The sequence below is a fragment of the Schistocerca gregaria genome, chromosome X (genome assembly GCF_023897955.1).
Source record: "Schistocerca gregaria isolate iqSchGreg1 chromosome X, iqSchGreg1.2, whole genome shotgun sequence".
Classification (NCBI taxonomy): Eukaryota; Metazoa; Arthropoda; class Insecta; order Orthoptera; family Acrididae; genus Schistocerca; species Schistocerca gregaria.
The window spans coordinates 341,499,580-341,571,668 of NC_064931.1; the positions used below are offsets into that span (position 1 = coordinate 341,499,580).

Below are 72,089 nucleotides of genomic sequence, written 5' to 3' on the forward strand. Positions count from 1 at the left end.
AGCCAGCCTCTAAATTTCCTCAGCAGCGATTCACGAACAGAACGCCTCCTTTCCTCCAGAGACTCCCATCCGAGTTCCTGAAGCATTTCCGTAACACTCTCGTGATGATCAAACCTACCAGTAACAAATCTAGCAGCCCGCCTCTGAATTGCTTCTATGTCCTCCCTCAGTCCGATCTGATAATGATTCCAAACGCTCGAGCAGTACTCAAGAATAGGTCGTATTAGTGTTTTATAAGCGGTTTCCTTTACAGGTGAACCACATCTTCCCAAAATTCTACCAATGAACCGAAGACGACTATCCACCTTCCCCACAACTGCCATTACATGCTGGTTCCACTTCATATCGCTCTTCAATGTTACGCCCAAATATTTAATCGACGTTACTGTGTCAAGCGCTACACTACTAATGGAGTATTCAAACATTACGGGATTCTTTTTCCTATTCATCTGCATTAATTTACATTTATCTACACTCCTGGAAATGGAAAAAAGAACACATTGACACCGGTGTGTCAGACCCACCATACTTGCTCCGGACACTGCGAGAGGGCTGTACAAGCAATGATCACCCGCACGGCACAGCAGAAACACCAGGAACCGCGGTGTTGGCCGTCGAATGGCGCTAGCTGCGCAGCATTTGTGCACCGCCGCCGTCAGTGTCAGCCAGTTTGCCGTGGCATACGGAGCTCCATCGCAGTCTTTAACACTGGTAGCATGCCGCGACAGCGTGGACACGAACCGTATGTGCAGTTGACGGACTTTGAGCGAGGGCGTATAGTGGGCATGCAGGAGGCCGGGTGGACGTACCGCCGAATTGCTCAACTCGTGGGGCGTGAGGTCTCCACAGTACATCGATGTTGTCGCCAGTGGTCGGCGGAAGGTGCACGAGCCCGTCGACCTGGGACCGGACCGCAGCGACGCACGGATGCACGCCAAGACCGTAGGATCCTACGCAGTGCCGTAGGGGACCGCACCGCTACTTCCCAGCAAATTAGGGACACTGTTGCTCCTGGGGTATCGGCGAGGACCATTCTCAACCGTCTCCATGAAGCTGGGCTACGGTCCCGCACACCGTTAGGCCGTCTTCCGCTCACGCCCCAAGATCGTGCAGCCCGCCTCCAGTGGTGTCTCGACAGGCGTGAATGGAGGGACGAATGGAGACGGGTCGTCTTCAGCGATGAGAGTCGCTTCTGCCTTGGTGCCAATGATGGTCGTATGCGTGTTTGGCGCCGTGCAGGTGAGCGCCACAATCAGGACTGCATACGACCGAGGCACACAGGGCCAACACCCGGCATCATGGTGTGGGGAGCGATCTCCTACACTGGCCGTACACCTCTGGTGAATGTCGAGGGGACACTGAATAGTGCATGGTACATCCAAACCGTCATCGAACCCATCGTTCTACCATTCCTAGACCGGCAAGGGAACTTGCTGTTCCAACAGGACAATGCACGTCCGCATGTATCCCGTGCCACCCATCTTGCTCTAGAAGGTGTAAGTCAACTACCCTGATCAGCAAGATCTCCGGATCTGTCCCCCATTGAGCATGTTTGGGACTGGATGAAGCGTCGTCTCACGCGGTCTGCACGTCCAGCACGAACGCTGGTCCAACTGAGGCGCCAGGTGGAAATGGCATGGCAAGCTGTCCCACAGGACTACATCCAGCATCTCTACGATCGTCTCCATGGGAGAATAGCAGCCTGCAATGCTACGAAAGGTGGATATACACTGTACTAGTGCCGACATTGTGCATGCTCTGTTGCCTGTGTCTATGTGCCTGTGGTTCTGTCAGTGTGATCATGTGATGTATCTGACCCCAGGAATGTGTCAATAAAGTTTCCCCTTCCTGGGACAATGAATTCACGGTGTTCTTATTTCAATTTCCAGGAGTGTGTATTTAGAGTTAGCTGCCATTCTTTACACCAATCACATATCCTGTCCAAGCCATCTTGTATCCTCCTACAGGCACTCAACGACGACACCTTCCCGTACACCACAGGATCATCAGCAAACAGCCGCACATTGTTATCCACCCTATCCAAATGATCATGTATGTAGATAGAAAACAACAGTGGACCTACCACTCTTCCCTGGGGCACTCCAGATGATACCCTCACCTCCTATGAACATAATGAAGTACCTCGAAGAAAACGATTTATTGACACAGAGTCATCACGGTTTCAGAAAATATCGTTCTTGTGAAACACAACTAGCTCTTTATACTCATTAAGTAATAAGTGCTATCGACAGGGGATGTCAAATTGATACCATATTTTTAGATTTCCAGAAGGTTTTCGACACCGTTCCTCACAAGCGTCTTCTAACTAAACTGCTTGCCTACGGAGTATCGCCTCAGTTGTGCGACTGGATTAGTGATTTCCTGTCAGAAAGGTCACAGTTCGTAGTAATAGACGGAAAGTCATAGAGTAAAGCAGAAGTAATATCCGGCGTTCCCAAAGGAAGTGTTATAGGTCCTCTATTGCTTCTGATCTATATTAACAACATAGGAGACAATCTGACTAGCTGTCTTAGATTGTTTGCAGATGATGCTGTCATTTACCATCTTGTTAAGTCATCAGATGATCAAAAGTACTTACAAAATGATTTAGATAAGATATCTGTATGGTGTGGAAAGTGGCAATTGACCCTGAATAAAGACAAGTGTGAAGTTATTCACATGAGTACTAAAAGAAATCAGCTAAATTTCGATTACGCGATAAGTCACACAAATCTGAAGGCTGTAAATTCAACTAAATACTTAGGGATTACAATTACAAATAACCTAAATTGGAATGATCACGTAGATAATATTGTGGGTAGGGCAAACCAAAGACTGTGATTCATTGGCGGAACACTTAGAAGGTGCAACAGGTCTAATAAAGAGATTGCGTACACCACGCTTGTCCGCCCTATTCTGGAGTATTGCTGTGCAGTGTGGGTCCGCATCAGCTGGGACTGACGGATGACATCGAAAAAGTACAAAGAAGGGCAGCTAGTTTTGTACTATCGCGAAATAGGGGAGATAGTGTCACAGACATGAATTGGAGTGGCAATCATTAAGACAAAAGCGTTTTTCGTTGCGACGGGATCTTCTCATGAAATTTCAATCACCAGTTTTCTCCTCCGATTGCGAAAACATTCTGTTGGCAACCACCTACACAGGGAGAAATGATCCTCACGATAAAATAAGAGAAATCGGGGCTCGCACAGAAAAATTTAAGTGCTCGTTTTCCCCGCGTGCCGTTCTAGAGTGGAACGGTAGAGAGACAGCTTGAAGGTGGTTCATTGAACCCTCTGCCAAGTGCTTTATTGTGAATAGCAGAGTAATCACGTAGATGTAGATGTATCCGGTGCAGGTGTGGTGTTGGGTGTTGTATGTCTTGGCTGCATGTCTATTGCTGGGAATGTTTGTTGTGTGTGTGCGCAGCTCTGAGGCTCCTCTGACCGTACTGCGCTGCTGGGGCTGCCAGCTACAATTCCAACAAAGGATATTCCACTCCTTACTGAGCTCGGGGGCTGTTCGGAACTGCGATGGTGGTAGTTTTTGCATGTTAGTTATTTTGCGCCTCTGAGCCTCCTTGTATGCAATACACCCCATGTAGTGGGCCGGATAGGCTGCACCTCAGTTGGCGTATTTGCGAGATGCTGTGGTGTGGAGTTTACACTGTTGAGTCGTGTGGCTACCATAGCGTTTGTGGCAAGGGGGAGCGAGCCCCTATCTGATACCTACATGTGCAAATCGCTGGCAGTTGTGGCATTGTTGGGGGATGTGTGGCATGTTGTAAACCTCTACATTGGCGACCATGTGAAGAACTAATTTTAACTTCAGCAGGCCGGGGGATTTGGCCGTGTCGGCCAGCTCCACCATGTGCTTATATGATTTACACGAATACACTCCCACCCAAGGGCAGTGAGTTCCTTGTGTACTGTCTCGATCGGGGTTCAAGAGTCTACACCCTTGATTACGTACTGCTGGGTGTTTTCCAAGACTGTCCTGTACGTCAAGTTTTCTAACTTTCTTTTTTTTTAGTAAGTTCAGCAGGTTTGTATAACCTGACTTGTTCGCCACGTACAATGTGGCGTGGTCCCTGTGAGTTTGAACCAGTATGTAGTGGGGTTGTGCTTGTTATTAAACTCTTAAAGAGACTAAGGTCTCCATAGTTCTAGGAAGCCAGCCGAGGACTTGTTTGGATTGTGCGTAGCTGCTTGTGTACTTGAGTATGCTGCAGCTGCAGGGTTGTTTGTATTGTTTCCTATGCTGCTGTTGTTGCTATTTTGCGTTGTCGGAGTTGGAGGAAGCACTCAGCAGTTGCCTCGTGATTTTGTGGGCTCACTTGTTTGTGTGTTTTTACAGGGTGTGTGTCATGGACCAACCTGCTCCCACCGTCTGTCTTCATTGCTGACTGTGTCTTCTGTCGGCTCTGGCTCCGGCTTTGTCGGTATCTGAGCCACCAGAGGTGTTAGCGAGGGCTTGGCTAATGTATTTTTGGCAGGCACTTATGTGTGTGGTGCTAGTGTCGGTGTTTGTGTGTGTTCACTCTGCATGAGCAGCTCGGTCAGCTTTTGCCGCTCAGCGATCTGCTGATCCTTTGAGGCAACTGCCTCTTGGAACGCGGAGAGTGGGACGAAGATGCTAGTGGGAACAGCCGGCATTCCCGCTTCTTGTGCTGCAGCTTTGCTGCGGGTTACTGGAGGGTATATGCAGGAAGGATTGGACATCTTTCCTGCATAAGGATGTTTTATTTGGATAGATTCAAAAGGGGGTGTACGACAATTCTGCTTCTTTCGAAAACGATAACTTTTGCTTTTTTGGCGAGAATGCAATATTTTTTGTGTAGCTATAGAAGAAGGGGCAACGGCTTTGCTGCAATTGATACACCGGTTCCTGTCAGATCATCGAAGTTAAGCGCTGTCAGGCGTGGCCGGCACTTGGATGGGTGACCATCTGGGCCGCCATTCACTGTTGCCAATTTTCGGGGTGCGCTCAGCCTTGTGATGACTATTGAGCAGCTACTCGACAGACTAGTAGCGGCTCCGGTCAAAGAAAACCATCATAACGAAAGGGAGAGCGCTGTGCTGACCACATGCCCCTATTATCAGCATCCTCAGCCGATGGGCCACTTGTGCCCTGAAGACGGAGTGCTCTTACAGAAGAAATGAGTCGCAACGGCCTATCTGCGCGAAGTGCAATGCGCGGCACAAAAGTGCGAGGGAAGAAGAGAGCGGCCTACTGTATGTGAGGTTACTCGACGTGAACGGATCCCTGACACTGAAAAACCCTCCCAAAGAACAGGAGAGTCCCGCTGGGGGTTTTTGCAACCGAGGTTACAGTGAGTTGAGCCGAAGCTCTTGCCGCTTAGCGCTCGGAAGCGTTAAGGGGCTTACGTTTGTTCGCGGCGGTCCGAAATATAATGAAATGAAATGGCGTGTGACCGCTCGCTTGGTGCAAGTCTTTCGATTTGACGCCACTTTGGCGACTTGCTCGTCGATGGGGATGAAATGATGATGATTACGACAACACAACACCCAGTCCCTGAGCGGAGAAAATCTAGGACCCAGCCAGGAATCGAACCCGGGTCCTTAGGATTGAAAGTCTGTCACACTGACCACTTTTTTTTAACTCAGTTTTTTTATTACAGAGGACACATTACCCTCTGACCGAACACGCTGAGCTACCGTTTTGGCTAAATTGTTCGTGGCGGAAGTCCGATGAGAGCTGTTCAGGTTCTTTGTTGATCCGTTCACTCAGTTTTTTTTTTTTTTTTTTTTTATCACAGAGGGTAGCTAACCCTCTGACCGAGCACGCTGAGCTACCGTGCCGGCGATTAAAACTGTGTGCCGGGCCGAGACTCGTGGCGCAAGAGTGCGCGGGAAGAAGAGAGCGGCCTACTGTGCACGAGGTTATCTGACGTGAACGGATCCCTGACACTGAAAAACCCTCCCAAAGAACAGGAGAGTCGCGCTGAGCCGAAGGTCTTGCCGCTTAGCGCTCGGAAGCGTTAAGCGGCTTACGTTTGTTCGCGGCGCTCCGAAATGTAATGAAATGAAATGTGACGAGGGCCTCCCGACCGCTCGTCTGGTGCAAGTCTTTCGATTTGACGCCACTTCGGCGACTTGCGCGTCGATGGGGATGAAATGATGATGATTACAACACAGCACCCAGTCCCTGAGCGGAGAAAATCTCCGACCCAGCCGGTAATCGAACCGGGCCCTTACGATTGGCAGTATGTCGCGCTGACCACTCAGCTAGCGAAGAGCGTCACTCGCAGATATGCCTGTTATAGCTTATTACCGACCACTCCGTAGATCTATGATCGGGCAGCTACGCCAGGTGCAGAGAGATCAGCGGTCCGCTCGGGTCGGCTGCTCGACTGCAAATACTTGAGAAAACGAAACTCCCCGCCTTCTTTAATACCGGCGGGTTCGCCCCTCCTGGCATCTAATGGCCAGTTTCGCATTACATATGAGGGTCCAGATACTTTTGATCAGATAGTGTACCAGTGTTTCGGTGGTCTTCAAGGTCTTACCCCCATGCAAATAATAATTATACACCGTATTGTAAGTTAGTCAGTACAACAATAGCTAAACTATTATACGCCATCTTCCAGTGTCATAATACGCTATTTACATCGAAACGGCCGCAAGATAATAAATCCTACCATTATTAGCAGCTGAAACGAATGTACCAGGTGGACAGATAAGGCATTCTGCCTCAGAGTTGATTCTTCCTGTCCTGTAGTCGGGAAATCGTTTTTGTAATTCGTCTCCAGAGACACATTTGCGTTTTTTTCATGATTTCGATTAAACATTAACAGTGCTTCCCTTTACAAAAACCAACAAGCAACTGAGCGTAGAGCAATCGAAAATAATCATTCTAGTTAGAAATTATTAGAAGCCGAGGTATCTTTGCATTGTTGCATACGTAATGCTTTTACCAGACCACCTCGCAGCTACTATTTCACGATAATTGCCGAGCTAGTTATTTCAATTGCTCTGAAATCGCAACTTCAGCTCGGCGCGGCGGCGACATAGAAAAGAGCAAAGCGTGGAAAAAGTACCACATTGTTGTAAGAAAGGTTCAGACGTTTAGATTTTGCGAATTTGAGAGTTCAGAAAGTTGTATTTGCGCACTTTCAAGTTGAAGCAATTGTGTAACTCTAAAATAAGAACATTTCTCCACTTTCTTGAAAACCTACCTGGACAATTTTTAGGGTCCAAGAAAGAGGAGACGTCCAGGTAAAAAGAGGACGTCTGGTAACCCTAAATAAAACGAAATTCGTATGGTGATTTAAATGAATAGTTGTCAAACAGACTAGTTTAAATACTTTCAATAGCTGTAAAGCAACTAAAGGCATTATTGCTACACAAATGAAGAATTTCCTGAACAATATGTGCCACTAGGTCACACAACTGTTTTAAAACAATCTTCCGAAGTAAAGTTGAGCACTAGTTTAGAACACGGCTTGTGAAATGGCTTCATAAGAGAGAAATTTTATTACACGTTTCAAAATGCTAGTTTTCCAGCGTAATTAGAGTGTAACGATGCTCAGGTAGTTAAAATTTTCTTAACTGCCATGAGAAGATTGTTTGATTTTATTTACTTTTCTTCTGCACTCTGTTTACCATTTTGGGTAGAACCTTATGGCTACGTGGACTGTTTCTTATAGAGCTGAGATTTATCTATAAAGTATTAATTGCCAAGAACGGGCTGTTACAAATCGTTTAGCATCTTTGGTTCCATTCAGCAGAGTGAGCAGCCTTTCATTTTCGTAGAGTTGGCAGAGGGCATATCACGCATTATTTGTTTTGATGCTGATTTCGTTTCTCAACATAGTCATAAATGTAGTGTCATGGCTGACTTCGATGCAATTTACGAAGAAGAAGAAGAGGAGGTTGAAGTTCCATATGAAGAAAGCTATGTTACCCTTGTCCCAGACCCAGTTGTTGTTCGTGGAGCAGGCAATATGACGGTGTAAGTGTTGCGCGTTTCAGGAATATTTGGAAACTCATGTTCGCACCAGTGATTACAGTTTGCATAATAATAGTATATTTATGTATACTTAACGTGAAACTGAAGTGCAGTGAGAAATATGTTGTTTAATCTTGATAAACATATTTACGACGAGTCCTGTGTGAGGCCGTTAAAGCTCTGTTGGTCTTCAAAACAATGTGGAATATGCATATTAACCATTCCTTTTGTTCTCTGGCAGGTTTGGGTTAAGCAACAGGTTTGAAGCAGAATTCCCAAATGGCCTTGTTTCTCGTGTCGCTCCGGAAGAATACAAGGCAACAATTATGCGTGTGAACAGTGTTTTGAAGAAAACCTTGCCTGTCAACGTGAAGTGGCTGTTTTGTGGCTGTGTTTGCTGTTGCTGCACGTTAGGCTGTTCCTTGTGGCCTGTAATCTGCCTCAGCAAACGGGTATGAGTGAAACAAGTTTTTCAGTTATTTAGTTGCATGTTCTGTAGCTCATGCTCATCATTTCACCATAGACCTAAGTGTTATGATTCAGAACATGCCAATTGTGCTATAGTTTGCTAAGGTGGCCATAGAAAACCTGTATTCTTCTGGAAATTTAAAAGTGCAGAATTGATTCCTATGTATACTCAAGAATTATTTCCACGGGCAGATTGTTAAAGAGTTTCATAGCTGTATCTTTCACTCCTCTCTCTGTTAGATTCACTGGAGTAAAGTGCAGATCATTTTCCTTCTATTATCTCTGTTAATATAGAAATGCTGTGTTTTAATAACAGATCTCACCAGTGAGTCGTTTTACAGCTGTGGTTAATACTCCCCAATTGCTTTGACCGATGCCCTCAAGAGATATAGATGGCAACCCCATATATTAAGTTAATTACTTTCTTTGATACAATGAATACTTTTTTTGCTTATGTGAGGCATTACTGCAGTATATGCTCTGTACTATATGACTTCAGTGAATAAAAAGTCATCTTAGTCATTTCTTTGTTTTTGAAGGTTACAGTTATTCTTATGGAAAAAGTTGGTAAATCTAAATGCTTTAGCATGCCTGTGGTTGTTCTGGTTGTTTTCATCAATACTGATATCCAGAAAGTTCTAACGGTATATTGTTTGTTATTTGTTGATAGTATATAAAATTAATAAAACAGTTGAACAAGCTCTTTCTTCTCTCCTCCCTACCCACTCTCCCAAGTGCAGAATTAGTTCATTTGTGGAAAATCAATTAACAGTTTTATCAGTTATGGGAAATTTCCCAGATTGATAAATCTGTGTATTGTTTGACAATAATGCATAATGTATAATCTGCAAAAGGGACTAGTTTTGTCTCCTGATTCAAGTCATTACTACAGTGCAAGAACAAGAAACCTGTGGCACTCTCGTTGTGATTTGTCCCTTTCAGGTGATAGGTTGTCTGTGTTTGTGCCGTTATCTCAATGTCCTAGTGTAATTTTCTGTGCCCTCTTTCTTATATAGCAACCTACCAAGTCATGTGCTTAAACATGTAGCCCAAAAATATTTTATTTCCGTAATAGAACATATTGAATGTCACAATCAAACACCTTCAATAAGTCAACTGGGTCCTACCCTGTGAGTGGTTAAATTTATTCCTTGTATTATTGAAGAGTATTCTGTACTGATCTGATATCATAAATGGATCTGTCAAATGCTAAGACTGCTGTAGTGTAAAGTTGAGTGAGGCATGTAATTTCATAATATAAACCCAATTTTCACAGGAGAGAGAGATTACTGTAAACTGTGTGTACTGTTTCCCTAGGTCATTCTTTAAGTAGCTCTGTTTACACATTTCTCTTTTGTTGGACAAACTTCGAAAAAGAAAAGGGGCAGAACACTTGGTATGGATGTCTACATTAACTCAGATTAAAGCAGGTGTATCTATTTTTGAAACTTGTCTGTTTACAATGTAAGTGGTGTTTTTGGTATTATTTAGGTTATTTGCAGTGAATTGTCTATAGATAGGCCTAACAGGCAATTCGGTATTACTAATAATGTAAATTTTATGTAAATGTGGAGGTTGCTATGTTTAAAGCAAAACTTCTAAAATTGTCAAGCAGTTCTACTTTTAACAATGAACAAAATATTTTATAATTTTGTACACGGCTGTGGCAGCAACTGTAGAATGAAATCTTCTTGTAGGAATAGTAAACAGCCAATCAGTTGCAAATTAGAAGCTTTATATTTCTGTTTGCTGATGACACTAGCTTGGTAGTAAAGGATGTTGTGTGCAATATTGAGTCGGTTTCAAGTAGAGCAGTACATGACCTCAGTTCATGGCTTGCAGAAAATAAACTAACGTTAAATCACAGTAAGACTCAGTTTTTACAGTTCCTAACACACAATTCGACAAAACCTGACGTTTTAATCTTACAGAACGGGCATATGATGAGTGAAACTGAACAGTTCAAATTCCTAGGTGTTCAGATAGATAGTAAGCTGTCGTGGAAAGCCCACGTTCAGGATCTTGTTCAAATACTTAATATTGCCATTTTCACTATTCGAACGGTATCGAAAATGAGTGATATTTCGACACATAAATTAGTCTACTTTGCTTATTTTCATTCACTTATGTCGTATGGTGTTATGTTTTGGGGTAACTCTTCCCATTCTAGAAGGATATTTTTGGCCCAGAAATGGGCGGTTCGGGCAATAAGCGGTGTGAGAACCTCTTGTCGACCTCTGTTCACGAGTCTGGGTATTTTGACATTGGCCTCTCAATATGTATATTCCTTAATGTCGTTTCTTGTTACCAATATTAGTTTATTTCCAACAATAAGCAGCTTCCACTCGGTTAATACTCGGCAGAAATCAAACCTCCATTTGGATCGGACTTCCTTAACTCTTGTGCAAAAAGGTGTGCAGTATACTGCTGCATCCATTTTCAATAAGCTGCCACTCGAATTCAAAAATCTTAGCAGTAATCAAATTGAAACTGAAGAGTTTCCTCATGTGTCACTCCTTCTATTCTGTCAAGGAGTTCCTTGAAAAAGTAAGATGGTTCTCATGGTATTGCTGATGGCGCTCGCTTAAACTTATGGATTGATTTTCTTTCAGGTTCATGAACATTTATTTTTATCTGTTATTACTTTTTATGTTGTAAGTTCATGTACTGGCACGTTCCATGACCTTGGAGATTTGCTCCTCAATTTGGTTCTACAGAACTTGACATTTAAATTGAAAGAAATGGTTTCAATGTTTACAAAAGTCTCATTCAGAAGGAAATATAGACAATCTAAGCAAGTTAACAGTGACATGTGAGCGCGCGCGTGTACGTACACACACACACACACACACACACACACACACACACACACACACACACACACACAGTTGACGAATACAAAATAACTTTTTCAGGCTTTCTGGATTACAACAGAGACTAGAATACTTAGCACTTTTGCATAAAGAAAGAGTTACAAGCTTGGCCTGCTAGAAGAATTAGAGATTTTTATATGTTTTACTCACAAAGTTGGATCAGATTTAAATAAACAGGTTCAACTCAAAAATAGAAATTGTCTACAGTTTCAGACCTCTACTTTTGTTAACATAGCAGGGAAATGACGGTCTTCCATGTGACTGTAGATTAAGTCATTTTCCTTGCGTGTTAATGCTAGTGGTACTTGCATTTCTTCTTTGTTATGGTGTAAGTTATACTTCTAGAGGTTTTATGTTCATAGTTTTTTTCAATTGTGTTGTATTTGATAGTATTGTACGTTTTATCATATTCTTCCCCTCCCCGCACCCTCCCTCACCATCTCTTTCCTTCCCTCCCTCTGCCCACATTCATCTCCCCTTTCACTCTCTTCTTCCCACCTGCCATCCCCACCCTGGTTCCTTTTGCTATTGTTTCTATTTCCACTATTCATAGTTTTACATAATTTGTTTTTACTACATTTACTTTTGATAATTTATTATTTGTTACTATTTTATTAATTTTAAATGTGTACACAACTGATTATGAGCGGGTTTTTAATTTTAACTTTTGAAGCAAATTTGGCATGATAGTTTCAATCACTACCATGCACCCTCCTTGTTCATACTGCTAGTACCCTCTCTTGCCAGAAGCTTTCTTTAGCTCGAGTGTTGCATATGTAACACTAGTGCACTAGCTGCACATTGATTTGGAAGTATCATGTGACAAGAACCATGTATTATGTGTTCAATATATTATGGAGGTGAAATTGTATGTTTGACTGATGCCTGTCAGCTGTATTTTAACATACCTTTGCCACAACATGTAATTCAACAAGTCAGAATAGTTTTTTGTTTTTGTTGACGAGATATGGTTCTGTGTGTGTCTATATATGATCTTAATACATTTTTACTGGTAACTTACTTAGGTTGTCTAAATTTCCTTCTGAATAAGATATTTTTTTATAAAAACAGTGAAACCATGGTAAAGGGGTTTTAATAAACCTTCCAGTTTGCAACTGATTGACCGTTTACTATTTCTGCAGCAAAATACGATTTTATGTAACTTGGACTAAAAGTACATGTGACTTCACAAAAGTTTCTCAATACAGTTTGTCTTGTGTCCAATAGAACTTACTGTTGATCTATAAAATAAGACAAAAACTAGGCAACTGCAATATGCCTAAGAGTTGTAGAACGTGTCCTGTTGGCTGACACACCCATAGAGGTGTTGACACTGTTTGAAGGTGGTGTATTGAATGGCCGTATATTTGGAAATGTGCACCAAATGATGTGCACATTCACATTTGAAATGTAATAAAGTTTTTCAGTACTAATATGTATGCAGGCTCGGAATGTTTTTAATGTTATTTAGTTGGTGGACTCTCACTGCTTGCATGGATGAATGGGAGAGACTTTGGTGCAAGAGAGATTTGGAATTTCTTGTTTTTATCCAGAGTTTGAAGCATCACATATTCATTGTTTTCTTTCCCAGTAAACAGTTTACATCAGTAACACATAATTACGGTCTGTTACTTTTCTTTCATGTTAGACATTAAATGCATGTTGTTTGTGTAGTGTTGGGGGATTTTTTTCTTTCCATAGATGTAGTGTGGTTTAAAGGTGAAGTAGTTTATGATGATAATCTAAGATTCTTTATTATTACCAATTGCGGGTTAAGTATTAGTCTTGATGTTCCCGTGCTTTTGCATAATATTCAGAATATTTCAATACAGTTTTTTAAATGCTTGCAATTTATTGCCTGGAAGTTGTCCATGAGCTACAGTGCTAAACAGGAAATTTATCATTCAGTTGTATGTTCCCATTGTGCTGTTGAATTTTAGAGTATGAGAGAACTGTCAAAGTTGTAGGTAGCACAAACCTTATTCACAGACAGTATTTCTCTAGGTCTACATGCCAGAGAATGACCTGAGGAAATTTTGCTGAGACCTCTGTCATTCTGTTGGCTTAAGACTACCCCCCCCCCCCCCCTCTCTCTCTCTCTCTCTCTCTCTCTCTCTCTCTCTCTCTCTCTCTCTCTCTCTCTCTCTCTCTGTGTGTGTGTGTGTGTGTGTGTGTGTGTGTGTGTGTGTGTGTGTGTGTGTGTGTGTTGGGGGGGGCATATTTTTTGATACGGTGTTTGTCCATCATGTTCCTTGAAGATTTGTACTATAGGGGCCAAGGTACATGTATGAACACAACATCATAAAATACACATTACTTGCTTCTTCTAATTCATGCCAGAGTTGGTAAATGTTATAAGTCCAAAAGTTAAAAGTTCAGTCCTTTGACATGCCTGTGCAATTTTCATGACAGTTTCTGTGATCTTCACCTCTGACATTGCTTTGGCATATTGGACAGCATTTCATACTACATTTTAAGTAAAACGGTTTGATAAGTTTCTTCAGAAGTCAAAGATAGTTGAGGTCATACTACCCCTTTGCAGATGAAAACACTTTGATTTTCAAATCAACCTGTTGCGTTCATGACTCGCTTATGTTTACCTGTTAAATTGGGCAGAATGATGTAACAAAAGATTTGGTTGTTTTTCTGGATAGAACAGTTACAGATAACGAATCATTTATCCAGCTTCAGGGTTTTTATTGATTACCAGAGGCTTGGTCCATATTAAGTCAGCTCAGGGTTATATTGTCCAATATTTATTATTTTTTGTCAGTTGTGTGCACCCATGGAGTAAATTAAAGTTCATATTCTTTTAATGTGTTGATCCTGTGCTCTTCAAATGTTAAGACATGGAAACAAAAAAAATTATTATTTGGAAAAGTCAAGAAGCAAATATGCATATGGCTTGCATGCCAATGATTCTGAGTAGCTGAAATTTATGTCATTAAAAGGGCTTTGTTTAAGCTTTAATTTTATTCACATCAAAATATACTGTAAGATTTGTTTGATTATAATAAAATATTTTTTAAAAATTGGGAAATCTGAGGTGCTACTTTCTCTAAAAAGAAGAGAAGTTTTCTTATGCAGCCTATGTATACAAATAGTGGTTCACATTTAAATATGGAGAAAGTATGGTTTCATGAAACATAAAAACATTATATGAAGCAAAAGAACTAAAATCTATCAGTAACAAACAGCGAAATCTATCCTTTTCATCAAACACAAGCTGAGGTATTGGGCTTCCCATGAATTGAAAAACATGTTTATTAATTATTTATTATGTACCCAACAAGATATTTAAATAATAAGTTGCCTAAAATAAATAACTTCATAAGAATATAATAGAGGGAAACGTTCCACATGGGAAAAAATATATCTAAAAATAAAGATGCTGTTACTTACCAAACGAAAGCGTTGCTATGTTGATAGGAGACAATAAAAAACACAAAAACACACACACAAATTTCAAGCTTTCGCAATTCAAGGTTGCTTCGTCAGGAAAGAGGGAAGGAGAGGGAAAGACGAAAGGTTCTCTCTCTCTCTCTCTCTCTCTCTCTCTCTCTCTCTTTCTGTGTTTTGTGTGTGTGTGTGTGTGTGTGTGTGTGTGTGTGTGTGTGTGGGGGGGGGGGGGGGGGGGTAAGTCTTTCCACTCCCGGGATTGGAATGACTCCCTTAAAACCCACATCCTTTCGTCTTTCCCTCTCCTTCCCTCTTTTCTGACCAAGCAACCTTGGGTTGCGAAAGCTAGAAATTTGTGTGTGTGTGTGTGTTTTTTATTGTCTCCTATCAACATACCAACGCTTTCGTTTGGTAAGTAACAGCATCTTTATTTTTAGATATACAGCTTCGTAAGAATATATTTAAGGTTTTAAATGGTGGTGGTACCAGTAGAAAGATACTTTTACATATCCAGTGAAATTGAAACCATTGGTTACTTTCTTTCTTTCTTTTTTTTCCCCACATGTTTGTGAGTTTCAGAGAATTTTTGTTATTGTTGCAGCCAATTATACAGGGTGATCAATTGATGGTGACTGGGCTAAATATCTCATGAAATAAGCGTCAAACGAAAAAACTGCAAAGAACGAAACTTGTATAGCTTGAAGGGGGAAATCAGATGGTGTTACGGTTGGCCCGCTAGATGGCGCTGCCATAGGTCAAACGGATATCAACTGCGTCCGCATTGGCGGAATGTTACGTGATACCACGTACTTATACATTTGTGACTACTACAGCGCAATCTACCACAAAGCGAAAAAAGTGCTCCAACTAAAACATTCATATTTCTTTACGTACTACACGAATATGTAATAAAAAATGGGGGTTCCTATTTAAAAAAACGCAGTTGATATCCATTTGACCTATGGCAGTGCCATCTAGCAGGCCAGCCATAGCGCCATCTGGTTTCCCCCTTCAAGCTAGAGGAATTTCGTACTGTGTAGTTTTTTCATTTGATGCCTATTTCGTGAGATATTTGGCCCGGTCACTATCAGTGGACCACCCTGTATAAAGTAGAAAGTGATTCAGTTCTGCACGGTGATGTAGTCCGTTAGTGCATGTCTCGTAGATTAATTGCTGAGAAATTAGAATGTGTCAAATGTGGAAGTTTAAAGAGTCATTTAAGAGTCAAAGGTGTGTGTGGATGGAAGTTCAGTAATAGCTCTTGCTTCTCGTAGTGTTCTATTAGAAGTTATTTAAGAATTTATGAGCGTACATCAAAATTTACGTACCGAGAACTGGATTTGGTTAAGCAAACTGTTTGATGGGAGACAATTTTGTGTAGAAGTTTAAGTGGAAATCTGCTTGAGACAGAACAAGAAACATGACAGATTGTTGAGATTGATGAATCTCAGCTCGTTATGAAGTAGTTTGGGAGATGGAATACAAAAAAAACTGGAAGATACGTGTTTGGCAGTATCCAGAGAGGTACAAACAAATTTTTGTTGTTGTGTGTAGGCATTCAAAAGCCGTTACTTTAAAAATTATTAAAGAGAATATTTTACCAGGGATAGCAGTGATATCTGACAGTTTCCCCGCATATAAATGTCTAAAAAAACAAAGGTTTCCAGACCTTAATGTAAATCACAAGTTGACTTTAAAGTATCCAAAGACAGGTTCCCATTCAAATACCATAGAGAGCACATAGGGTGCCATTAAAGGTCCCAGCATGGCACAAGAGAGTGCAAGACATTCTTCGATAGCTGTCTCTTCGAATGTGTGTGGAGGAAACAAAATGGACATTTGTCGGGCTTGTTTTTATGTATTTTGCAAGCAGCTGCATTGGTGTCTAGTCCAAATGAATAAAATTTGTTGCAGTTTCATTTTTGCTTTGTTTTCACTATTAATTGTTATTACTAAATAGAACAGCAATTCTGTTAACATATTTTGATGTCACAACTACTTGGGAGATGTGAAAGTGTGCGTGGGTGTTGGCAAAGCCAATGATTCTGAAAGTCAATCCGAGGTCTGGGTTAAGTTGGAATATGACAGTTTCACTCACAAAAATAGTGCACCAAGCAAGGTGGTGCAGTGGTTAGCACACTGGACTGGCATTTGGGAGAATGACGATTCAATCCCACGTCTGGCCATCTTGATTTACGTTTTCCTTGATTTCCCTAATTGTTCCTGGCAAATTCCAGGATGGTTCCCTTGAAAGGGCATGGCCGACTTCCTTCCCCATTCTTCCCAAATCCTGTGAGACCAATGACCTCGCTGTTTGGTTTCCTCCCCCATAAACTATTATAATAAACTTTCTTGTAACGAATATTTCACTATTTTCCAAACATGTCACACATTAAGAAACTGTTGTTAGGTAGCATTCTGTTTGCACAGCATCATTTGCCTGTATGTGAGGCGAGCAGGAATTACATTAATAATCTTCATTGTTAGAAGTATTTATTGCTTTTTCCTAATCAATTGCGAATAACAAAGTTAGAGATAGGTTTGGAGCTAAAAACACATGTTAAATTGCTGTGAGTAATACAAACAGCAGTTAAAACAATTGTAATCTTTGTCAGGAATTCTCATTGCTCTTTTTGAATGTATTGTGGGTTACAAGGCTTTCCTTAGGTTACTAGATACCAGCTCAATTTAAATAGCTGTGACTGAAACAAGAAGCAATTAAATTTAAAATCCTAATTCACAGCAATGTTTCACTCTTTCCACCCTGACAGCTGAAACACTCTTTCATTGCTTTGGTTTGTCTCGGGAAGCGCTGACAACTTTCCTGCACAATACAGCTAAGTATGCCACTGACGTATTCTAGGCTTTCATCATGGTATCTCGTCCTAAGTAACTGTTTACACTTTTCCAGTAGGTTTGGAAAAGAATAAAAAATGAAACAATAGATCGCTTTGGATAAAGAACACTTAATGCCGAATTTCCTGTTTGGTCATTTTCGAGAAAGTAAGAAATGTGTTACCAACTTCGAGAACAAAATTATTGGATTAGACATTTGTAACATCTACATCACAATGTACTACTCCAGAAGCTATCTTATAGTGTGTGGTGGAGGGTGCCCTATACCACTACTATTCGTTTCTTTTCCTGTTCCACTCACAGATAGTGAGGGAAAAACGACTGTCTGTGTGCCCCTATATGAGCCCTAGTCTTTCTAATCTCATCTTTGTGATCCTACATGAAATGCACATTGGTGACAGTAGAATTGTTCTGCAGTCAGCCTTAAATGGTGGTTCTCTAAAGTTTCTCAATAGTGCTCCTCGAAAAGAGTGTCGCCTTCTTTCCAGTGATTCCCATTTGAGTTCCCGAAGCATCTCCATAATACTTGCGTGTTGTTCAAACCTATTGGTAACAAATCTAGCAGCCCACCTCTGAATTCACTGACAGTCAAATCTTCTGAGCAAGTATGGTGTTTAGAAATGATTTTGCATAAATGATTTACCGTTAAGGAGTATTACTTAAGTTCAGTATGAAATTCAGGCACAGGAATAAGAAAATACTTTGAGTACCTTCAATGATTTTAGAATTGATGAATCAGGGCAGTAGCTTGTCACATTGTCTGTTCCTCTGTTGTTCAAAATTCAAAGTGGATGCCAAGAATGGTTTTTTTATGGAAAACGGTACAACTCCTTAGGCATTAGGATGTGATTTTCATATGATCTCTGTAAACTTGCTGTAGAACCAACACATGAGGTCATCAGTCCCCTAGACTCTAGACTTAGAACATCACACACATCCATGTCTGAGGCAGGATTCAAACCTGCGACTGTAGCAGCAGCGTGGTTCCAGACTGACACGCCTAGAACCTCTCAGCCACACCAGCCAGCCCCAAGCCCATTGCAAGCCTTGTTTTAATAAACATTCTGAAGACATGTAATAAGAAAATGTTCTTCATTTTTATAGTGTGGGGCATTACCATCATAAAAGTAGAACATATTTGGCATGTAGTAATTCCATGGAAACATTGTGATTACAAAACACTTTATTCATGACACGCTTTAAGTAATCACCATCTTGTCAAATAGTCTTAGGAAAGCTCATACAGTTGATCAGTACAAGAAAAATATACAATCTCATGTGCTGTTGCCATTGGGTGTATTTGCAAAAGATGTTGTTTTGATATGTCACATGCCAGTATAACACATTTCTTTTATGTTAGGCAATTTTTCCTTTAAAACTGAGACCACCTTTGATAGGAAAACATATGCCAGTGTGTTGTGTTCTAAGCATTCCGAAATTAAGGCTCAGTTCAGATGTTTTCAATTCTGTGTTATCTTCACTGTAGTCCACAAGAAAAGGATGCAGTGTGGTTGGCTATTCCATGTAATAGGAACTATTAAGTGAAATCAGTGTTGGCCAGTGGTATAGTCAATAGTTGATTTACCTTTCAACACAGCCTTTTCCCATCTTAAAATTATTAAAGGCAATCAGAAATTAGTAGTAAATGCACATATTTCAGAGAAAGTAAAAGAGGGATTTTTGATATTTTAGAAAAGAAATTGTTTGCATTTTAGTAACTTTATTTTTTTCAAAATCCCTTCACTAAAAAAGGACTAGCATGGTAGTATTTGTTAACGTTATTGTATTTGGACATTGTAAAATATATTTAAAATATCAGAGATAATTGTGACATGAAGTACACAAAAAAAATAACTAATTGAAGTTGTTGGATTTAATGTGGACAAACTCCTAAACAATTTTAGGCACTTGCTAAATGTTCACCACATCAGCTAATAGATTTCCTGCTATTTGATTGCTTATTTACTTGTTCAATTTTTTGTTCTGGTCAAAAACTTTCCTTGAGGTCTTCTTAAATTTGACTGTACACTTTAAATTTTACAACATACACATAACGGTTAAACACAGTGTATCAGTGTGTCACAGGTTTATTACTATAATACATAATAGAAACTGGATAAGAATGTAGGAAAAAAGATACTCTTCAAACTTGCCAAAGATTACAGATCAGAATGTAAAGGTATGTATTTAGTTCCAATCATTCCCAGAGAACATTTTAGCTTTGAATTTAGTGTTTACAACACAGAGGTGGTTGTCTTTGATTTATTGACACGAAGTCAGCATGGATTCAGAAAATATTGTTCTTGCAACAATCAACTAGCTCTTTATACACATGAAGTAATGAGTGCTATTGACCGGGGGTGTCAAATTGATTCCATATTTTTAGATTTCCAGAAGGCTTTAGACACCGTTCCTCACAAGCAGTCTTCTAACCAAACTGCGTGTTGATGGAATATTGCCTCAGTTGTGCAACTGGATTCGTGATTTCGTGTCAGGAAGGTAGTAATCGAGGGAAAGTCATAGAGTAAAACAGAAATAATATCCAGTGTTCCCCAAGGTAGTGTTATATGCCCTCTATAGTTCCTGATCTATATTAACGACATAGGAGGCAATATCAGTAGCTGTCTTAATTGTTTGCAGATGATGCTGTCATTTACCATCTTGTTAAGTCATCAGATGACCAAAATGAATTGCAAAATGATTTAGATAAGATATCTGTAAGATGCGAAAAGGGGCAATTGACCGCGAATAAAGAAAAGTGTGAAGTTATTCACATGAGTACTAAAAGAAATACACTCAATTTAGATTATGCGATATGTCACACAAATCTTGAAGGCTGTAAATTCAACTAAATAATTATGGATTACAATTACAAATACCCTAAATTGGAATGATCACATAGATAATGTTGTGGTTACGGCCAACCAAAGGCTGCGATTCATTGTCAGAACACTTAGAAGGTGCAACAGGTCTACTAAAGAGAGTGCTTACATCACACTTGTCCGCCCTATCCTGGAGTATTGCTATGCAGTGTGGGTTCCGCATCAGGTGGGACTGACGGATGACATCGAAAAAGTACAAAGGGAAGCTTGTTTTGTATTATCGCGAAATAGGGGAGAGAGTGTCACAGACATGATACATGAATTGGAGTGGCAATCATTAAGACAAAAATGTTTTTCGTTGCGACGGGATCTTATGAAATTTCAATCACCAGTTTTCTCCTCCGATTGTGAAAACATTCTGTTGGCACCCACCTACATAGGGAGAAATAATCATCACGATAAAACAAGAGAAATCGGGGCTCGCACAGAAAAATTTAAGTGCTCTTTTTTTGTACGCACCGTTAGAGAGTGGAACGGTAGAGAGACAGCTTGAAGGAGGTTCATTGAACCCTCTACCAGGCACTTCATTGTGAATAGCAGAGTAATCATGTAGATTTAAATGTAGAAATGCTTAAGCACTTTTAGTTTGAATGGGATTGAAGATGATAAAGGATGTGAATGTCACCTGGAGTTGTGATAACTGAGAGAACTCTGAAACATTCTTTGTGTTTGTTAATGACACTTTTACTCCATTTAAGAAATTATAATATCTCTAGAAATTTGTTGACATCAAACACGGGAGCTTCTACTATTCGAGACCTTAACTACTAAAATATCATGGTAGTCAAAGAGGAAAAGTTATCTTTCTTTTTGTTAAGTAAGCACATGGCCCCAGGCCAACAGAAACTGAATTTTCATTCTAGATAACTGTTATCTAGATCTTTAAAGGAGTAACTTAAGAGAGATTTTTGCATTATGTAGAAGTGAGTGTGAAAGGATATGTGATCTGATATGTCTTTCAGCTTAGGAAAGTGATTATAATTTGGTAGGTTTGAACTTAGGTTCCACTTCGTTGGCCCAGTTGTAATCAGCTTGGAGAGATTTGTAAATAAATTTAATAGTCACGTTGAAGATTGAGTATTTAAAGAAGGTAGTTGTAAGAAAAGACTAGTAATCCTAGTGCTGTTATTGACAACTTGTAAGCTCTGATTTGAACCATTTATAGACGGTAATAGAGAATCCCGTTCATTATATTTGCAAGCAGAATGTTAAAAAGAAGTGTCAAAACCTGTACAGCAGTAGAGAACAATTGTAATTGCTTGTTGTCAGAACATAGTTCATTTTTTTTGTTATGTACTGAATGCCACACCAGTACCTGTTACACAAAATGTGTTGATATGGAAAATGAAATAAGATTTGCTGCCAGATTGAAAATATCCTTACAACCACAACACAGTACATTATCTTGTTTGGGATGTCATTTACAGTTATAATAGGATCGTCTGCTGTGTACCAGAGAAACATTGTCGGGCCTTACTGTTAATGTTAGTTACTAATGACTTTTGTTATTTGTGGTTTCAGAGTTTGAGATGTATTAGCCAATAAAATTTCCACCCACTGAAGTTTCCACCAGTGATAGATATGTTAATCTGTTATCCACCAACACCAAAGTATGTGGTTTCTAAGGAGGCTTAAATCATTGGAACTTTCTAGCAGTTAGAAATTTTGACTGCCTTATGAGTAGGTTAAGTATAAAATAATGCTCAGCACCTGTTATGAACTTCCAGCAAAAATTAAATTTTCTGTGATTCACATGTGAAACTTTTGTGGCCTTTCTACAAGCTTCCTCTTGTATGCTTTCAAACTGATAAGCAGATGGTTGATATGTTGGTAATTATAAAGTTTGCATGTGGTAGTTGAGGGACAATAGCTGCTCTCATTTATTATTATTTTTTTATGCACTTGATTTCTTTTATGACTAATTAGTCTAAAATGAGGCACACTGGGATTTAGGTTTAGTTAATTTATGTGTTCCATGGACCATAATTGTGCTCTCTAGGTATGTTATGGTACATTTCAGTTAGTTTACAAATGTGACACTTTTTGTGTTTAATGTTCATCTTATGAGACCTTTAATTTCATGTTATTGCACTGCATTGTTGCCATTATATTTGACTTGGGAACCCAGAATAGAAGGAACATAGTTAGTCCCTGTTTTGTCATACAGATTTAGGTGTTACGTTGTGAAAGTTGGTCTGGTTTCTTGACCAAGGCCATTTCAGGTTTCCGTCACCGTCATTACCAATCTAGCTATTGCACCCTCCCCAGTGACCATCAATGTTTATGTATCAAAGTGATTATTTTAACTTTGCATTGATTGTATTTTTTTGTTAAAAGAATCCTTGCAGTGATGTGAAAACATGTTTTTTCCATGGAAAAAGATTTTATGTTCTCCAGAATGTAGCCAGCCTCAAGCGTTTGCAATTCAAGTAGCACACTGAATGTAAGCTTTTGATTTAACCGTCTTAGATCCGAATTTTTCCTGGAGGAAGGAAAATTTTTCTTTATGTGGTAATGCACATAGGTGAATTTCTAATGATTTTTAGATGCAAGATTTATACAAAAATAAGTACCCATTTTCAAAAGATACATTGTACTCTTGGCTTCATTTTATGGACTAAAATAACTAATGGTGAAATATCCTCTATTGTAATAAATAGAAAAATGATCATTCAATAACTACCGTGCAAAATAACAATTTCAGTTATACAGTGGAATGTAGCGAACCAGCCACATCTGTCTATTCTGGTAATAATGAGCTGCTGCACACTGCTACATTGACTTGCTGATAGTTTCATAGTGATCTCCAACAGTTAGCAGCTTTTGCACATGATGAAAAGGTTGAACATTTGCTAATGTGTACCTCAAGTTTCCATTAGGAAAAATGCTTCTGTTTCACCTAAGATACAGTAAAATTTAATGTACTTAATTATAGCCAGAGGCACCTGAAAGAGTGAAAGGAAAAAGGAAATTCTAAATTTGTTTGAAGTTTGTTACTGCTGTTTTACTGATTGTTTAAACTTTAAAACACTGATTATTAAAATATAGACCAGTTGTTGTTATCAACAAGCATTTCTTTTGTTAGTTATTAGGTATTCATGTGTATTTCTTAACTATTCTTGGAAGGGGAGGATGTTCATCAGTGATGTCCTTCAAACAATTCTGACAACTGACATGACATGCAAGAAAATCTGATTTATCGGTGAGGTATTTCGTGTTCTGAAAGTGATGATCGCACTTTTTTTTTCTAGATGGTTTGTGTAGTGAAAATATTGTCCTCTGTTGTAGTCTTACTCTTTAAAAGCAGCATAATGAGATGCTTTGGTGGTCTGTAATACAAAAGGCATGTTCAGAAAGTAAGTGTGTTGTGACAGTAATGGGCTGCAGTCTTTAGTTTCTTGAGGCTGGACAACACTGAATGTTAGAGGGGGAGTCCTCTAACAAGAGCGACTGTAACAGTAACCTGGTAGTTCATAAACTCAAGTTGTAGGATTCAATTGTGTGAAAGATGTCGGTAAGTAATTACTTTGAGTGCAAACCATGTGAAGTGATCAAGTTACTGCTCATAGAAGGAATAAAACCAACAGAATTTTTTTTGGGAAATGAAAACTGTTTAAGATGAAGGTGTTAGTAACAGAATGAGTGTGGTTAAGTGATAAAGGGAGTTCAGTGGAAGCACAACAAATGTTCATAACAGAGGAATGGTACATCTTACTTGATGACTAATGAGTTGGTGCAAAAAAATTAGGAAACTGTTTGTGAAGGCAGCAGGTTTACAGTGGGTGAAATGTCTGCGGTGCTTCACAACTCTCCAGAACTATCTTATATGAGACACTCGCAGAAATGCTGGGCACCAGAACAGGTGCACAAGATGGGTCCCAAAACAACTGAGGTCAGCAGTGCAAGAAAAATTGGGTCGGTAGCCCTTGCAGGTTTAAAGAGCAACTTGAATTGCAAGATGAAGATTTTCTGAGATCTGTGGTGCCTTGAGTTAAACATTGGTGGCTCATTATATGCCAGAGACAAAACACAGTCATCACAGTGCCATCACACCATTTCCACATTTGCCAAAAAATTCAAAACCACAATTTCAGGCAAAAGAATTGTGACCTCAGTGTTTCGGGACAGAAAAGGCATCTCTTTGATCGAATTCCTGCCTAGGAGGAAGACCACCAATACACAACGATATACTGAGACCCTAAAAAAGCTCAAAGGAAGCATTAAAAACACCAGGAGGGGAACGCAGGTGAGAGACATCTGCTTGTTGCACAACACCACCTGTCCTTGTCCAGCATTGACCACCAAAGTGCTCTTGAACTCAATTGGTTGGGCCCATCACATGCAGTGAACAGGATGGCGATCATGTGGAAAAGTAGTCATCAAGTGTATCAACAGTATACTGTAATTTTTCAAGTACATTTTTTGGAAAAAAATTATAAACTTAGTATGCTTACTTTCTGAACATTGTTCGTACTTTTCAAGTATAAATTTTTGCTGAGTATTGAGTAAAATTTTCTCTAATTTTGATATTAAAACATGTCTGTTCATTTTCAGTAACTTGAAAACTTTGCTCTTTGTTTAATAGATAAGTGTAATCATTGGACTTATTTTATGTATTTACTCATTTTGCTTTTACTATTGTAGACTCAGCACTCTATAGACAAGTTACTGGAGTGGGAAAACAGTCATTTGTACCATAAACTTGGCCTGCACTGGAGACTTGCCAAGCAAAGGTGTGATTCTTCATCAATGATGGAATATGTAAGTGCATTATTTAAGCCTGTACTATATTTTTTACTGCCAGAGAAACCAGACAGACCAAATACCAGAAAATAATAATTTGCAACCCACCGTCTCCCACTCTCCCTCTCCCCCGAGATCTCCCTCTCCCCCGAGATCTCCCTCTCCCCCGAGATCTCCCTCTCCCCCGAGATCTCCCTCTCCCCCGAGATCTCCCTCTCCCCCGAGATCTCCCTCTCCCCCGAGATCTCCCTCTCCCCCGAGATCTCCCTCTCCCCCGAGATCTCCCTCTCCCCCGAGATCTCCCTCTCCCCCGAGATCTCCCTCTCCCCCGAGATCTCCCTCTCCCCCGAGATCTCCCTCTCCCCCGAGATCTCCCTCTCCCCCGAGATCTCCCTCTCCCCCGAGATCTCCCTCTCCCCCGAGATCTCCCTCTCCCCCGAGATCTCCCTCTCCCCCGAGATCTCCCTCTCCCCCGAGATCTCCCTCTCCCCCGAGATCTCCCTCTCACACTCCCCCACCCCACCCCTTCTCCCATTCCCCCCCGCAACTCACTACCCCCAAGCTCATGCAAGCATCCACTCCCCCCATCTCCCATCCCTCCCTCTCTCCAATCTCCCTCAACCTCGCTCTCCCTCCTCCTGCTCCAACCCCGTCTCCCCTTACTCTTCCCCTTACTCCTCCCCTCTCCCCCTACTCCTCCCCTCTCCCCCTACTCCTCCCCTCTCCCCCTACTCCTCCCCTCTCCCCCTACTCCTCCCCTCTCCCCCTACTCCTCCCCTCTCCCCCTACTCCTCCCCTCTCCCCCTACTCCTCCCCTCTCCCCCTACTCCTCCCCTCTCCCCCTACTCCTCCCCTCTCCCCCTACTCCTCCCCTCTCCCCCTACTCCTCCCCTCTCCCCCTCCCATCTGTCCAACACCTGCCCGGCTCCCACTCGTCTCACTGTCCATGCCCACCCGACACATGTATCCACTACCCTACCACACATCACTGTGCTTTGTAGTAATCATATAAAACATAAGTCCTTTGTTAGTCTGACGAAGTTGACAGCTACTAATGACAGTTTGTATCGATCTTCTTGTTCTCTGTTAATGATACCTAGTAAAGGCCTCATACTATTTAGCAGTACTCAAGAATTAGTCAAATGAAAGATTTGTAAGCCACTTCTTTAGCGTATGAATTAAATTTCCTTTTTTTCCATTGAATGTCATTCTGGTATGTGCTTGTTTTACATCTAGATATATGGAAAAAAGATAATTATTAAAAATTATCCAGTCCACCCATTCTTTATCTATTTATAAAACATTATAACAGGTTGCTGAATCTGTAGAATCTGTTAAATATCTACAAAATGGGACGTTTGTAAGTGAATACACAGAGTCCCTTCAAGCGTCTCCTTTTCTGAACTCTCCACGATTACTTCATAGTAATTGAACTAAATAATTTAGCCAGTTCTTTTCAAGAGTATTGCATCTTGCTGTACCAGAGTGTTCTTAGAAACATTTAAGTTGCAAAAAAGTGTGTAAGTAATGGAATTAAGAGATCCAGTGATGAATTACCAATAACTTCACATATTTCCTTCACTTTCAATTGATGTCATTTGTTCAATAACATGCAGCCATCAAGTTTATAGTTAAGACTGCATCCTTGTTCCAATGTAATGCTTCTAGTGTCAGAAATTTGCCTATTCTAACGTAAGATCAAAGGGGGTAGGTAACATATGGCAAATTGGACACACACGTCCACATGTCTGGAACCAAATGTTTATGGACATTAGTATGTTTACTTGCTCAGACAATCATATGGTTTTGAAAAGTGATTACCCTGTGTACACAGATAGAAAATTTAATTCAAAAACCAAGCAAAAATGCTAGAAAAGTATAGAAAGTGTTAAACCTTCACCAGGAGAACTGTTCTAAATACATACATAGTAATACAGATGAAACTATCAGAATCTCCACAAAGTTAAAGTTAGCCACTAACCTTACGCCCACTAACAGCCATACACTTTTGAATACTAGTACATAGTATGAACACATCAAAATCAATCCAAAATGCTGACAATACAGAGAGCATTCTTATGCAGAAGACATGTACCTGTGCATGTGCTTGCAAGAAATGCATTTCAATGAAACTGGTATGAGTTTCCCATGAAGGTAAAATATATACAGGAAGAACCACAAAAGTTTAAGGACATATGCTTGGCTGAAAAGCTGGGTGCTTTCCATTCTGTGAGGACAAAAATTGTGCTGTCAGTTTGAGAGCAGGAATAAAGACTTCGTGGATTCAATTAATTGTTCCACACCATGTGTTAGAGTATGCGAATCAAGTCATAGGTGCTCAGTAAAGGCAAAAGCTTTTGTAGTCATTGCTGCATGGAAAAATAGTATACTTCAAAACCACATGAAAGGAAACAGTAGTGATGTGTATTGCTGTGCCTTCTCCATCTGGTAGGTGGATTAACCCTTCCAATTTTTCAGAACACTACTGCTATGGGAGGGAGACATGCTTTTTGATAATTTTCTAGAGAATAGATTGCCGTAAAGGAGTGTTTGAATGCCACATTCAATAAGGTTGCAATTTATGGTAAGTAGTCCAGTGATTACTATGTGAGTAATGTTACAAATTGTGAGCTCTGCTTGCACCCCATGCATGGGGCCAGCGGGCTTCACCACTTCTGCCAGCCGGCTTATGAACTGAGGGTGGCCTCAGAATCCATGCGACTGGTGTTGTTGGTGCCAACATGAGCCACAACTTGCAGACAACTCACACTCAATAGCTGCAGTTAAGGCCATCCCCACATCTTGGTTGAGGCCCCTTGTCAGACGTTCAAAGTGCACATTGGCTTTCTTTCCAGTCCTGAATGCCATTTTCCTAATAGGCTTCATAATGCACCCAACGTTGGAACTCCTGATAACTAGTAAATCCCTCCTCCTGTGTGTCTGCTCATACCACGCTGAAGGATCTGCTACCTGTCCACTCGCAGAGTGAATAGGGAAGGCTAGATGGCCAGTCTCCACATTGGCACTCCACCTTGAGTGACACAAATGCTTTGCCACCTGCTACTCAGTCTAAAGTCAGAGTGGATCCACTGTGTCATGTACATTCGGCAGCAGAGCCTATGGGAAATGTGAACTGTGGCCAGCTCCTCATGTGTCTGCACACAGCATGCACACATCCTACCCATCCTAGCAAGACTAACTGAAGAAGAAGTAAACCATAAAAGCAGACAGAATCCCAGATATGCAGCTTGCTTCTCTCCTGATGTGTCACCAGTGAGCTATGTAACTAACTGTTCAGAAGAAATGAAAACTGCGCTACAGACTGCCTGAATTTATACTTACAAAATGTGAGCTTTAAACCTCTTAAACAGAAAAACACGTACAAAATCATCTGATAGATATCACTGAAAGAATAGAAACTTTACTGCTAAAATGGTTCCCATAATTCAGTGCAACGTGAAGGTTTCAGGATTAAAGTGAAAGAATTGAAGCTTCTTGCACAGACCTGATTGAGAGTGCCAACAGTGAGAGACGGATTAGCAACCACGACAATGTTACAGGAACAATGGTCACTAAAGGCAAAAAGGTAGTCAAGAAAGCTAGGAGAGTAAGAAAAGAATTATGTTTGGCCGAACTGATAGTGAATCGGTATCCATTTACTTAAAATGTGAACTGAGAACATTTAGTTCAGATCTGGCAAATGTGGAAAAATTGAGGTTTACCTTGAAAGACATGAAGTTAGTCTGGATAAGTACTTTACAAGTAGGTAATGGGACTGCAATGACCTGGTTTAATGGTACCATTCATAGAATTTCGTGAAAACAAATAGTAGTACACTTTCACTACAAGAGAGATTACAGGGATAGTGGCAGAGAAAAGTTAATAGCAATTTTTGTATCTGTAAGAAGGCCTATGTGTGAAACGCAGAATAATTTTCACATTCAGATCCTAGCAAAAGATTTGTCAGAAAATTCTGGGAAGTTCTGGTTATGCAGGTCACTGAAGGGATTCAAAAAGTCAGATTCAATCCCTCATTAATGTGTCTGGTGTCAAAATCAGAAACAGCAGACAGAATTGAGAAAATTTGGATTTCAAATTTAAAAATACTATACAATACCAATGTTTGACCACAACACAAACTCACAAATGAGTGACATCCATATTAGCATCCCCAGTATTCAAAAACAGTTAACACTACCTCAAGTATACGAGGCACAATGCTTTGTCAGAATTCCGGTTATAGGTTAGGTTAAATGCAACTCATAATTAACTCCTTTCCTACCTCAAATTTATCATAAATTACTCACACAGTGAGTAGTATCATGTGACTTTAAAAGAGCACAGATCTTGCTTGTTTACGGAAGGGTTAATAGTTTGGGCATGCAGAATTATACACCAATATTGCTAATGTCGTGTCTGTTGCAGAATCCTAGGACATATTGGAAGAAGGGAAAAAATCATGTTTTTAGAGAGAAAAGAGCATCTCTCAAAGTCTGCACTGTTTCAGAAAAAGCCTTGTGTGGAACACAGCTTGTTTTATTCATACACTACCTCTTGCAAACAGTAGATGCAAGTGAACAGGTAGATTTCATCTCCCTAGATTTCTGTAAGGCACTACACATTGTACCACAGTGGTGACTACTAATCAAGATGCAAAGATACAGAGTAAAGTTGGAAACATTTGATTGGTTTGTGAGGAACATTTGGTTTATTGAATCCAGTATGTTATACTAGATAGCAATGGTTCCATTGAAACTAAAGTAACATCAGATGTGGAACAAGAAGTGTAATAGGACCTCTAATGTTTTCAATATGTATAAATGACTTCCTGAATATGATTAGCAGCCCTGAAAGATTGTTTGCTATTGTCCAGCAAAGTATTGTCATTCTATGATCATGAGAAAATTCAGAAAGATTTGCACCTCTCTTTAAATTTGGATAAATCTAAGATAATGGTAGTAACAATGAGAAAGAACTGTATAGTAGCTGACTGCAAGATTAGTAGTAAACATCTCAATTATGTCACATTGTATTTAGGGGTAAGACTAAGAAGAGAACTGAAGTGGCACAATCAAGTAAAATCATTATTGGGAGGTGAAATGGAAGAATTGGATTCATCGGAAAGGTTCAGGTAGAGTTCAGTTCATCCATAAAGGAAACTGTACATAAGACTATATGTGAGTAATTCTAGACTATTGTTTCAGTGTTAGGAGTCCTTATCAACTAAGCATGGCAACAAAACAGTGAATGAATTCAGGGAGAAACTGCTAGAATCATAAAGGTTAGTACAGTACGTACAAAAGTATATCAGAAATACTCTGAGAACTTAAATGAGAATCCTTGGAAATAAGACAGTGTAGTTATCACGAGACTGTTGGGTAAATTTAGAGAACTTGTCTTTGAAGAAGACTATGACCAACATATTTCCTGCATAGGGCTCATGAGAAAAAGATCAGAGCGATTAGGGTGCACACAGTGGGATTTAGACAGTCATTTTTCTTCAGTCTGTACACAAGTGGAATAGGACAGAAAATTGATGATGTTGGTACAATGTACTCTTTGCTTGCATTGTGCAATGGTATGTTGGCATTCATGTAGATGGTGAAGTAGTGAAGTCGCTTATGTTTAAGTCTACAGGAGATGCATCACACCTGTATTAAATAGCTACATTCTAATCACAAACAGATGTTTTTGGTGGTGTAATGACAGAGAGCGTAGTTCTGTATTGTAGTGATATTTACAGCTTCTCTCTGTGTACCAGATAAAACCTTTTTCTCAGATTCATTGAAGATAATGGTGTACTGTTTACAAACTGGCCGCAGTGTAACTCTATAGCCTCAGAGACCTTTTTGGCTGCTCCCATTTCATTCCTTCATCTAAATTTTGACACACACAACATGCTGTGTGATATTGTCAACACTTGCCACTTGGCTCATGTTGTACAGCACATCATTCGCAAAGAGGAAACCTATCTTTTGAGCAGAAGGCAAGGAATGTTCTTCAGCTCTGCGACAAAACTGTTGTATCCTGTTATTAGTTTCTTCTTGTGCCCTCACCTGCTCTAGTGACCATTTCACCACAAGTTTCACATATCAAACAGAACAGCAACTGAAAGGAGGCTCAGCAGTGTGAGTTTGCCATGTACAGCCAGCCAACTGTGTTTTAACACATCCATCGCAAAAATTGTCTAGTTAACTTTGAAGGCAGCTTGTTTTATGCAGGAATGAAATGTTGCTTTGCAATTAGGGCCATGCCAGTGACCCTCTGAGAGTGCAGATTTCAACTATCAGAGAGAACCTTTCTCGTAGCAAGAGCAAAACTCTTGGCGTGATTTTAAAAAAAGCAGGATAATGTGAGAGAAGTTCCTAAATTCAGTAAATTCTTTACCACTTAAATTTACGCGTCAAGTTCCCTAGGACCAAATTGAGGAGCAAATCTCCAAGGTCAACATGTCCGTACATGAAATTACAGCATAAAAGTAATAGCAGAAAAAAATAAAATGTTTATGAACCCAAAAAAGTCAAGCCATAAGTTTCAGTAAACACAGTCAACAGTATAACAGAAGAATCAGCTTAATTTTTCAACAGGATAGAAGGAGACACCCATGAGGAAACTATTCAGTTTTGATTTGATAGCATGTGGGTTACTGCTAAGATTTTTTATGAATTTTATCCATAGTGGATGCTGTTGAACTCCGTGAATATTCCTTTATAGGGTGTAGAAAAATTTCTGCTACCAGTCATAATAATTGTGACTCATAACGGAAATTTTTCTACACCCTATAAGATTTTTGAATTCTTGTGGTAGCTTATTGAAAATGAATGCAACAGTATAATGCACACCTTTCTGCGCAAGAGTTAAGGAAGACCGATCCAAATGTAGGTTTGATTTCTATCAAGTATTAACTGAATGAAAGCTGCGTATTCTTTGGAATAAGCTGATATTGTAGCAAGAATCAACAGCAAAGAATATATATTAATTTAAGGATTAGAATTCTCTTCATCACTAGCTAATAATACAGTGCCAGTGCCAGAGCCAGGCACAATTCAGTAAAGTATGTTGCTACAACAATATCAAAAGAAATCCTTTACATTATTTTCAGTGAAATTTGGTGAACTATCATGAGTCACAGTGGAAAGCTATAATCTCTCTCCTATGGCAGAGAGTGATTTCTACACCTGGGTAGTTGTTGCAGTGTTGCTTTGATAAGCTGTGTAGGTACGATCGTGTAGCTGTGAATCGTTCTCTGGTATAGATTCTGGAAATTAGTCTTTATCAGCTGTTACCAGACTGTGTTCAGGATGTATTGTTCAACTTGTGGATCATCTGAAGCAGTAGTATCTACTGGAGTCTTTACAATAGAAACACCACCTCATAATCGTCTTTCTTCTTCATCAAATGAATGATGAAAATATTCTATAACTTGGTCATATTTGATTCCAGAGATTGTCATGCTTCTACAGCAAATAGCATAATACATAAATTGTGTATAATTCCAATGGGCAAAGTACATTGTTGTATTTTTGATATGGATAACAACTCTCAAGAGGAATCTCTGGGAAGTTATAAAGGCCTCAAGTATCACCTCTGGCACAGTGTTATTAAACTTGTAAAAAATTAGAAAGAACTGTCCCTCTCCTCCCATCTCCATTACATGCGGGGAATTGCCGTGGTCATTGTACCAATATTTGTAGAAGCCACTGGAGAAGTGATGCATATTGACTCTGCTCAAACGAAGTGATGCTCATCGACTCCGTGTAAACCATTAAGAAGTATAAGAAAACTGATTTTTTCGGGTCATAAACATTAGTAGAAACAATAAAATACCATTTTTTTCTAAATACTGTAAGTGTAAAATAAATATTTATACTATGAATTGTTGTAATTAGATTTGAGTTCCTACATATCCGTCTTTTTCATCATTGTAGCCTTAGTGTATCTTTGTTTATTCTCAGAATTTAGAACATTCCTTGGAAGTGGAAATTGACGGTGAATGAAGACTATTTAGTGATAGTGAATTATAAGGACTTTTTTTATGTGCAACTCGGGCCATTCTTTAGAAGCACGGTGAAAGTGTAAAGAGGGTTGTTTGAAAAATCAAGGTGTTTTTCAAAAAACAATGTGTTCACTCCTTTGGTTTTACTCTTTATGATCCCTCGTAGTGTGTGGATAAAGGTTGGTTATAGTAAGTTGATGTAACATGTTTTGTACATGTGTGTGAAACTCCTCTCCAATGAGAAAGAGACTGGAATGGAAACTGTGAAACAAAAGTGATACTGAAAGAATGTGAGAATAATCTGAATAAATAAATAAATAAAAGCAGTACAATGAGTGTTTGTAGCAGCCGAAAGTAAATGCAATGAAGAAAGTGTAGAAAAATGATAAATTAATTAAAGAAAATGAAGCTAATAAGTAATGAGTCGAATTAAGACTGTGAGAACATTCCAGCATTAAATATTTCCAGACTGAAAATAACTATGAGGAGGACAAGTCATTGCCGGCCGCGGTGGTCTCGCGGTTAAGGTGCTCAGTCCGGAACCGCGCGACTGCTACGGTCACAGGTTCAAATCCTGCCTCAGGCATGGATGTGTGTGATGTCCTTAGGTTAGTTAGGTTTAAGTAGTTCTAAGTTCTAGGGGACTGATGACCACAGATGTTAAGTTCCATAGTGCTCAGAGCCATTTGTACCATAGGACAAGTCACTGCTGAGTTTATAGATGATCTCAAGGAGATACTCATCCATGTTAAGACAACTACTGAAGCACAATCACAAGCCCTTTGTGCTTGTAGTACACTAGGAAATAATACCTTGTGTTACAATCACTACCTGCAACCATCTTAACAGATCCTTTTTTCATAGAGATTCAGTGCACCTGACGAGTGAAGAACTCTGACCAAATTTGGAGCATTGGGGATTGCATTGCATGTTCAGCATACAAAAAGGGCTTAAGTACAACAGGGCATAAGGACAACAAAATCAACACACAAGCTTTCATAATAATGTTTGAAAGGAATGTCATTCCTGAGAAGGTGGAAGTTTGATGTATAGGTTTGACTTTTGACTGTACATTCTGCTGTTGATGTGAGGCTTTCCTTGTAAGTATTTTGATTATGCACCTCAGAACATATCATGGGTAGCTATGATGGATAACCACATGCCAATGAACCATATATTATTTTTAAATAAAAGGAAATACAGGACTTCAAAACATTTCCATGCTGTTTGTATGCTGAAGCACATTGGAATTATGAATACCTTTATCCATTTGCAGCGACAGCATGATTTACAACCACTATAATTGGGTTAGAACCCGCCTTGAATGAAGAATCTCTGCCACACCTACCCATTGTTAGGGAAACAATGGTTATGGCCACACGATGGGAATTAACAGACTTTAAACACAGAATGGTAGTTGGAGCTAGACACATAGGACATTCCATTTTTGGAATTGTTAGATAATTCAGTATTCCAAGATCCACAGTGTCAGGAGTGCTAAGAATACCAAATTTAGGCATTACCCCTCACCACAGGCAATGCAGTGGCCAACGACCTTCACTTAACAACCGAGTGGAGCAACATTTGTGTTTAGTTGTCAGTACTAACAGACAAGAAACACTTCATGAAATAACTGCTTAAATGAGTGTGGGATGTAAGAACGAAAATATCTGTTTGGTCAGTCCGACAAAATTTGGCACTGATGGGCTATCACAGCAGACGACGGATGTGAGTGCCTTTGCTAACAGTACGATGTTGACTGCAGCACCTTTCATGGGCTCATTACAATATCGGAAGGATCCTAGATGACAGGAAAACTGTGGCCTGGTCAGATGAATCCTTCTTTGTTGGCAAGAGCTGATGATAGGGTCTGAGTGAGTGTTGTGGAACCATTCGAAGCCAAGGACCCAAGTTGTCAGCAAGGCATTGTGCAAGCTGGTGGTGGCTCCATAATGGTGTGGGCTGTGTCTTCATGGACAGTAATAAGTTCTTTGGTCCAGCTGAACTGACCATTGACTGGAAATGGTTATGTTCAGCTACTTGGAGACCATTTGCATTCATTGACTTCATATTCCCAAAGAACGATGTCACCAGGCCACAAATGTTCACAATTAGGTTGATGAACATTCTGGACAGTGTGGGCAAATGATTTGGCCATCCAGATCATCCAACACAAATCCCATTGGTTATTTATGGGACATAATCGAGAGGTCAGGTTGTCCACAAAATACTGCATTGGCAACAGTTTCGTAATTATGGACGGCTAAAGAGGCAATGGGTGTAACATTGTAAAGTAATTGCAATAAAATTTAATAAGCATGTGAGGATTGTGGCAGAGAAGGCAAATGTTCAGTTTCGGTTTATTGGAAGAATTTTGGGGAAGAATGTTACATCTGTATAGGAGACTGCATATAGGACACTAGTGTGACCTATTCTTGAGTACCCCTAGAGTGTTTGGGAGCCACGCAAGTTCAGAGCAGGCTGCTAGATTTGTTGTTAGTAGGTTTGACTAACATGCAAGTATTACGAAGATGCTTTGGGAGCTAACGAGAATCTCTGGTGGGAAGGTGACGTTCTTTTCAAGGAACACTATTTAGAAAACTTAGAGAACTGGTGTTTGAAGTTGTCTGCAGAGTAATTCTTCAGTCGCCAACATAAGTTTTGCATGGGGACTATGAGGTAAGGTACAAGAAATTAGGGCTCGTAAGGAATCATATAGTTGGTCATCTTTTCCTCTCTCTATTTGCAAGTGGAACAGGAAAGGAAATTAAAATTGTAGCGCCACCCCTAATCACATCTAACTTTTCCTTGTTTTACATGTTCCACTTGACCAACGCAAGCATCTTCAGAACTATGATATTGCCATGTGTTATCCCACCATCCACTAAGATAAACTAACAGATTCAACTTACAACATGATAACTTACATTACGAGACTAAGGTCGCACTACTTTCAGGTATCGGGCTGCGTGTAGCACTGTCGTCATAAGTAAAATAGAGTAAGTCTGTTGTGTACAGTTAATGTAATGTGATTCTCCAACATAAAGATGTTCCTACTCAATGGTCTGAAGATGACCACAGTAGTGGTCGAAACCGGTCACCTTAACAAATAAATCATGATGAAGACTGTTTTTAATCGTAAACATATAGATAGGCCTGTGACTCACTCAACAAGATGTAATATATCTTCCTGTTTAATCCTAGAATGTACCTGACCAGATAATTTATGTTAACTGTTCTCAACCAACATACTTGATTTTATGTATCATGGTGGTGCTATACACAGCGTGGTATATGTAATGTAAGTTACATTATTGTAATTTGAATCTGTTAATTTATCTTATTGTAAGGTTGGTGTAACACATTTTAATTTCGCAGTTCTAAAGATGGTTGTGTTGCTCGAGTGAAACACATAAAATAAAGAAAAAGTTACATGCAACTTGTGCTGGCCTTACAATTTTAATTACTAACAGTCACTGTTCCCATGCAGGCAAATGCCTGCACTCACAAGGAAAGGAAATAACTAGTAGTGGTACAGGGTACCCTCTGCCATGCACCATATGGTGGCTTGTGGAGTATGTAGATGTAGATCCCACACACCTGATGCCTGCCAGCCAGCCAGCCATCAGCCAGCCTTTGCATCCCACACATGCTGCGTGCCTCTGAACTGTTGGCCACCCTTCGTATTCCACACACTTGCTGCATCCCTACGAACCATCAGTCCTTTTCTCATCCCATACATGTGCTGCTCCCTCTGAACCGCTGGCCACCCTTCCCATCCAGTACACCTTCTGCCTCCTTCCAAATCATCAGCCACCCTTCCCATTCTGCACACCTGTTGCCTCCCTCCAAACTGTCAGCAGCCATTCCCTAATCCCTCAACTCGATCTACCCCCTGAACTGCAGCAGTCCCAGAATTGTGTGTTCAGCCAGCCCATTACCTTGTCGATCTCACATTTCCAGTGCTCTGGAGAGTTCTCCTCAAAGCAAGCTGACTGGGAGGCATACATTTCTGCGGGCCTGTTAATCCCAAATCGTACAAAAGATATTGATCAGTATTGTGCAAGATGCTATGAATATCATTCTATAAGCAACAGAAGCTGCTGTACATCTCCCATCTTGATCCTCTAAACTTAAGAGAATTTCCTGGTGGCCCAAAGGAATAGCTGTACCAATTAAAGAGATCAGCCAATCTCTACAGCAGCACAAATGACTGTCTTTGATTACTAAGTTAATCCTCACTAGATCAACAACTGGAAATGAAGAAATAAAAGCATAATACAGAAATGTCAGCATTGGCCAACAGTTTGCCACCATTCATATCTCCTCTAACTTAGTGGATTATAATACCCTCTTTTTTCACACCAAGAACATTTGTAACATACACCATATTGATCAGTATTGTGCAAGATGCTATGAATATCATTCTATAAGCAACAGAAGCTGCTGTACATCTCCCATCTTGATCCTCTAAACTTAAGAGAATTTCCTGGTGGCCCAAAGGAATAGCTGTACCAATTAAAGAGATCAGCCAATCTCTACAGCAGCACAAATGACTGTCTTTGATTACTAAGTTAATCCTCACTAGATCAACAAGGGTGAGAATCTCTTCTCAAACAACAGAATAAACACTGTTGAGAGCACTACATCACTTCACTGACTTCACGTAACCAGACTGCTAAAGTATGGGGTAAGTTAAGGCACATTAATATAAACTGCCAGGATCGCTGAAACTACCACCAGTTAGGTTCTCTTTACTTATACCGATGAAGTCACTGAACTTCAGATAACACATAATCATCATCATCATCATCATCATCTTCTTCTTCTTCTTCTTCTTCTTCTTCTTCATCATCGACTGGAAATGAAGAAATAAAAGCATAATACAGAAATGTCAGCATTGGCCAACAGTTTGCCACCATTCATATCTCCTCTAACTTAGTGGATTATAATACCCTCTTTTTTCACACCAAGAACATTTGTAACATACACCATATTGTTTTACTGACTGGAAATTTAATACTGTGTTAGCACAATCCAGACGACCAGATGCAGTACCTTATCAGGTTCCACATCACATCAACAACAATGGAAAATCTGGTATTTTAGCAGTTTTATAACAAAATATGAAAAGGAGTAATTTTTCCTACCTGTTGGAAGAAAAGTATAGTTACACCAACATTTAGATCCTACAAAAACTCTCAAAGTGATGACAGTTACTGAACAAATAGTTTAACAGTAACTACACAAAAGTTATCAGAGCAAGTGGTTGATTACTTCTGGTGGCTGGAAACAAAACATTTGCTATTACTACTTAAGTGTAAATTCATATAGTCCAGGTCTTTTATTTTAAACCTTCTGTGCAGACTCTAATCTGCTGTCAAAGATTACACTGTGCAACGTCAACATCTTATCACGATATTCCTGGACCTGCAGAATACTTATGGTGCCACTGTGAACAACCTGTTTTTCCAGGGCTACTTGTCAACTTTATACAAGACTTCTTATCTCGTGCATTCATTTGCATTTGTGAAAGAAACTCTTACCAATTATAGGAACAAGAAAACAGTGTGTTAAAGGGGCCTGTTTTGAGTACCACCCAATTTGTTATTTCAATAAATGAAAAGTCAAAAACTCCCACATAAATCCTGCAGATGTTATGGTCATGTTTGCTGATTCTTCCGTCACTACTTGGATAGAGCAAAGTAACTGTAAACGAAAAACATGTTATTGTGTATGTTCTGCAAACATAAACAATATTGTGTTTTTCCTTTACATTATGGTCAATTTCGATATTTATTTATCCATAGTGCTTTGTCTGGATTCATTCAGAACTTGGGAAATGTCTTTACATATTGTCTTGTGCAATTTGCTTTTAGTGGGAACCAAAAATGTAATAAGCAGTCTAATAAGAGTATTATGGATATTTCACTTAGAACAATTATTGTGGATTTTTGTACAGAAAACTTTAAGGAAGCAGATTTTTTATTGCTGACAAAGATCCAGTTGTTTTAATTTTTTTGAAAAGGGGATGGGGTTTGCATGTGCAAATGCAAGAAATGTGCTTTCATGTTGAAATTACAAATCTGGTAGTTCTGCCACCCTTTGACATCATTTTTAATTTTTATTCTTTGTCAAGGTTCCATCCGTAGCCCATCTCTAGCACATGTCTTCTAATTCCACTAAGATTATTACAACTCTCTCTGCCACATGCACCAGTGGATGTGCTTCTTCTTGTACTGCGGAAATTCTAGTAAGACGAAACACATTATAGGATCTTGGCATCTTAAGATCATGTCATTTCCTGTTGTAAAGCTATGTTCTGCTATTGTAGTTTCCAAAAGAGGGACTGTACTACCTGCATTGCCAATTTCCTGCTTTTGCACATAAGTCTCCCACATACTAAGTGCCTCCACTCACTCCATCTTCAGTGAAACAAACACCAGCAGTGTTAAGATGCAAACATTGGCTCCGTCTGTCAGTCATCTCCTGGCAAAGCAGGTGATACTGATTCAATTTCTAAAGTTATCTCAACATTATTGGTGGATGGAATTTGTAGCAAAGATGGTAATTCCAATTTATATGGAATATTGTGACTGACCTTTTCATCTAATTCAGGTTGTTTGAGGAGTGGTCTCACATATGTGTGGTGCTTGGAATGTGAGGCACTATTTGTGTACACCCTTTTTATACTATCACTTGATTTGAAGTGCCTGCTATACCATTTTATGTGCAACTGGTTTCCTCGTAAATGGTACATCACCAAGAAAAAAAAAAAAGTAACTTCTAGAAATTTACAGGAGAGCGAAGAAGCTGTGAATTAGTTATCCAACAAGGGAAATGTTGTAGCCCTAAAGACATATATGGATCATAACAAGATACTCTTCAGTCTGTTAACGGCATTGCCCATGGATAGATGTTGACTCGATCAAAGGATTTGAATGAGTACAATGGGACTATGAACAGAACATCTTGTTACAGAAAGCACTAGAATTAAGTAAGTTGAAGCCACTGTGTTTTAAAAATGTGTGAATAAACATCCTAGGTCAAGATTACTGAAATTACTTTATTAATCACTGGTTTCAGCTCATTGACGAGCCACCTGTAGGTATAAAATACAGAAATTGCATAAAAGAGGTGACCTAAGAAAATACATTTGATATTGAAACTTCTTTTCTGTGATACATACCAACAAAAATTATTATTTAATTCAGTGCGTATCAGCCAGTAGGCATTACTCATCATTGTAATGTGTTGAGCTGTATCACTCTGGTTGTCTACCCACTGAAAAATTTTACAGATTGTGACAAAAATAAAGACATCCAGAAGTACATTTGGTAAGTGATATTTTTCAATCTATAAATGACAACAAGATCAGTTCATCTCAACAGATTATGATGTTGTGTAATACCTGGTGGCTTACTGAATTAAATAATCATTTTTGTTAGCATGTATGAGAGAATTAAATTTTAAATATCAACTTTATTTTGCTATCATTCAGCTCTTTTATGCAATGTTCAGTGATTTATATCTGAAGGTGGCTCATCAATGAGCTGAGATCAGTAATCAGTAAAGGCATTTTAGCACTGCTGTCCTAGGATTTTTATCCACACATTTCAAAATAACAGATCGCCTGCCTACCGACTTTACAATGTCAAATAAGAACACATTGTGTTTTTGCCAGTATGCGAATGAGAAGTTTGTGGTATTGCGACATGAAAGATTAATGATTTTGTCTACCTCATAAGCACAATGTATCCTAATATAAAATTCAGAATAGAACTTTAGAGGTCTACCTTTCCTCAATATATTAGGTAATTAAAGACAACAGATGCCTTGTCCATGGTGTGAAAGTCCGTGCATCCACTCTTGTGAGTATCTTCCTTAACAGAAACACAAAAAGTTTCTTTTTTTTCCATTTGGTTTCAGTAAAATAAATATTCCTAAGAAAGAAGTACCGACTACAAACTATGAATGCTACTTTCACACACACACACACACACACACACACACACACACACACACACACACACTAGCTATCGTTATCCACGACATTGGAGTCCTGTGTTAGAGAAAGTTGCCAAAGAACTAAGACGCATACACATACAAATTTTGTTACAAAAGAATGGATATTCAGATTGGCAAATGGAATTAAAGTTGTTGCAAAAATCAGCAGGATGTTTCAGATATCTGGGCGAGAAACGAAAACAAAACCCAAGGGTTGCTATTCTGTTGTACTCTGGCCCAGTGTGTGGCAAAATCAATAGATTTCTTTGAAAACATGTTAACCAATGTATTTCACTTAGAGTTACAAAGATAAAAGATCTGCTTTGTCGTAATAAAGTTTATCTAGCCATTTGAAAACAGGGTGTATACTGCTTACTAAATTTGTGCATATTGCAAAGACATAGACTTCAGTAACATAACAGCAACTTCAACAGGAAATTAAACAGTGTCTGGGTGTTTGTGTTAAATAAAACAAATAGTGCTACTTCATCCATTGAGCCCTAGGAAATTCTTTAGTGCTATTTCACATCTTCCATAATATTTGAATGTAGTAGCTATTGAGCAGATAATTGTTTTTACTATATCTATCAGTCAACAGTTAGAAGCAAACATTTTTTAAACCAGTAAAATGGAGAGCCTGAAAAACCGTGCAGTCTCTGGTGACATGATAGAGGAAGTTTATCAGGCAGGAGGTACACTACAATCACAGTCTGAATCTGTGAAATTGGATGTCACCAATAAAGTAAGCACCAGCTCAGAAAGCGTGCAAAGTAAGGCCATACAGTTTGTTCTACTGGGATTTCTATAGTAGACCTTCTGATTGGATAGTTCATTTCCAAGTTTTCTGAGGCAGATGCTGATCTCCACTTCCAGTTAAATGACAAGAAGTTCTGACACATTGGAACTCTCAAGGCAGCATTGTATGGGTGTGTATTTCTGTGAATAAAGAGTTAAAAAAGTCATATTTCTGAACACTCATATTGTCACTACTGTGTTCCACATGCATATGTGTAAAGTGCTTGTTAATCACAAGTCCCTTTGCATGGTGTAATTGAATCAATCACTGTAATTAAGACCTGACAATATTGTCGAGTTTTGCAGCCACTTTAACTTGTTGTCTTACAAGGAGAATCAAGCAACAATACGAAGAACTTTGACCATTCACACAAGTAAACCCAAGGCACTTCATACATCTGCATCTATACTCAGCAAGTCACCATACTGTCCATGGTACTACTAGTCATTCCATTTCCTGTCCCACTCGCAAATACAGTGAGGGAAAAATAACTGTCTATATGCCTCTGTTTGATCCTATAATTTCTCTTATCTTGTCTTTGTGGTCATTATGCAAAATGTATGTTGGCGACAATAGAATTGTTCTGCCCTCACACATATGCCAGTTATCAACATTTTCTCTGGAGTGATTTGTGAAAAGAATGTTGTGTCACCTCTAGGGACTCTCATTCACTTCATAAGCATCTCCGTAATATTTGCATTTTGATCAAACATAGTGCAGAAATCCAGCAGTACACATGTAAATTGCTCCCATGCCTTCCTTTTATCTGACTAAATACCAAACACTCAAGCAGTACTCAGGAATGGTTTGCAATAGTGTACTTTATGTGGTATCCTTCATAGGTGGACCAAACTTCCTAAAATTCTCCCGGTAAACTACTACTACCGATATTACATGCTTATTGCATTGTGTGTCACTTTGCACTGTTATGCCTAGGTATTTAGTCAATGTGATTGTGTCAAGCAGCACACCACAGACACTATATCTGAACATTAAAGGATTGTTTTCCTTCTTAATGGCATTAACTTAATTTTTTTCCATTTGTAGCAAGCTGCCATTCATCACACCAAATAGTAACTGTCTATGTAAGTTGTCCTGTATCATTGTACAGTCGCTCAGTGACAACAATTTCCCATATACTACAGTGTCATCAGCAAATGGTCACAGCTTGCTGTTCACCCTATCCAATGACCTAACACACTTTGACGATGCCCCTGTGTCTGATGAACTCTTGCCATCCAGGACAATGTACTGGATTCTATTACTTACGAACTTTTTGAGCCACTCGCGTAACTGGGCACCTATTCTGTATGCTCAGACTTTTGTTAATAGCATGCAGTGAAGCACTGTGTCAAATGCTTTTCCAAAATCTGCCTGTTGCCCTTTATCAAGGATTCACAGGATATCACGTGAGAAAAGGTCAGACTGAGTTTCACATGAGGGATACTTTCTAAATGTGTGCTTAAGGACAGAAGCTTTTGTGTCTCAAAGAAATTTATTATATTCTAACTTAAAATATTCTCAAGAGTTCTTCAGAAAACCAATATTAAGGACATTGGTTTGTAATTTTGTGGATCCAGTATTGTATGTTCCTTACATGCGGGAACCACCTGTGCTTTTTCCTGTCACTTGGTACTTCACACTGGGTTCACGATAAATTCAAGCTGAGTTAGGGGCCAATGCTGTGTTGAACCAAATTGGGATTCCATCTGGACCTGGCTACTTATTTGTTTTCAGTTATTTCAGTTGCTTATCATTGCCGGGGATGCCAATTTCCAGCCCTTGAGTTGTAAAAAAAAAGCTGGTACAAAATAAAGTTCTATCGTACCCCATCACATAATCTGCAGTTAGGTACCAAACAGAGTACCAGTGCTTATCGTCACAAATCAAGCATTGCCTATTTCTATGTCCTGCATATGGGAGTCTTTGTTATGTTAAAATGATATTATGTGTGTTCAGTGGTCCTGTGTGAATGATTTTTTTTTAAAACAAAATTTAGAACTTGAGCTTTCATTTTGCTGTTTTCTATTGTCATGTCAAAGTGGTCAAGAGTGACAAGATAGAAACTTTCGAACTGCTTAGCGAAGATCGATTCCTATGTTATGACAGTCAAATTAATTGCGTGCTTCGCACATCAGTCTTTTTTTAGTCACAGGATTTTCTACTAACTTTTGTCCATAGACATTTCTGCCTTTTTTCAAAAAATGGTTCAAATGGCTCTGAGCACTATGGGACTTAACATCTATGGTCATTAGTCCCCTAGAACTTAGAACTACTTAAACCTAACTAACCTAAGGACATCACACAACACCCAGTCATCACGAGGCAGAGAAAATCCCTGACCCCGCCGGGAATCGAACCCGGGCATGGGAAGCGAGAATGCTACCGCACGACCACGAGATGTGGGCTGCCCTTTTTTTTTTTTTTAAAAAAAAAAAAAAAGCTGATAGTGCAAAATATCTTTTGCTGCAGTATTTTCCAAATTTTGTTATAAAACCACAGTGGGTTTTTTTTCTGTCCTTAATTTCATTGGCACATACTTCTCTAGGCTTCAGTTTACTATCGACCGCATCTCGTGGTCATGCGGTAGCGTTCTCGCTTCCCACGCCCGGGTTTCCGGGTTTGATTTCCGGCGGGGTCAGGGATTTTCTCTACCTTGTGATGGTGGGTGTTGTGTGATGTCCTTAGGTTAGTTAGGTTTAAGTAGTTCTAAGTTCTAGGGGACTGATGACCACAGATGTTAAGTCCATAGTGCTCAGAGCCATTTGAACCATTTTTTCACTTTACTATGAGTTCAAAATTTGTTCATAATTCCCCTATTCCATCATATTTGAAGTAAATGATGTTTGTTCATTCACTGTGTAAGTAGAATGCTATCAATTGCTTATGTGCTCTTTCCGCCATAAAAACTCTCCTAGCCATCTTCATGGGTTTATTAATTTTAGTAACCACCATCGTATGATATCGTGAGCATTAATCCCTGTCTATACAGGCTGAACATTGATAAACCAGACAAATTGCAGGGAAAGATTCCTGACTGGAAATGGGGGATAAAAGGTCCTATGAACGTATGTCCAGAAATGCATTGCTGCCGTGGTAGATGACGCTGACAAATGCAGGCTGTATGATTGACATGGCTTACTGTGAGCAGCAGAATGGTCTAGTATTTATGTCAGGAACAAGCGGACATGGTGTTTGTGTACAGCCAAACAGATGGAAGCCTCATGGCTATATCAAAACAAGTACCCCTACAGACACCAAGCACATCACACAACCTTTCAAGCCCCTCTTGGGTATTTGTGTGATCATGGGTACATTGAGATGGATTAACGTTCAGGAGGCGACATACTGTGTATACACCAGATTTGGAGGACCGGGTTTTACAGGATATTGAGACAAACCCTAGTGCAAGCTCCTGCAAAGTGGCCCGCCAAAGTGCAGCAATCCGTCATGCGATATGTGAATGCTTGCATTCATCCCATGACGACTACTTCGAACATATGTTGGGACATGGGTGCGATGCAGCTCTGTACCATATTCTGGGTTGATTTGTTATTGTAGTATGCACATCATCCATTTCTAGACACATTTTCATAGGACCTTCTTGCCTCCATTTCCCATCAGGAATCTGACCCTGCAGTTTGTCTGTTTTATTAATGTTCACCCTGTGTTCTGGCACTGTCGATGAAGACAGGCCTGTTTGTAGCTGTGAGGTCTAAAACAGTTCCATTGTACTTGAGTTGTCAAGCTAGCTGTTCAAGGCAGTTTTTGGAGACTTTGTTGAGGACTGCTTCACAAGATCGTGTGTTTGTACCACCTGCCGTGGAACCATTGGTGTTCCACTCTATTCTCTTTAGTGTAGGCTTTCTCTGAATGATTTTACAGCTGTTTCAATGGAATTAGGCGGCTGGTAGAAACATTTCATGATCAGAAGTTCACCTAAGCCAGTTACTCATGCCCAAATAACTTTGCAGTCAGACACAATTTCAACCTCAGAAGACACATCAACTTTTGTTAATGGCAATGGACAACCCCCTCCCTTTTCCTGTGGCATATAACCTGACTTTTCGATACAAATTCTATGCCTCATTAAATATTTTAGATCTTTATGCTTTGAGTTTCATCCAGCTCTCAATTCAGAGTACAAGTAAAATGTAACGGTTTTGCTGAGGGCAGTAAATTAAGGAACTTTGTTACGAATGCTTTCACAATTTTCTGTTACAATTTTGACCTTTGAAGTGTCTTTACTTTGTACATGATCTAATTTTCCTCCCTGCGTATCAGCTGGCGAGCATTCGTCAGGTGACCTCAAACTATCAAAAGCAAAACGTGTATTCCTTTAGTACTCTGCTACCTGAGTAGCTGCTTTCTCTGTGGAATGCACCCATACCTATCAAGGGGAGTCCACAATTCCCCACTCTGTAATGCATGTCCAGAAACCTGTAGCCAAGACTGTAACAGAACTGATGTAGACTCTGGATGAGACTGTCCACTCAGGTCCAAACCAAAGGAGCCTAATCAGTTCTGGTTATCGTACGGCAAATTGTAAACCCTGCTTGAACTCTACAAGCGAGACAATCGGTCTTCACCACTTCTGTCAGCCTTGTGCGTGAACTAAGGATGGCCTCAGAACCGTAGTGACAAGCGTCATCGGTGCTGATATGAGTCACAACTTGAACATGACTGCACCCTGCACTCTCGATAACCACAGGTAGTGTCTCCTCCACATCTTAGATGAGGCTCTCCCAGCAGCATAGTGAGCATACTTTGGACTAGTTTCTACCAGCCTTGGATGCTATTTCCCTAGGGGGCTCAATGATGTGACCTGACAACTAACTAAAAGGTAGTTACTATCATGAAATAATATTTGAAGATATAATTGAGTAGGCTTCCGCGGCCAGAGTCAATCAGCTTTAAAGTTTTCTGGGGATGATACCGCGTCATAATGTATGAAACTACTGCTGGAGAAAAACCAACATTTTGGCCACAGGTGCAGTGGCCTATTCTGAGTGTACTGGTGCATTCTAGCTATGCAGTGTCCCTTATATTTTATTATTACTGCTCATTGCACATGCCTTTACATCATAATTTTGAAAGGATAATTTGTTTCATTGGTCACTTAAGGAAGAAGGATAGGGAATTTTATTCTAATAGGTCATTGCGGTGGAGGGAGAGCGTAATCTATGTTTTCTATTGGCTCTTGCGTTATGTGCCATGATTGCTGGTCACCGTTGAATGAGAAGTCGGCTCCTGTTTACCAAATGCTGGACATCGGCCGCGCGGCAGCAGTTACTTGACGGTAGTGCTCATGCCTCGAGTTGACAGTGTGGTCTGTTGTGTTCTGATTGCTGGTAGCCAAGATGGGGCGATGCTGAGTCCATCCTCTCTATTCTTGTTCTTGGGTTGTTTAAGTATTTTGATGGCCTCTCTGACTTTTAATTTCGTCATAACCAGGTGATTGGCCAACACACAGGCTTTGTTGAATTTTATTTCTTTTCCGTAATCTTGCTGATTGCCCTGTCTTGACTGCCAGCAATCAGAGCCCAACAGACCACACTGTCAACATGAGGCATGAGCACTACCGGCGAGTAACTGCTGCCGCACGGCGTGTCAAGCATTTGGTAAACAGGAGCTAATTTCTCATTCGACGGTGATTCTCAATCATGTATACCTTTTAGTATCTCCAGGGTTCTTCCATGTATACAACCTTCTTTCATGATACTTAAACCAAGTGTTAGCTATGGTTTAGTTATGCTCTGCGCAAAATTCTACCAGGCGGCTTCCTCTTTCATTTCTTAGCCCCAATCCATAATCACCTACTATGTTTTCTTCTCTCCCTTTTCCTGCTCTTGAGTTCCAGTCACCCATGGCTATTAAATTTTGGTCTCCCTTCACTATGTAAATAATTTGTTTTATCTCATCATACATTTCATCAATTTCTTCATCTGCAGAGCTAGTTGGCACGTAAACTTGTACTACTGTAGTAGGCATGGGCTTCGTGTCTATCTTGGCCACAAAAATGCGTTCACTATGTTGTTTATAGTAGCTTACCCGTACACCTATTTTTTTTATTCATTATTAAACCTACTCCTGCATTACCCCTATTTGATTTTGTATTTATAACCCTGTATTCACCTGACCAGAAGTCTTGTTCCTCCTGCCACCAAACTTCACTAATTCCCACTATATCTAACTTTAACCAATCCATTTCCCTTTTTAAATTTTCTAACATACCTGGCCGATTAAGGGATCTGACATTCCATGCTCCGATCCATAGAACGCCAGTTTTCTTTCTCCTGATAACAACGTCCTCTTGAGGTGTCCCTGCCCAGAGATCTGAATGGAATATTTTACCCAAGAGGACACCATCATCATTTAATCATACAATACAGCTGCATGCCCTCGGGAAAAATTACGGCTGTAGTTTCCCCTTGCTTTCAGCCGTTCGCAGTACCAGAACAGCAAGGCCATTTTGGTTAGTGTTACAAGGCCAGATCAGTCAATCATCCAGACTGTTGCCCATGCAACTACTGAAAAGGCTTTTGCCCCTCTTCAGGAACCACACGTTTGTCTGGCCTCTCAATAGATACCCCTCCGTTGTGGTTGCACCTACGGTACAGCTGTATTGTTGAGGCACGCAAGCCTCCCCACCAATGGCAAGGTCCATAATTCATGGGGGGGGGGGGGGGGGGGAGGTAATAACTAAATATAAGAGACACTGCATTGCTAGAATGCCCCAGTACACCCAGAAGAAGGGCGTTGCAACTGTGGCCAAAATGGTTTTTCTCCAGCAGTAGTTTCATACATTATGACATGGTACCTTACTACCCAGAAAACTTTTATGTTAAGATTTGAAGAGTACAGGAAAAGAATGAGAGTTGTCCACTTTTCTTCAAAAATGAATTATGTATGCCATGAGATGTTGGATTCTATGTTGTTTAGTATTGTTAACCGGTGAATCTGATAATATGAATAATCCACGTTCTATAAACCATTTTAGATTACACATGCAGGGGAAGAATGTGCAGTCTCTTGCTACAGGGAATAAATTGTCTTTATCCAGTGTTGTGTATTAAGTTTTAGATTCGTTGTGGTTTGTCAAACAATGTTGAAGCAAGAACCAGAGAATTTTTCTTTATTGTGCATTGTTAGTACTAGTGAGGACCATTTCTTTAGTTTGAGACATTGTGTTTAGTATTGCAGGTGTTGTGATTCTTTTCAGCTTTAATAGTCTATTATATACACTGAATAATGAGTACTGCATCTTAAGCTGAAAGACAGAGACCTTCAGATTCTAACAGTGTTAGGAAAAGGCAAGTAAGAGGGTGAATGAGTACAATCATGAAGAAATTAATAGTTCAGTCGAATGAACTAGGAGAAGACTGCAACTGTAAGTTAGTGTTTTGAGATATTAGGTGCTGAAAAAAGATCAATTAGTATATGAAAATTTAGTGATATGGTAGGCTGGAATGAACAATCACTGTATCTGACTGGCCTCATTACAATACTTCCATTTCACAGAAGTTGATCAAGGAATAATTAAGATGATGCACAGCTTCGAGGGTGTAATTTCCGCAACAGAGTAAGAGTATAAGGTGATGAAATTGTACATGAAATTCCTATATGCGGAAAAGCTTTCATGGGAGTGCATGGAGTAACAAGGTGATGATTAATGACTGTTCAGAAGTCTTTGAAGCTGCACTTGTCTCTTCGTGCTGGAAGGGATAAGACTGGAAGTAGGCCATGGAAAAATTATGGAAGCAGCAGGAATGGCAGAGGTTTATGATTACATTCATTCATTTAAGGGTAGATCAAGTCATTACAGCAATGACAAGACCAAGAAGTTCTATCTCCCAGAAGAACATTTTATGAAAAAAATTGCATTAAATGTTCCAGGAAAATACATGAATTTTAATATTTCATATGAAGTGCATAGAACAGTATTTAACATCAAATTTAATATAGCTTTGGGGTATCCAAGGAATTATACATGGTCAATATGTGATAAGTATACTGCTGATATGAAAGTGCTCAATGCAATGTTAATTGCAAATTTAGATGATGACATGAAGAAACAAGTCTTGAAGGAAATTAATGAGATCGCCATTGACCAGAAAGTATGCAAAGTGAAAGCTGAAACATTTTGTGCTAGAAAGAGGAATGTTAGTTTTAGAAGTGAAAAGTCTAATGAACAAAAGCAATCTGTATATACTCTTTCAGTATTCATCAGCTTTCAAATGCAACTTCAGTATTCTACACTTACATTGCAGATACGGGAACAAAAGGGGCCAGTTAAGTTGTTTCCTTTTTAAATCGCTTTGTGACAGAATTATTACACAAGAAATAAACCTCTAAGAAGTCATTTGTGATTCATGTTCAGGGTAGAACAAGAGTTACACTGTTTCGGGGTATTGTAATTATCTTGCCAGTGAACCGAAGCTTTTGGAGTCAGTGAAAGTAACTTCACATAGTATGGGAAACACTTTTATGAAACATGATGATGATGATGATGATGATGATGATGATGATAATGGACTGATTAATTAGTAAGCAGAGGCAGAAGTTCCAGTGGATTGGATGCAGATCATAGTTGGAGCTTGATGTAAACCTAAGCGTTTTGAATGTTGTCGTGGTCAATCATAATCTGATACAAAATTGGGGGACATTTCTGAAGAAGAAATATTTGATGAAATGTTGTTTCCTAACAAGACCCATAAGAGAGGTAATCATCACAAAAACATCCCCACCTCATTCAATATATAGCTCAGATTTTATCAGTGGCAGAGTTTCACAGCAACTTCAAGAACAGCAGTGTAGATAATGTCAATCCGCAGCTTACAGACATAAAATATAAAAATATAATAAAATGTTCTTTTTGAATAATTTTGTTTACTACTGACAATAATAATAATAGTAGTAGTAGTAGTAGTAGTAGTAGTAGTAATTTGTCTTTACAAGTCGTTTGGCAACATCAAAAGGAAAGTATCAGTACCTCCAGTTTGTAAAAGAGTATTGCAGACAATAAGCTAGTGTGTGTCACACAAACCTTTTACACTACCCTGAGAACTGTATGTTTGGATAAGTGACAGTATACTGTATTCTTTTAGCATTTTATCACATGAAGTTAAAATAGCAAAAAGGAACTGCTTATCAAGAAGTATCTTTATTGTTTCAATCATTGTTTTTCATTACTAAGTAATCTGACATAAAATTTAACAAAAAATACAGGTTTACTTGCATTATCTTCTATTTTGCTATATAAAAGTAGCAAATTTTCTCCTTGTGATGCATTACATCCCTTTAAATGTTATGCCAGTAAATCCTAAATTTAAATATTTGAATAATCAATTAATGTTAAATTTAATGTATATAACATGTCCTTCCAAATGACTTTTGTATTCTTTTTGTTCATTAGTATCCATGAAATTCGGTTTCAAACTTTAAAATTGCTGTCCTGAATGATTTGATAAGCAGACAAAGCATGTTCTTCTCCTGTGCTCTTCATTTCTTGGTGTCTCCAACTCTCAGCTAGACAGTTACCTTCTAACCAGACTTAGATCTTAGGCTTTTCTACAAATTAGTTCGTCGCAACAACTTTCATTTGAGAATATTTATTTGGTTCATTATAATTTTTGCAGTGTTCTGTTCTGTCCCTACTTTCTCTCTCTCTCTCTCTCTCTCCCTCCCTCCCTCCCTCCCTCCCTCCCTCCCTCCCTCCCTCCCTCCCTCCCTCCCTCCCTCCCTCCCTCCCTCCCTCCATCTGTCTCGCGTGTGTTCCCTCCCTCCCTCCTCCCTCCCTCCCTCCCTCCCTCCCTCCCCTCCCTCCCTCCCTCCCTCCTCCCTCCCTCCCTCCCTCCCTCCCTCCCTCCCTCCCACCCTCCCTCCCTCCCTCCCTCCCTCCCTCCCTCCCTCCCTCCCTCCCTCCCTCCCTCCCTCCCTCCCTCCCTCCCTCCCTCCCTCCCTCCCTCCCTCCCTCCCCTCCCTCCCTCCCTCCCTCCCTCCCTCCCTCCCTCCCTCCCCTCCCTCCCTCCCTCCCTCCCTCCCTCCCTCCCTCCCTCCCCTCCCTCCCTCCCTCCCTCCCTCCCTCCCTCCCTCCCTCCCTCCCTCCCTCCCTCCCTCCCTCCCTCCCTCCCTCCCTCCCTCCCCTCCCTCCCTCCCTCCCTCCCTCCCTCCCTCCCTCCCTCCCTCCCCCTCCCTCCCTCCCTCCCTCCCTCCCTCCCCTCCCTCCCTCCCTCCCTCCCTCCCTCCCTCCCTCCCTCCCTCCCTCCCTCCCTCCCTCCCTCCCTCCCTCCCCTCCCTCCCTCCCTCCCTCCCTCCCTCCCTCCCTCCCTCCCTCCCTCCCTCCCTCCCTCCCTCCCTCCCTCCCTCCCTCCCTCCCCTCCCTCCCTCCCTCCCTCCCTCCCTCCCTCCCTCCCCTCCCTCCCTCCCTCCCTCCCTCCCTCCCTCCCTCCCTCCCTCCCTCCCTCCCTCCCTCCCTCCCTCCCTCCCTCCCTCCCTCCCTCCCTCCCCTCCCTCCCTCCCTCCCTCCCTCCCTCCCTCCCTCCCTCCCTCCCTCCCTCCCTCCCTCCCTCCCCTCCCTCCCTCCCTCCCTCCCTCCCTCCCTCCCTCCCTCCCTCCCTCCCTCCCTCCCTCCCTCCCTCCCTCCCTCCCTCCCTCCCTCCCTCCCTCCCTCCCTCCCTCCCTCCCTCCCTCCCTCCCTCCCTCCCTCCCTCCCTCCCTCCCTCCCTCCCTCCCTCCCTCCCTCCCTCCCTCCCTCCCTCCCTCCCTCCCTCCCTCCCTCCCTCCCTCCCTCCCTCCCTCCCTCCCTCCCTCCCTCCCTCCCTCCCTCCCTCCCTCCCTCCCTCCCTCCCTCCCGTGTTGGTAGGTTCAACTCGCTTTTGATATTGATGATGTATTACATGATTTAACAGGATATCCAAATCACTAATATATTGTACCTGTATAAGAGATAACATATACTACTTGTATGATAAATGGATGTGCTGTTGCTGTAACTTTTCTTTTTCTTATTCTTACACCTACATTCATAAATATTTTAAAAGGAGGTAATGCTTACAATGATTTTTTATTTGTCCACAGGATTTTTTATTACATTCCAATAAAATGTCTATGCTTGACCCATGTAGTTTCACATTATGACCACTAAAAAAAAAAAATTAATTTTCTTTTGCAGGTTCTTTTGATTGAATTCATTCCAAAAATTCCAATATACAGGCCTGACTAAGAACCTGAAGATCGTTCCTGTGAGGCAACAAAAGTTCTATCATAACTAGCGTGTGAATACTCCACAGATCATTTCATTGACACAGTTGTCATTTGTTTGGCATTGTCTGTGAAATTACAGATGTGTAAAGGACATACATGTTCATCCAAAATATTTATGTTGAAAATCTCAAATGCTCTTCGTGCAGGGACTTGTGTTTAGTAATAATAAGGTCGCCCACTTTTGATTGTTATAGGTTTTAATATTATTTTATTATTAAGGAAAGTCTCTTGTAATTCTTAAGTGTTGTTTGAGAGTCTCGATAATAATTATTTGGAAATACTGGTATGAAAGGCAGCTAGAGCAAGTAATGAGGTGACTGACAGTTCCTGTGCAGGAGACCTGCTGTGACTGTGTGATAATGTTGTGGAAATTAACATTAATTGTGCTTCATTTTAAAATTATTGAGTGAATAAAATGATTGGACTTAGTAAGGACTGAAAACTGAAAGTTAAAGTACCAGAAATTTTGAAGTGCTGACATTTTTGCCCACAATCAATGGAAAACAATAAGCTTGAAAATTTACTCACCAGTTTCCATACACTTCATTTTTCATGGAGGAAAAATGTGTCCTTGTGTCCCATGGGTATTTCAAATGCATATCTTCAATTTTTTAAACATATGTACAATGTGTTGTTTTGCATAGGAGTCTGTGAAATTAAGCCTGTGGTGTGCTGCCGTAAACAGAGGACAATTATTTTTTGTCGTGTTCATCACAGAGCTTTGGGTTCGAACAGTGATTCCAGGATATATAACTATAAAACTGTCACCTGGTTCTTGCATATTTCTGGAAAACAGGAAATAAAAGAAACAGTTTTTAAGTTTATAGTTGCATATATTTTTGTTGGTTGATAATTAGAGTTATCTGACATGACAATAAAAATGTTAATAAAATCAGAACATTTAATTCATTGAGGTGTTTCTGTGGGGTCTGTAGAAGTGGTGCACAATTGTAAATATTATTCACAAATAGCTGTTGTAGTTATTGCAGATACAGTTATTTTAACATAGTCTATTTTTTGTGTTCTGTTTTCGGAGAGTTACATTCTTCACCAGAATATTATATACTGATAGATGCATATCTCTTGACCTTTGATTGGAAATTCTTGTCATGCATTGTGGGAACTGTGTTTCCTTCTTAATTTATGATTTTTCATTGCCTGCAGGTACTTAGATTTGATCTCCAGTATAGCTGATTTTGATGAGCTATCAATTTAACATACTTTGTGAGGTAGAATTCTACACAACAAAGAGTGAGGGAATGTGGACACCATGTGTTTCAGTTTATTTCTTAATTGTTGTTACTATTTAGATAAAGTATTTTGAATTATTGTGTGTGTGTGTGTGTGTGTGTGTGTGTGTGTGTGTGTGATTGATTGATTGTTCAGTGGTAGATGACTCCATCACTGTTGGGCTGACCTGTAATTTTAATTTCTAGTATTGAAGAAAGGAACTAGGCTGTACAGTCATTATATATTGCAAAGGAAATGTTGTTATAAATTAAAAAAATACATGTATATAGTAATAACAAATGAAATTACCTGTTATTTTTTTAAATATGTGTTGGCCATGTGGCTAATACATCAGATGTTGGGGAGTTTTGCACAAAGAACTCTTATTTGCTCTCTTTAGTATACAAGAACAAAGTTTTGCAAACCGTCTTAAGATTGACATCTTAAATATTAAAACCTCTGTTTGAAGAGAAGTAAATGTACTTAAATTTACAAATGATAATCTCAGATGATAAGTCAGTGAGCTTGGAAAGAAGGGAATAAGTAAAATTTGTATGGGGGTCATTTGTGAATAGAAGCACGGCGCATGTTATTAGCTAAGTGTTTACTTGTTGCTGCATAAGTAAGTCACCTCAATAACATATTTGTGAATGGTTCCATGCAGACAAAAACAAAATGGTAGGGTACCATTTCTGCCTTACATATATATATGTATGTAAGTTGTAAACAATGTCTACAGCTTTCTTATATCACATGAAATGCCAGAGAATGTGTGTTGGAATTATGTAAGTCTTCAACAACGAAGGTGACAATGTTGGTGGTGATAGTTATAAATGTGACATTGCATATGACCTCAGCCACAACAAAGAAGATTTTGTTTGAAATGTGGTGCTCATTTTCATAGGACCTTTTCCCAACCATTACTTGTGTATAGGTTATTTTATACTGTAAGATACACCACATTATCTTATTGCGTTTTATGTCTTGACTGATTTGATTGGGGATGCAATCATTCAATTTCTTGATATAGATATTCCAACAGTTTTGTGTGTGTGTGTGTGTGTGTGTGTGTGTGTGTGTGTGTGTGTGTGTGTGTGTGTGTGTGTGTGTGTGCACGCGCTGTGCTTCAGAACTTACTTGACAATTGTTATTGTTATGTTTCTTGGTGTAATATGACTGTCATCCAGGACCAAATTTATTTCATATAATGTATCAATGTCAGTAGCCTGTTGGAGATGTTCAACAGTTTAAAAAGAACTGCATGATTTATACACATTAGAAGTTTGTGTCATCGTGGACCATATTTATTTGCAGCATCATAAATTCTTACACACATGGAGAAGATTAATACATGCTGTGTTGATATGCTCTTGTTAAGAGTCCAGTGATTCTGAGCATTCAAAAACATAAGGTCATCATCCTGTAGATAATGCTATCTTTCTCTCTTCTGTTTTTAAATCTTGGCTACATATGTTGTGATGAGTGAAGCAACCATGTATTTCATTTGTGAAGTGTACATTTATTTTATCTAATGTCAAGACCTTTATTTTTGTGACTTGCTAATTGGTATAAAGAAAAGAAATTTTCTTTACAGATTTATTGCTTTCAACACATTTTCAAATTTTAATTCTATTTAGTATTTGTGGGAAGAGAGAAGAGAAGCCATTCACGTTTCTGAAGGCTGATTTTTAATTTCAGTTTTTTAAACACAACAGTGTGGATTATCATTTAATAGGATTAAATGTCACAGCAATCACAATCACTATGGTGACTTTTATAGTATGCTGTTTCAGTGATCAGAACACAGGAATAAATAATTATCTGTATGTCAGTCAGGTTGGTGTTTGTTGTAAAGCATTGTTTGTAGTCAGGTATCATAAATGAACTGCAGTTTTTACTGGTATCAACACTACAGTGAATTAGTATTTGTCTTATGATAGTCAATTTATCATGTCAAGCATTGCTGAGCTAGTGTAACACCACAGATATTACACCATTTTGTTAGAAACGTAAATTGAAGGCTTTATACTTTTAAAATTTCTTGTTGGGACATCTGTCCATGTTATTGGTGGAAGCAGTGGGAATCAGTGAACATAATTTCTTATGTTGACTGAAAATATAGTTTCTTAAAACATATTATAGGACTCCATAGAAATGTTACATGGAAGTTAAAGTGCTTGATGTCAAAAAATGAATATAGGAATATATTCATATTGATTTTTGGTTAAAATAATCTTCAGAAATTGTCAAAATTATTTTATATGTACTTGTAAAGCATGCTATATTGCGCTGCCTGACCCTTACTTACCGTTTTGAAAGGAGTTCTGTGCTCTCTCTCTCTCTCTCTCTCTCTCTCTCTCTCTCTCTCTCTCTCTTTTCCTCCATTCTTGGCTGAGTGAAGACAGTGTCTGATTCTCATTCTCAACAATGCATTCTTCAATAGCATGACATTTAATGGCTTACTTATATTTTTTACTGCTGATGTGTTTTGGTGTATAAAGATCTGTTTAATGTTATTACTGTAGGACTTTTCATACTGTGTAGTGTTTTGTTGCGAACAAAGTAAGTTTGATGTAGAATTGCAAAATTTTGCATTGAATATTTCAAGTACATCTGTGGCTTGCACTTTCGTGTAGAAATATTTGTTTTAGGGGCTGGGGAGGGGGGAGACTGTCAGGAAAAAAAATAGCTTTCACAGGAAAGTACATTATGTATGTAATGGTAATTTGGTTATATTGAAAGAAAAATGAGAGATTATCAAGGTGCGGGTATTGCATTGAAAGAGCTTATATACACATTACTAAAATTAAGGTATATTTTAAAGTAATTGAGACCTGCAGCATGGGTGCAGTTTGCCGTATTTGTAGAGATCTTCACAATGAAGTTTATTGCACATTAAAAATTTTAAGCATTTAAAAATATGAGTAAATCACAGCATTATTTTTTAAGGATAACTTTTGATGATGGGCAGTGTATTATGTATGTACTAGCATATCTGCAAAGTATGATGGTTGATGAAAACCTCTTACTGTAAATTGAAGTGTATTTGCTGCTGTAGTGTTGTACTCTTCGTTACTGTCTGAGAAGAAACAAATTCTGAGCCAAGGTAAATGAGGAGTTTCACTTTGAAGTACTTAAGCTAATATTTGTAATTGTAATTTAAGTAACACTGAACATACCAACAGAAGGTGACATTTTATACATCACCTCTAGAAAGTGTGTTGTTTGTCCAACATTTTTATTGAGAATTTGGAGGAGACAAGAATCAGTAAATAAATAGTGTTTTACATACCATATACGTGAGTTGTGTGTTGCGATTCAAAGGTTACATTACATTTCAACATTTCGCCTTAAGAAAATGTTACTCCAAAAATGACGTAGTAACAAGAATTAAGAAAAATAAAGATTTCTCAATTATGTCTTACTTCAGAGAAAGTAAATGATTCTTGTATTGTTTGACTAGATTACAAGCACAAATCAAATGTTTGGAAACCTTTGTTTTCCCTCTGTTCCTACATAGAAGGTGTTTTGAATAAATGTCCTGTGTTGTGCAATAAATTCAGATCTGTTACCTGAATTAGTGTTATCAAATACTATATAACCCATAATGGTCAGCAGTGTTCAGTGGTCTGTACTAGTAGTTATGGAAGCAGTGTCACTTTGTGGCACTGTTGGTTGAATAACTTTATGCAGTTAATTTTTCTGAGATACTTATGAAAGTATTTGATGTTCCATGTCTATAAGTATAAAGTAGCATAATTGCTTTTAGCTATTTCTGCTATGTAGATATTATTTCACTGTCTTACAAGAAGAGTGTCTGTATATACATGTGCATGCCTAAAAACTTATATGTAATTCTAAGCAGATAGACACTTAGTTCTTTTTATTAATCAGTCATTGATAATTCAGTTGAAAATAAACTGCTGGAAGACTCATGTTTTTGTCAGAATGTATGTCGATTGAGACTGCCTTGAAACATCCATCTTTCCTGCCATCCATAACGAGTGATTTCCTGTTGTTTACACAAGTGATATCAAGAAGATGGCTGAATAATTTTATTGCCATAACACTTGTTACAGTAAGATGTCTGTTTTTGGTTATCCCGAATTACTGATATACAGCAGAGCATCGATTATCTGAACTAATTGGAGGATATGGGTATATTATACTGCTCTGATCTTGTGTGACACACTTTTAAAATATATATATTTTTTAAACAGACTCTGTTCTCCCTCTGCCTCCTCTTTCTAACAATACTTTGTGTAACAGTTCTTCCCTGTAATACCATCTGAAAGTCTCAATAACATCTCGATTCATGGGCTGTAATAAGGACGTTACATTAGGTGGACAAAATGTCACTTTAATGAAGTTGCATTGGCACAAGCTAATGCAGTAATGTGATCGTTGCTTATTGTAGGACCAGATGCAGCTAATTCACAACACGAAGCAAGAGTTCTTCTTTTGCAGAGCTGCCCAGTTGAGCCCAGTTTAATCAGCATTGTAAATGTTTTCAAGAGCATAATCTTCTCCCTCCAGTACAACCCTTAGTTTAATTTCGAAAGCATCACCTGCTGAAAAATCAACACACAGTTTGTCTCCTTTTATTTGAAGCTCACAAATGCTGTGTCTTGACTTAAAGCACTTTAACCAGCCTGTTCTTGCTTTAAAGTTAGACAGTCCTACAAGATTTTCATTAAATTTAATTGCTTTTTTATGCAGAACAAAAGTAGAGAGAGATTCTCTTTGTGATCTTCTTTCTGTAAACCAACTGTAAACAGTGTCCTCTAGATTCATGTTCATATCAACCTTCATAGGTTTAAGACTTGTCAATCATATTAAGATCAAGAATTTTGTGATGTTACTATTTTGTTGTATTATATCTGTAATTATTGACTTATCAACTTTCTAAACATTAGATAACATTGCTGCAAACTCACATTCCTGTAACCGTATCAAGGGCAACATGTTTATGTTTAGGCATTTTACGTTAAGAATTCAGCAGATGATGGTAGGAGGGGGAGGGGGCCAGGATGGCCGATCTGAGTGAGTAACAGTTGGGCTAAGTGGTTGTTCTGTTGATTGTCATTTTGATAATAGATGCTCTACTGTATAAATTAATTTTGAACTTACTGATAATCAGTTGAGTAAATTGAAATAGTTCACTGCCACAGGTATAGAGTAAAGATGTCAATCCAATGTCAGTGCAGATTTAAATGTGATAGGATTTTACGCTCCCCCCTCCCCTTCCTTTTCCTAAGGAGTATCCAGGGGTTGCAGTCTTCGTAATTAGTGGTATTAGGAAGTAATAGTTTTATCTGAAGTATGTACTGAAATGAAAACTGCTAAGTTCCCCGTCAGAGATCAGTTGAGCCACGGAACAGTAATTGCAGTTGATTTGGAGATAATTGTGATGCTTCTAAAGGGACCAAAAATTACTTTAGTGGTTTTTATTAATAACAAAGCTGTCTGACCAGGTCTATTAAACAGTAGTGCCAGTCTGATGGTCAAAGTGTTGGCTTTTATGCATGTGTGGCTATTTGATAAACACACACATGCACTAGTGATACAACTGAACAAAAGTGTAAATATGCTCTTGTTCAAAATTAAATAAATTTTGGGAAATGTGTGGAACCGTAAGAAAACTGATGGATTTGCTTTCCTTTCTTTTCTTCCACTGCATTATGAAGTCTTTTATGATTGTTTACCAACCAACCTTTTTTTCCCTCCTATTCTTCTTTCTGAGCTGATTTTTTTGTTGCACTGATGTGCTCTGTCAAATTGTCACATATACCAAATTAAAAATTCTCCACTCCTGTGCAGGATGCTACAATTGGTGGGTAACAGTTAAGGAACAAATCTGTTCAGTTGTTAATGTTGGTTTCCTTTTTTTCAGTCTCCAGTATATCATGTTTATGTGCCAAACTTTTATATAGCTGGTAGCTGTGTCAATGGCCTTTAATAGTATTGGTCATTTTATGAGCACGGCAGCTTCTGTTCGCACCTTCCTCTGGAAAATTCATGTAAATTTAATGAGAACTACTTCTAAAAATTAATCATAATTACCATTCAATCCTGGTTAGTCCCTAGGTATATGTAGAAAGTAAACAGCTTAAAATAAAGTATTTTGTCTGTCAGCAGTCAGTCTGTTGATAGAAGCAGAGGTACTGATCACAAGTACCACACGGCACCTTGTAGATTAGTTAGGAAAAATTATCCCACCTAAGTGGCCATAAAGACTTAGCTCTCTTCACCCACCAATCAGCTCTAATAAAACTGTCAACCAGTACCCATGGTAAACCAAACAGATGCATTGCCACAGAGACAGCATTTAAATTACACTAGTACATACATTTGGACTCAGCTTGTCCAAAACCACTTTGTGCCAAGGACAATCACTGCAAACGCACATCACTTCAGAGATGCTACAACTTAATATCTTAGTAGTTGGTTGCAAATGTGTAAGGTAATTTGACAGTTCTAGTTGCTAGACCTTTAAAATGTAAATGCTGATCAGGCTGGAATCTCATTCATTTCAGTTAGCCCTTAGGCAATGGCCAGACAAGTGTCCAGTGTTAAACATAACTTGCAGTCCTCTAGATCATCTTGTCTTCAAGGTCCATCGCTTTAATGTTACTTCATTTTCCAAAAGCTGACTGAAAAATTTGGGAATTAATGTAAAAACAGACATGCTTTGAATGAACTGTTGTTGGGAGCAGGGGGTGGGGTGGGGTGGGATTGGGGGGGGGGGGGGTGTCATGGCATCCCTGAGCCCTGGTATCCCGACCCACTTCCACTTCCCATTTGGATATATGCCTAAAGAAGCAGCCTGGAGTGGCTGATGGAATATGAAATAGAAGAATGCAGTGTGGAAGGTGAAGACTCTTGGAGTATTAGTAGTTGTGAATGTATGGGTAATGGAGAGGTGGAATATAGGGATGAATATTAGATCCAGGACAAATTATTGATAAAATTGCTACTGAATTGTGAATATATGTAGTAGCAGTATTCGTAAAGAACGGGTTAATGAATAATGTGATTAGTGCAAACAGCATAGAGAAAATAGGATACCCTGATGTAACTGAGATAGTGGGCCAGGAAACTTCAGCCATACAGATGGTTAATAACAAGGAAGTAATAGCACAAGACCTGATGAGATCAAGACTGAGAGGAGTACCTCCTTAAAAAAAATGGTGATTAGTTGTGTATATATTTCATAACTGATTACAGAGGAATATTGTTTAGGTTAAATTGTAGAACTGTCTAGCTTTAGACGAACCTGAATAAAGATTTGAGGTGGGTCCAGGAGCTTCAATAGAGGAAATTGTTATAAGAGAGAATGTGTCAACTACGGTCATGAACCACTGACAGATGGGGCTACGAACAGTCGTGCCAGTTACTTTCTAATGGGGGTCCAAACATTTTATATTACAACCCAATTTCATACTCTTTTTGTTTATACTGGAGGAACATTAATCCACCACCAGAATTTTGGAGGTTGTTCAGGGTTATTTTCTGAGTGTAATAATGAGGATAATAATCTAATTATGATCTATTTTTTTGCAACCCTAATTACCTTTGTTTCTATGAAAATACCTTCACATCACATGCACAAACAGCTCAGCATAATATTGTTGGACTGCTCTTCCATTGCATTCGGTGAACCCATACATGAGATGCATATCAGGTGAGTGTCTTTATTAGTAAATCTATCCACACTACTGTGTATCACTTTTAATGTACAATTAACGCTTCCAGAGTAATACAATAAGTGCTGCCAGACAAACAAATCTGAGACATAACTGAGTAGTACTGAATGTAAGTTTCATGACATGGCGTTACTGTTGTGAAAAGCAAGTACAGGATGGTTATAATTAAACTTTGACTACTTGTGCCAGTGTAGATGGAAAATCGTTTACTGTAAGGATACCTAACTTTATAGGATAGGTGTTCAGACTGTGCACTGCAGGATTTGTGTTGTTAGTAGTGTTAATGCCCTGACTTACCATTAGATGCTGGTACTGTTATGGCGACATTGGGACAAAACACAAGCATCAGTGAGAATTACAGTTGCAGACAGTGAATGTGGAGGGCTTTTCTCGTAAAGTTGTTTTATCAGAACAACAGCAGTAGTGCTGCCATTCTTTGCGAGTATCGGTGTATTAAAGGAATACAGAGAGGTCCTCTTTCTGCACCAGGGTCGAATTTCTGCTGTCAAAATAAAATATGCCACTGTTGAACCTCTTTAAGTTAGATGTGACAAGCCCGTTATCACCCAGCTTTTATTGAATACATTGTTTCAAAGTGTTTTGGGAAGTAATGTATTCTAGAATTGTATCACATTTCCCTAGCACACAGTTTCTGTTCCATCTGGTTTTAATCATATTTGACAAAAACTGCACGCTCTTATGCTGAATAATTCAGACAGTGCAGGAGATAGAGAAAATTTTAGTAACCGAGTTGAAGTCATGATAAATCCCCTCGGGGCTCAATTTTGATGCTGCTACTATTCTTCAAACAAGGTGTCCAACATTTTTGGGTCAAAATTGCACAGGCAGCAGAGGATTCTCCATGTAGTATTAAGAGATGATAAACCAAGAGCAAAAAATGAATATTTTGGGCATATGCCACGTCTGTAAACTACAGTGGTGTGTAAAATTTAAGGACAAATGTAATTTTCCCATGATATGTCACTGCCAAGTAACATAGCGTGGTGGAACTTGAACCACTTATAGAACTGCTAATGAGTTGTACAGAAGGTAACTGAAAGATATACACATGAGATGAGCATAATGGCGCTTTTATTTGAATACACTAATTACATTGAAGTCACTGCTCATTCCACATGCCGCTTCACCTGCACTGTTCAATGCAGTCATGCATTGTCATTCATAAAAATGATATCAGGACCAAATGCACCCTTGTAAAGGGGCGCATGGGGGAAGCAGTATGTCAAATTTTTCTGACTGGTGAGTCTACTGTGTGCAAAGATTTGAAGGTCAATATGCCAATGCAACGTTATGTCTCTCCACACCATAATGCCTGGATCAACGAAAAGGTCAAGTTCAACAATACTGAACTTATACTCATATGGTGAGAGGTGGAACAAGTAAAGCACCCAGAACAATTTTAGAACATGATCTCCAACTTTTTTAGCACAGTGCACTCACTGAACAACATTACTATGTCACTGTGATTCTTCCCCATGTGCCTCTTTTTGAGGGAGCATCTACCCCAACTTCATTTTTATGGATGACAATGTGTGACCTCATCGAACAGCACAAATGGAAGAGCTCTTGGGACGAGAAGATATAAAGTGATAGAACTGGCTTGCACCTTGCTCCCAAGTTAAATCTCTTAGAGCACATGTAGAATGCATTGGGGAGATTTATTGTAGGACACCCACATGCACCAATGAGCATCAGCAGTTGTCAACCGTGCTCATGGAGGATGGAACACCCTACCACAAAGACTCCTTACGAACCTTGTGGACACCATGGTAGGACATTGCAGGTGAATGGACTGGCCTGCCCGTTTCCATGACTTAAATCACACTGAACATGGTTGGTATACTTTGGGGGAGATGTATTGCAGCAAACCACATGCACCAATGACCAGTCAGCAGTTGTTGACTCTGCTGGTGGGACTGGAATGCCTTGTGGTTAGCATGGGTGATCAGACATCCTATTAAGAACTCTGTCCAAGGGACCATCATAAGTTGCGGTGACTTCAGTGTAATTATTGTCTTTGAATAAAAGTGTAATTTCTGTTCTTCTCATTGCTTATTTAGTTCCCTTACCTTTTGTACTGAACTATACTATAGCAATTCTTTGTATGTATGGTCGAAGTGTCATCGAGCTATGTTACTTGGTAGTGACACATGCCAAAATTACTTTTCTTCTTAAGTTTTGCACACCAGTGTACTGAGGTTTCACAAGAAAGAACTCTCTGCTTCATGGACACTGATGGCACTACCTTCAAAAACTATATAGATGAACCAGAACTCCACTGACAGACCTTCAGAGGTAGTAGTGTGGGCCAAAACAAGAACAAAGAAGTGTATTAAATGTGGGTTGTAAAAGACATACCTTGAGAGGTATGTGTACTTGCTCATATACATTACTCTGAAACACATCTCTTCTACTGAACAAGTGCTCATAGCTCTTAAGGTTTGCTTTTTAGAGCCCATGTTTACTGGATGTTTTTCTTTTTTTTATCCTTACTTCCACCTCTGAAAGTTTTGTCAGTGGAGTTCTGGTTCTCCCTGTATATTCAATCATCTGTGATGTGCCCACAGTGTTAACCACTGTTTCCAGTTCATGACTGGTTGTCAAAAACAGTGTTACTTATTATCAGCAATTGCAGGTATTATTCATTTAATACATGGTGCAGCAGGATGTAGTGCCATGAGAGCTACATGAATGTCCAGAGAATAGTTTTGCAAGAGTTATCATCCTAATGGGAAGAAATTCATTGCCATTAAAAAAGTTACAATCGACTGGGATGTTCAAACTGCAGAGCTGACCAGCTCTCCCCCTCCCCCCTGCCCCTCCCACGCCTCCCCCTCCCACCCCCTCTCCCCCTTCCCTCCCCCTCAGTAGAATTTGATGAGATGGTATTGGACAGGGGTGGAGAAATTTTATCACCATGTAAAGGTTGCAGTTGCCTCTTTGAACAGATTTTTTTTTTTATATTAAGTTGCTGCTGTATGCTGAAAGTTAGTTATATCAATAAAATCTCAAGATTTTCTACTCTCACTTCATTTCAGAATCCTGCCTCACAGTATAATTTTGATCTAAAGGTTTCTCACACTCTGTGTATGTAAATTACCTTCCATGTAGAACATGTCAAGAGGAGTTGCTACTTTTTGATCCATTTAGACTGACAGCAACAGATGAAACTGTCAATCATCATCTCAAAGAATTACAAATGATTTACTACAAATAGAATAACGCCAATGAGACATGGAGTATATAAACACAAGTCAGTGAATAAAGCAGGGAGAATGTAATGATTAACTAACCAGCTTGAATTTATATACTAGTGAAATTTATCTCTGGTCACAAAAACTGACAACAGCTGGGAGAGCGATCTACTGACCACGTGCTCCTTGATATGTGCATCCAGTGATTTGTACTGGCTAACGATGACATGGCGATCGGTTGGTACTGGTGAATCTTCTGAGGGCTGTTCGGGCAGTGTTTGGTTCAGTTAAATTTTTCATGAATAATCCGTCACAATTTGAAAAGCATAGTAATGTTCACATCTACAGCACTATAAGAAAAAGTACTTCCATTACTTCCCACTAACTGAGCGAGGTGGTGCAGTGGTTAGCACACTGGACTCTCATTCGGGAGGACGACGGTTGAATCCTGTCTCCGGCCATCCTGATTTAGGTTTTCCATGATTTCCCTAAATCGCTTCAGGCAAATGCCGGGATGGTTCCTTTTAAAGGGCACGGCCGATTTCCTTCCCAATCCTTCCCTAACCTGAGCTTGTGCTCCGTCTCTAATGACCTCGTTGTCGACGGGACGTTAAACACTAACCACCACCACCACCACTTCCCACTAAAGCTGCCAGTAGGAAAGGTTAACAATACGTAGAAGCAGAATTTCCTTTGGTAATTTGTTCTGTAATACACAGAGTCAAGATGCAGCTGAATGCAAGTGATGTTCCACTTTCTTTGACAAGTGAAACAAAATCAGAATTTTATAATCTCATTAAGTACATGTATAACTGAATCATTGACTTAATGTACAATAGACATTAATATAAATAATATAACTTAGACATATACAAAATGCCAAAAAACTCAAATTTATCTTCATTTGCAACCATCATCACAAGTTTATTACATTACTCTGCAAATATAGCTCTACCAAAATTTAAAAATTCTGTGACTGAAAATTTTTTGCGTAAGGAGTCGTGTAATTTTCTTTTCAGTTCCGTACAGTGAAAGTTAAAAATGGATTGCTATAAATTATTCTGAGTTGTGGTGTATAAAAGATAGATAGCTGGCAAATGTAAATATCCAGATGAATTAAAATATTTAGATCTCCAAGTAGAAGGTGGCAAGAATCCATAGGCTTAATGTTAAGTATATTTCTAGTAGTAATAGTTTTTTGTAGTTATAATATCCTATTCACAGTACTTGTGTTTCCCCAAAACATTATTCCACATCCCACCAAGAGATTCAACGTGGCTCTGATAAACAGTTTTTACTAGTGTCCATGTCAGTTGCATAGGACAGTATCGTCTTTACAAATGAGAGACTGTCAAATAGCTTATGTGGAAAGACAACAACAAAAATGTTTTCTATAAATATAACCAGGAATTTGACAAAGCCTGCTACCCTAAATTCCTGATTTTTATGGGTAATTTGGAGGTTATTTGATTTATATTATATAGTTTTGAAATGTGTTGCTTATGCATTGTTGTATTTCATTTAATGCATTTGAATCAAACCAATTTTTGGAACTCTTTAGGATATCAATGGCTCTTTTTCACTTTCAGTGAGTAATATGTGTAAAACTGGCTCAAAAAATGCGAAGAGAGATATTCTTCATATCAGCTGTAAATGTTGATATCACAACAACTGTATCATAGTAAATCTGAAATATACAAGTAATGAATATTAGTGACAAGCTGACTGTGCATTGTAAGTACAACTAATCAAAGGAATAAAAATATTGCAAAGTTATGATGTATATCCAGCGATGGAAAGAAATACATAGCATTTGATCATAAATATCACTTAATGCTTGGCAGCATAACAATGAATGGTCATTCTTCACAAAGCACATGGTGTGTGTTGAATAAAAAAAAGTATGCAAGTATAATGTGAATGTGTAGCATCAGTGACGCCACTATAAAATAAATTTCTAGCCTTAGACTCTAACTGTAATAAAATAAACATAAACATAGCTACAACATGCAGAAGGCTAGCTTTGTTGTGCTCCACAATTTTCAGTGTTTTACAGATGTAAGTGTGCATCTTAAATACCGTACTGTAACAGGTGTCACGAAACCAGCTAAGAGGAAAATCCATGTATTTCAAATATAAGTACATGAACTGACTTCCGATATATTTTCTTCATGTACAAATTAAATCATGAGTGTCACATAAATTCACTTTGAATATCTGGGTTCTAATACTTAACATAAAATTTAAGCAAGCTTTTTGATACCTGTAACAAAATTTGGTTGTGGGTCATGATGTATTATGTATTTTCAAATATTGAGTGCTACAAAAAACATATTTCATTTTATAGTATCAGTTTTAATCAAAAATTGAGTTTATACAGTTTGTTCAAAACATTGCTCACCCCAAATTTCAGTGTATATCTATATTAATAAACATAAAGTGTAATTTATAGAAATTTCGTAAGTTACAGAAGAAGGGATCGGTCGGTAGGACATATTCTGAGGCATCAAGGGATCACCAATTTTGCATTGGAGGGCAGCGTGGAGGGTAAAAATCGTAGAGGGAGACCAAGAGATGAATACACTAAGCAGATTCAGAAGGATGTAGGTAGCAGTAGGTACCGGGAGATGAAGAAGCTTGCACAGGATAGAGTAGCATGGAGAGCAGCATCAAACCAGTCTCAGGACTGAAGACCACAACAACAACAACAACAACACGAGTTATGGCTGCTGTGAGCATTGTGCACAACATATTTCATAGTAAACAGGAGTTTGTGACTTATTGTTACTTTAGTGTATATTATAACTTTAAATAGGAGTGCGTACTGACAGCAATTTTTGTAAATTTTTACTATTTTTGAGTTTGTTACACAAGTTTGTAGTTACCATAATCTCCGAGAAAACCTAAATAGTCTCAGGTAATCAGTAAGTTTTATCGCAGGTATTCATTCTGTCAAATTAAAATCTATTGTTCGGTGTTAATTGCTTCAGTTGTTAAAAGGAACCTGTAATAATGTAGCATAACACGTCCAGGAATTGAAAGGGAATCAGCAGTTAGTTTGAAGTTGTTTGTTTACTGCACTAGCCACAGTGCAACCTCCCTGTGAATCCTGTTTACTGGCACAGAATGAATTAGTCACTATTTGAAAGTAGCTGGACATGTGCTGGCTACCATCATATTGTTATGGAAGTTGCTGCAATTGGGTGTGTTGGCAGGGCTACTGAGAGAGAAGTACAAGAAATACTAAAGGTTTGTCAAGTATTATTCTCGTCTGTCTCCTCTGCAGGAACTATGGCATCTGTCCCCCACTCACCCACTTGATTGTAAGTGGCAATATTCCTAAGGTCCTGTAGAAGGGAGACAGGTACTAGGGAGAACACAAGGAATGGCACCCATCCTCTAATCACAAAGTTTGAGGTGCTGCCTTCCACTGACAATGAAATTGAGCAGAGAGACTGACTTCACCTGTTGATCAAGATGGCAGCGTGTGTAGATATCCGTGATTTTATTCCAAAAATAAGTTACAGTGAAGCCGTTAAAAATTCATGTGTAAGGTGCAAAAGTGAATTATTAAAGTATAATGAGTGTATTGCTAGTTTATAATGTGTAATCAGCAGTCTAAGAATAGAAATCGACAGGAAGCGAAACATGGATCCATTGCTTCAAGACAGACAGAAGAACAAAAACTTTTGCCAGAACATGGCTACATTGGCGCAAAATGACGCTGATAAATCATCAGATTGGAAGGTAGTACACAACTAGCGTCAAACAATCGGCACTGAAACTTCGCCTACAGCAAATGTTTCGAGGTTTGAGAATGTAAACAATTTTGGTGTACTTTGTTCTAGTAATAGTCTCAAAGAAAGTGAAAACCATCGTAAGAAGAGTGTACCGCTAAACTATCGGAAAAAGGTTAGGTTTGATCTTCCAAAGCCACAACGTTCAGTTAACAGCAATGAAAGTGGCAGTGGTGTGATCCAGTCTGCTGTGAGTGAAACATCAACAAATCGTCTTCACATTTTCGCTGATAGTCATGGTAGAGGCAGGTCTGATATAGTGAAAAGCAGTTTTAATGCTGCCGATGTTTGTGGAATTGTGAAGCCAGGTGCTAAACTTCAAGAAGTTGTAGTGGGGTGTGATCCTGTAAAAGTAAAAAACGAATGTGTGATCTTAATAGGTGGCTCAAAACAACGTTGCCTGCAATGAAGGGAATGATGTCATACAGTCGCTCAGAAAGAAAATATCGGCGCTTCGTCAGTCTAAGGTATTTGTTGTGAACATTCCAAAGAGACATGACTTAATCCCACAGTCCTGTGTAAATGAGGCCATCTCACAAACGAACTCTAAGTTAGCAAAGTTGTGTAAGCATTTTAACAATACTTGTGTTGTAGATATAAGCAGTTTTGGACGAGAATTATTTACAAGACATGGTATGCACCTGAACAGATCAGGAAAAAAAGCATTAGATACCCTCCTAAAAACAAAAATGTTGGAAGAAGTCCACAGATGTACCCCAAAGTTGGAACCAATCGCATTTAAATGGCTTCAGCCATCAAGTCAGACTCAGTTTCAAACTCAAATGTTTCAGGAAATTGTTAGTAATGAACGTACTGTGTCTGTAGCTACAGATAATTTTTTAGGCAAAAGTTTACATCTGTCTCTAATCCCAAAGAAATGACGATTTTTCACCAAAATGTGGGAGGACTTGGTAATGAAGTAAATGACGTTACTGTTCTGTTAGAGGAACCACAAGGAATAAAAGATACTGATGTATTATGTTTTAGTGAACATCATGTGAAAGATATTGAAAGGTTACAGCTAAGTGGTTACTGTCAGGCAGCGCATTACTCTAGAACCATCATGGATAAAGGTGGAGTGGTAATTTATGTAAAAAACAACATATCTTACAATGCATTAGATTTAAAGAGCCATTGTATAGAGCAACAAATTGAAGTATGTGGTGTTGAGATTACTGTAAATAACTTCACAGCTGTAGTGTTAGCACTGTATAGGTCTCCCTCAGGGAATTTGAATGTATTTCTTAAGCACTTAGATTCTTTATTATCCATACTGTACTCAAAGTCCAAGAACTTGATAATTACTGGTGACTTTAATGTTTATTTCCTAAATGAGAGCAATAGCAAAGCTGATTTAGTACATTTAATGGAGTCTTATAATCTGATGGCAATAGTAGATTTCCCTACTAGGTTACTGTTAACAGTAAAAATCTGATAGATAATATATTTATAGATAAGTCTAAATGCAATGAGATCACTTTACATCCAATCCTTGGCCTTTCTGATCATGGTGGTCAATTGCTTAGGCTCAATTAAATCAGTGTGTGCAACAGTTCCAAGCATTCTTGGAAATCTTTTAGGATAACAAATGAACAGGGCCTTAAAAAAATCGATGGCAGCCTAAAAGAGATAGATTGGAGCCCAATTTATAGGGAAACAGATGTAAACAAAAAGTACAATTCATTTTTAAATGAAATCATGTCTGTATTTGAGTCCATCTTTCCCAAAAAAAAAAAAGTAGTTAGAAATAGTCACATAGGCAATGCCAAGAAGTCTTGGATCACTACAGGGATAATAACATCTTGTAGAACAAAGAGGATGTTATACAGTTCTGTCACGACTTGTAATGATCCAAAGAAACGACAACACTACAAATTTTACTGTAGCATTCTCAAGAAGGTTGTAAATAAATCTAAAAGTATGTGCATAAAATCAGAAATTTAAAGCTCAGAAAATAAAATTAAAACTGTATGGAATGTAGTAAAGAGGGAAACTGGAAGGACAACAGGGAACATGTCTCAGGTAGGGATTAAAACAAGGGACAGTATCATAAAGAAACCTGAGTTGGTTGCAGAAATATTTAATAACCACTTTTTGAGAGCAGCAGAGAAGGCAGGCTGTAATGGTTCTATGGAAGTATCATTGTCCCTCCTACAGAAAGCTATTAGCAACAGAATCCCACAGTTATCCTTACCTCCAGTTACTGTAAGAGAAGTCATAAGAGTAATTAGATCATTAAAAAATAAAAATTCTGCTGGTGTGGACAATATTTCTAGTAAAATACTGAAACACTGTTATAAATTTGTTAGTCCCGTCTTATGCAACATATACAATCCAATTTAGTATTGGAGGGCAGCGTGGAGGCTAAAAATCGTAGAGGGAGACCAAGAGATGAATACTCTAAGCAGATTCAGAAGGATGTAGGTTGCAGTAGGTACTCTGAGATGAAGAAGTTTGCACAGGATAGAGTAGCATGGAGAGCTGCATCAAACCAGTCTCAGGACTGAAGACAACAACAACAACAACAACAACAACGCATCCCTACAAGATGGGATTGTCCTTGACAGACTAAAGTTGGCTGTAGTGATTCCTCTCTTTAAAAAAGGTGATAAAAGCATTGTTACAAACTATTGCCCAATATCCCTATTAACTACCTTCTAGAAAAACTCGTGCACAGGAGGATTGTAGACCATCCCAACTTCCACAGTATCTTAAGCAAAAATCAGTTTGGTTTTCGTGCCGGTCTGTGTACTGAACAGGCAATATTCTCTTTCAGCAACCAAGTTTTGGAAGCCATTAACAAAAAAATGTCTCCAGTGGGTATTTTTTGTGATCTTACAAAAGCCTTTGACTGTGTAAACCACCAAATTCTTTTGGAAAAGGCA

The 72,089-nt window shown here is 39.2% G+C and overlaps 1 protein-coding gene across 1 annotated transcript; it reads left to right on the forward strand.

Moving 5' to 3' along the window:
- The first annotated feature begins 7,626 nt into the window (after window positions 1-7,626).
- LOC126298589 (cysteine-rich hydrophobic domain-containing protein 2-like) lies at window positions 7,627-58,421 on the forward strand. The gene is made up of 4 exons (XM_049989960.1): window positions 7,627-7,974; window positions 8,213-8,423; window positions 25,094-25,210; window positions 53,165-58,421. Exons 1-4 carry the CDS (start codon window positions 7,853-7,855, stop codon window positions 53,213-53,215), a joined length of 501 nt encoding a protein of 166 aa, XP_049845917.1. The 5' UTR covers window positions 7,627-7,852; the 3' UTR covers window positions 53,216-58,421.
- The last annotated feature ends 13,668 nt before the right edge of the window (window positions 58,422-72,089 follow it).

Bases quoted from the DNA above. Each gene is read 5' to 3' on its own strand.
- LOC126298589 (XM_049989960.1), top strand. From the start codon at position 7,853: ATGGCTGACTTCGATGCAATTTACGAAGAAGAAGAAGAGGAGGTTGAA. The intron at 7,975-8,212 runs GTAAGTGTTGCG...GTTCTCTGGCAG, and splicing joins GGAGCAGGCAATATGACGGT to GTTTGGGTTAAGCAACAGGT. The intron at 25,211-53,164 runs GTAAGTGCATTA...TTTCTTTTGCAG, and splicing joins CTTCATCAATGATGGAATAT to GTTCTTTTGATTGAATTCAT.